The sequence below is a fragment of the Pipra filicauda genome, unplaced genomic scaffold, assembly GCF_003945595.2.
Source record: "Pipra filicauda isolate LSUMZ 115617 unplaced genomic scaffold, ASM394559v2 scaffold534_size341627_pilon, whole genome shotgun sequence".
NCBI classification, from domain to species: domain Eukaryota; kingdom Metazoa; phylum Chordata; class Aves; order Passeriformes; family Pipridae; genus Pipra; species Pipra filicauda.
This window is the reverse complement of record NW_024104681.1, coordinates 58,097-119,044: the sequence shown is the minus strand read 5'-3', so window position 1 is coordinate 119,044 and position 60,948 is coordinate 58,097. Positions and strand designations below refer to the sequence as shown.

Sequence of the window (60,948 nt, the reverse complement as noted above, 5' to 3'; positions counted from 1 at the left end):
GGCTTTTAAAACATATATTTAACATCTAATATGCAAAGCTCAGATTTGCATTGACAACCATTCAGGGAGCAGAGGACACCACTGTGTCTCTGGGTAGCAGCTCTTTAAACGAGGCAAAGGACAGAAATGTCTTCTTGAGAGAACTCTATGTCATGGTGAATACCTGGTTTCCTAAAGACAGAAGGCAGCTCTGTCCATTTGACAGCCAGGGCCACTCAGGGCCACTCAGGGCCATAAAAAGGACAGAGGTTCTCAAACCAACGAGGATTTACTTGCGGGTGAAGGTTCAGAGGAGTATGGCTGTCCAGGTTGCTACTGAGGCACCACGGATGGGATAGCTAATGAAACATTTGTCTTCCAACAGCAGATTTTCCTTCCTGAGCCCACGGCCTCGGCCCAGTCCCACTTCAGGCACGCCTCCCAAGCTGTTCCGACAGGGATCTCAGAGTCCTTCGTCGTTGTAAACGGGGGAGAGGGGCTTGAGGATGCTGCGGGCGTCGCTCTCCACCAGCGGCCGCCAGCTCACCTCGCCCGTGAGCAGCAGGTCCTCCCCGCTCAGCGCGTCCAGGTGCTGCACCTGCAAGCACAGCAAGTCACCGCCACTGTCCCATCACCCAGTCAAGGCTCTCAAGAGCTGCACAAACACGTGCAGAAGGCAAGCACAACAGGGAGATTTTTGCCTGCTTTGCCATTTGCACGAGGTAGACCTAAAAAGATCGCTTCCCACTGTGACAAGACCCGAGGGAATGGCCTGAAGTTGTGTCAGGAAGGTTTGGGTTGGATATTAGAAAAAGGTCCTTCCCCCAGAGGCTGGTTGGGCACTGCCCAGGCTCCCCAGGGCAGTGGGCACAGCGCCAAGGCTGCCAGAGCTCCAGGAGAGTTTGGATGATCCTCTGGGGCACAGGGGGTGACTCTGGGGATGGGCCTGTGCAGGGCCAGCACTTGGACTGGGTGATCCTTGTGAGTCCCTTCCAACTCAGCATATTCTGTGATTCTGTGATTGCAAAGCACCATGGCAAGGCTTGGGAGATAAGGATCTGCAGATCCTCTGGAGTCACCTGTGTCAGGCTCTCCACTAACACCTCAGCTAATGCCTCCTCTGAGAGTTTGGCATCAGGGCAAAGAGGAGCCACGCAGAGCTACCGTGAGTCATTTTATCTTCCTGGCATTCCTGCAGGTGACACTGCCCATATCATCACCCTGTGGAGGGCTCTCATTAAAAGGGCTTCACACAGACTGAGGCTTTTCAGTACACAAAAAAGGCCTGACCAGTAGGGAGCACCTGGGATTTATCACATAAAAGCACAGGAGCTGGAGGAGATGAACATGGAATGAACACTCATCCTCACAATATAAGAAATCCCAGAATGGTTTGGGTTGGAAGGGACCTTAAAGCCCATCCCATTCCACCCCCTCCATGGAAGGGACACCTTCCACTAGCCCAGGTTGCTCCAAGTCCCATCCAACCTGGCCTTGGATGCTCCCAGGGATGGGGCAGCCACAGCTTCTCTGGGCAAAATACTTGGGGATTTAATGAAATTTAAGCAAAATAAGAAAACCTCTTGCCATATAGCATAGGATTAACTTGCTGCCACAGGACACTGTAAATACAGGGAGGGGAAAGAAAAAGAAAATAGTCCCTCAAGGGTTAGTGGAAGCCAAGCTGACCACTGCTGGCTCAGAAAGGCTGGGAGAGCTGAGCAGGGGCACAGTGCATATGTTGCCCTGTTAGTATATTCTTCTGTGGCATCCACTAATAGCCAATGTTAGAGAAGGATCCACAGGAAATTGTGGGGAAGACCTGGTACACAATGTTACTGGAAACAAAGGATAATTGGACAAGGAGTTTCTCAACAGAGGAAAGAATGCACCAATGGCCACATCAAAAAGCCACCTAAGCACAATGCCCTGCTCCTCACAGCCACTACCAGTAGATTCCCCAGGAGGAGTTAAACACAGCACATGCACACAGTGCTATCTTCCTGATTTCCCTCCCTCTCAAAATCTTTTCTTTCAGGGAATTTGAGTCTGAAGTGGTTGTAATGGCCCTGGACAGTGGCTTTGGAATCCATGTGCAGTGGCAACATTCTGTCCCCCCGTTCCTGTGTCACTGAACACCTTTCCTTGCACACCTTTCACATGCCTTCAGGATTTCCCAGAGCTATCTCCTATTCTTTCTCAGCTGTTTTTTTTTTTGGACAGGGGATCCCACTCTTTGCTAATAAAGGAGCTGTTTCACTGTCACCCTTATTGGTCCTCTCTAAGCCTTCTCCAGTTCAGGTTTTGTCTGTCTTGATGGTCAGCTCACACAGGTCCCATGGATGTAAAAAGTGGCAGGACAGCACCATTTTATTCTCTATTCTTTAATAGCTCTGAGCATTTGTTTTACATTTTTTTAAACACTACAGAGTGCTGAGCTGAAGTTTTGATAATACAATTGTAATCTCAATGCCTCCTTCTTGTGTGGTAAAAGTTCAGAGCTCATTGACATATCTGTAAAGCTGGGAATGTTCTCCTCAAGTGCACCACCTGTCTGCAGGAATGACCTGTCTGCACAGAACCTGTGCTGATTCCTCCCCAACGTGCCACATTTTTCTACCTGATCACTCTTTCCTGTTGAACTGCTGATTGCTTCTGACCTTTGCTTGAATATACAGAAGTGCAACGAATTCCCTACCTGGCAGGAAATTGTCCCAAGTGACTTCTTATATGTGTTTGCTGCCTGCAAACTTTCCTACAGCCCCACTGATGTTAAGCATCAGCAACCCTCAGAATTAAATTAAGCCAGTCCCTCCCGAGAGCCTTCTGGCATTCCCAAAGTGTCCTCAGTCCCTTGGGAAGCCTAGCCCTTGATTTCCCATGCCATTTTCTCAGACACAAACTGAAATACTTTCTCTCTAAACCTCTATCTGATCCTGAATACAGTATTGGAAGCATTACAGGGAACGATGCTGTGGAAATTCTGGTCCTCAATTCCCTGTCCAACACCTTACACTCTTTCTCCAGAACCTCTCTCACCCTTTTCTTTGATGCCCACCTGGGCTGTATCCCATGAACATTTCCTAGAAACCTTAATCACAAACCTCCTCAAGGTTAAGAGGACAAACACTACTCAGTATTGTCTCCTCCAGGTAATAACTGAAAGAAATAGAAATTAGTCTTGAAAACAAAACCTTTTCCTTCTTTCCCCCAAAGATCATCAGAGACTTTCAAGCTATTTCACTATGAGGATCCCAGCTCCAAAACAACAATTATAACCTACAACAAGCTGCAGCCCATTTCTGACAGATTTTTCAAGCCCCTCCATAGCAGATGTCCGGAAAGAGGAACAGAAGTGGTTCAATATTCTGTGAGCTTCTCTTTTCACCAAACTGCAATAATGATCTCTTTTCTCTGATGACCAGTGACAGGACCTGAGAGAATGGTTGGAGCTGGGACAGGGCAGGGTCAGGTTGGATCTCAGCAAAAGGTTCTTCCCCCAGAGGGTGGTTGGGCACTGACCAGGCTCCCCAGGGCAGTGGGCACAGCCCCAAGGCTGCCAGAGCTCCAGGAGGGTTTGGACAACACTCTGAGGGACAGGGTGGGATTGCTGGGGTGTCTGTGCAGGGCCAGGAGTTGGACTGGATGATCCTTGTGGGTCCCTTCCAACCCAGGATAGTCTCCGATTCTATAATAAATATAATCCAGATTTTATATTTTTACCTTTTTCTCCTTAAACATGATCACTGAATATTAAAATCAGATTTATTTATGAGAACTGAGCTACATATGCAAGCAATAAAAACAAGTATTCAATATTGTAAAGAGAGGCTGGGGAGGAGCCTCCCTCCGTACCTGTTTGCGCACGTACTCCACGAGTAACTCCAGATGCCGAGGGTCGTCACAGTTCCTGTTAAAAAGGTTCCTCCAAAGAGCTGCTGCCAGAACATGATCATCAGACAAGATTCCCTAAAGGAAGTACAGAGGGGGATTAAAAACTGCACGTGAAGAGGGTCTGAACACGAGACACCCACGTCAGTGCACTTGGCCCCTGGCCATGGCACCTGTCTCACAGCCACAGCTGCCACGGGCCCTGCACATGGAAAGGCAGCAACATCACTCTTTCCCAGAATGGAAAAACAACCTTAAATTAATTTACAGAGCAGCCTGTAACCAATATTCTGGCAAGTTAATTTGGAAAAAACCTGGGTCAGGGTATTCCTAATGCAGGAGATGATAACTGCATTTCTGTGTTATGAAATCTTTACCATAAAAGTGGTGACCTTGCAGAGAAGGCAGCACCATCTCACGGGAACGTGTGAAGCCCATAAGACTTGGAAAAGAAAAATTTAAGGATATTTAATCCAACGTTGCAGAAATGTAGTCTGGATTTTGCTATTTTGCTTTGCTTTTTTACTTTTCATTCTAAATGAGAGAGAACTCCTCCTCATCAAGAATCATGTAGATTTTTCCAGTTAAATCTAATATTGGCTTTGGTTTATACAGGAACCACATCCATGAAGCTTTTCATCCAAATCCTCTCCCACTTTTACTGTCTTCTTAGATTATGTGGTATTATCACTATAGCCTCTTAACTACTGTTTTCTGCTAGTACATTTGCCAAAGGCAAAACAGGACTGTAAAAATATTCAGTTAAAAATAAAAAAGTCAACATTTGTCTTTAATTGAAGCAGACATTTTGTTTCCAAAAAGACTGTCAACAAAACACAGGCAGACACATCTAGTTATAACTAGATTATAAATTTGTATGTGTAATACTGTCCACAACTCTATGACTTTACATTTACAAGATATTAATAATGCAAATCACTGTGCAAAGAATTAGTACCACTATGTGAATAAGAGCATCTGAAGAGCAACACTCACTAGAGCAAAAAAATAACTACAAAAAGAGATTATGTCATTGTATTTTCCTCTTGGAAGTCCTGCAGACACTTGTGCACAGTGGTGCTTTTGCCCCCACATATTATTAGGTACTGCCTATAAATATTCTCACATAGACTCCCTATAAATACTCCATAAATACTCTTTGTTTTCAAAGTACAGCTTAGTACAATGGGATTCAGAGGGAGGAAATGATTTAGTGATGGCCAAGCAGGGAAGGAGAAGTAGCATCAAGAACACCCTAACCCCTTCCACATCCCATGGTTTAAATCTATGTGCTCTGTGCTGTTTTCTTAAAAGTCCTTTCATTCAGGGTACATAACTAAGAAGTCTCTTCCCTAACATAACATTTCTCCAAAGATATGGACACTGAATGTTCTACCTAATATCTGGAATATTCTGAGTTCATGAATTAGATGGCCCAGTTGTGGCACATTCACTGAAAACATCCTTCTTACCTCATCGTATCCAAACAGAGCTGCATAGAAATTTTCTACCATACTTTTCAAATCTTCCTTTAGAGCAACAGAATTAATCTGAAAAATAGACCAGAAAACCATCAGTGTAGGCTCTAAAGAGGGGGTGAGGAGAAAATGTTACCAGTTTCACTGTGAGCAGGCAAAGAAGAACCAGTGCCCCAGCCCAGCTTGCTGAGGAAGTAGCTGTAAGCAAAACCCTGGTGCAGTCAGTCCCTGTAGAACCCCCCTGAGACACAGCTCTGTTCATTCTGACACAAATGCAGTTGGTGTTACTCAATATACAACTGGCAGAACCACCCTGAGCCAACAGCTCTGCCACCACTGCACGAGCGGAGAGAAAACGTTGCTGGAGCAGCAGGAAGCAAAGCTGTCCTGGCAGTGCCAGCACAGCCCAAGAGAATGGAGACTCCTCTGTAGTTTAACTATTGAGCAGCTTTTCCAGACCTTGATTCATTCTTAGAAACTCAAAGGTTTTTGAACTTTTTTCTCCCAAAGCATGGACTGCAGAACTGGACGTGCCACTGGAGTGAAAGTACAGGAATGCTAAAGACAGAGACACCATCCCCGCCACTGCTCCCTCCTTACCTGTCAGCACTGGCTCTCAGTCAGCAAGCACATGAATTCTGCCTCTACAGCATCTCTGGGAGCTCAGACTCACTAGTTTTTGACTGTGACTAAATTTCTTTCAGAGTTTGTGATGATCCAGCGACTTCCCCCTAATGCTGTGTGCCTCAGTCCAAGTTCCACACTGACTTTCAACTAAATTTAACAACTGCTTAAATATTTGCTGGTTTGGCCTAAGCCACCCATTGGCTTGAGAACTGACCCCATGTGAGCTTAAGATGGAACTGGAGCAACTGCTGGATGCAGAGGGCCAGCTGAAGTGCCTCCTGTGCATCTCCCTCGTGCACGGTCTGTCCCTTTTGCCTGTACTTCATCACCAAAGTGATTCAGGTCCTCTCCCAAGGGCTCAGCTACACTTTAGCAAAGCTGCTTCTTTGTTCTGGCTCTCGTGAGGGATCCAAGCGTTTCTTTTCTACTGAACTATAAATGACAAGGATAATCAAGCCCTGCACGCCAGCAGGACACTCAGGTGTGAGACTGAGCCCGGAGACAAGTTTTACAAAACAGAGACAGTGAACAGGAGTGCAGGGTCCTTGAGGTACAGCCCATCTCACTGGGAACCTCTTGTTCTGAATACTCACTCTCTCAGCATCCTTATGAGTATTCACCTCAGTAATTATGCAACAGGTTTTCTGTCAAAACAGGAGTTAGTTTTTGCCAAGTGAGCAAATCTCCAGTTCAAATATTCTTCCATTAAACCACTGTCTTTTTTCATCTGTTGATTTTTATAGCAATGCACATAGTGCAAACACAAGGAAAATTCCTTTTATGTCAGTTACTCATATTTTTCCATTAATATAAACTATTAAAATTCATGCAGATATTTTATAGGCTATCAAGATTTGGAGACTGGTTATTATTGAATGTTTAAAAAAAGAACTAAACATAAGAAATCAGAGGGTTAAATGATGACTGCAACTTCTGTAATGACTTAATTAAATTTTTATTGAGTACATAAACTATGATGTCATTTCTACCCAACCATGCTCAAACCTTCTATGCATGTCAGAGATCGTGGTTTTTCTCAATAGAACATACTTCTAAATAAGCTGCACTTCTACAGCTCTAATAAGGGGGAGCAGGTCTCATGTAACACACTCAATAAATTATCCTTCCATTTTAAACAAACAAATTCCATGAGTTATTATATATTTGCCACGCACTTTTTATGACATAATAAAAATGTTACCTCAAGGATTACTTAACACATACTACAAATGTTACAGCAGGCAACTGCAAGGGGCAAAGAAAACAAATAGTCCCATTACAGAGACAAGTCCTGGACTATACATCCCTGGGGAAGCAGCTTTCCCTACTAAAAACAAAGAGCAGCAGCTTTAAGTTAGCAAGAAATAGATGGATGAAGGAGATAACCAAGTTAAACAAACATGGCAATAAATACATCTTAAAAGACAGTTTCGGATATAAAACATGAGTCTGGGGATGGAGCTGTATCTTAGGCAATAAAATGATATTTAAAGGAATATTACAGTTTCTGAAGAATACAACTGGCATTGGTTAGGTACAAACACTGAGGGAAAAAATCCTTCTTTATAAATCAAGAAAAATGAGTAAATCCAAATCAGCATTTGCTGGAAGCGCTTCCTCTTTCAGATCTTGTGCACGTTCTCACCACTGGCAAGTTTCATGATCTGGTTGGTCATGATTCTGCTGACTCTTCCACAGTCTGTTATTAAGAAGGAAAACTGCTAGAGAATTCCAAGTGAGTAATTGCTAATAACAGGGAAAAAATCAGTAACATCTGGAGCTCTTCTTGGGACTTCGCCCCTTTGCCTTCCTTGGAACAACCCAGTGCAGAGCTGTCACTGGAGAGATTTATGGACTATCGCCTGACTGGCCCAGGACTGTGTTAGTTCAAAACAAGGAACCCATTTTTGGTACAGATCTCACCCCTCCAAGACCTTTACAAAAGGAAATGTACAGCTAACGTATCTTCCTACTACATGTCACAACTCTTCACTGAAAGACTTCTGCCCATGGGACAACTGCAGCAAACTGCAACTGCAGCAACTGCTGCATTTTCAGTGTCGTACTGAAGGAACCTCATCTTTGGCCTGAAGGAGTTTGTGTGCATCACCCAACAGCCAAGTGCTGAGGGTCACGAGTTACAGCGTCGAGCCTCAGTCAAGATTTTGCATTCTAAGAGTTCTAGGAAAGTAAGAGCACACTGCTTTCCTGTGCTGCTGGACAGGTAGGAAAATACCTTACACATGGGCACAGTATTTAAAGTGAACGCTGCTCTAGGATCAGCCCATATCAGTGTCCTGTGTTGGACTGAGAGCATTCCTGGGTAATGTATCTCCTCCTCCTCCCCACTTGTTTTGGCTCCCGGTGCAGAGCAGGCTCAGCGTGCACAGACTGGAAGGTAACAAGTGACAGGACGAGAGCAAATGGCCTCAAGTTGTGCCAGGGGAGGTTTAAATTGGATATTAGGGAAAAGAAACAGCAGAAAGAGTTGTAAAGCATTGGGACAGGCTGCCCAGGGCAGTGGTGGAGCCACCATCCCTGGAAGTGTTCAAGAAACATGTGGATGTGGCACTTGGGGACGTGGTTTAATGGTGAATATAGAGGTGGTGTTGGGTTGATGGTGACTTGATATTCTTAATGGTATTTCCCAACCTTAACAATTCCTGATTCTACAGGTTCTGATGTGCTCTGCCTGCTTGGAGCCATCCAGCCCGGGGATCTGGGACAGGAACAGCCCGTCCCCACGGAGCAGAGCCTGCGGATCCCCAGCGGTTTCACTGCACCCCTGTGTCCTGCCAGCACAGCCCCAGCTGTGATGGCCACAGGCTGCACTGTCTGAGAGCACTTGAACAGGAGTCACTGTCTGAGAGCACTTGAACAGGAGTCACTGTCTGAGAGCACTTGAACAGGAGTTTCTTTCTGCTTCAGCTTTTGCCAGCATGCGTTGCACCCTTAAGCTACTTTAACACATTAATCCATCCATAGACTATAAAGCCAGAAGGGGCATTTCTAACTGCCTTGTACAAGCACTAGTCATTGAATTTCAGGCAGCAACTCCTCTCTTTGGGCTGTAAGTTATGCTTGAACTAGATTTTTTTATGAAGAGATTTCAGCCAGAAGAAATGATTAGATCATAGAACCTGACCCTCTGCATATCACAGACCATTACATTTCGCCGAGTTCCCCCCGTACTAAGCTCACTAAGTTGTGTTTGGCTAAAGCATATCACACTCACAGTTGAACATGTGTATCTCATTTCATATTTGAATTTTCTGGCTTGGGTTTCCACCCCCTCATTCTCATTATACCACTCCTGCTAGAATAAAAAGACTCTTCTGTACAATGTATTTGCTCCTGTACCTGCACACAGCAGATGTGTCAGCACAGTCATCTTTTCAAACTCAGATTAGGCTCTTTCAGGTTATGTTCACACTGGGTGCACTGACACACCACATCAGCAGCACACGGCTGGAGTGGTCAAAGTTGTAACAGCAAAGTAGTGGTTTTATGCTGATACAGTAAAAATAAATTCATTCCTGTGTACCAAAACAAGGTACACAGGTCTGAGTCCACTCTGGGGACTTCTGCAGCCCCACTGCCATAAACGTCATCCACTCCCACGGACACTTTTGATTGCTGGAGCAGGAATATCAGCAAAAGCTCCTGAAGGAGATACAGGACCAAGCTTTCTTGATAAAAAGGTCATCCTGCAAACATTTAGACATTTTTATGCCCATTCTCTCAAGTTGCAATTGGAAAGAATGACTTGAAAGGTAGTTTACATTAGTTATAAATAATATTTAAGCACATACAGTTATATACGGGCTTTTTGGGTGTCTGCTGCCCTCTTAATAAACACACATGACATTAAATGGGCAAAGCTGCACGCAGCCCTTTTATTTTGTCCTATAACATCACTATTGCTTGTAGGACAGTAATTTTGAAATTACTGAGACTGTAGCTAGGATCAAAAAGATTAAATTAATAAGAGATTAAAAATATTTCTGCAGCAGTAAATAAAGGCCAGTTCCTTCAGGCAATCTCACGTACTTGTCAGCTGACAAAGATATTGAAGAAATTATTCACTTTTAGAGTCTTTTATTAACCACTCTGCTACTTTGTCTGCAAAGTAGATCACTGCTTGTAATTAGCCACAGCTGTGAGTCCCTGCATACTTTAAATATTAACTCTTCTGATAAATTTTGTAATTTTTTAATTAGAAGTAGTTTTGTAATACACCTCATTAATTATTAACTTCAGAGAAGAGTCTTTAAAGCCTTCTTCAACATTTGGTGACAACCTACCCCAATATTGTATTAACCTAGATAAAAGCTAAATGTTACGTTGTAGCAGAACCAGTTCCTGCCAAAATCTTCAACCCATAAAAACACCATGGTAATGGAAAAACCTGTACACATTCTGCTACCTTCATACCAATTGTGTAATCATTTATTAATTGATTAATAAATAAGACTCCTTAGAGCAAGTTTATTCCAAGACACAGAAAAGCAAGTTATACAACAAGTTTCAGCAAAAACAGATGCTCATCCCTACCTGCCTGATACCCAGAAAATGAGGTTTGTTCCTATCTTGCAGCTTATTAATTAGGAAGCTCTGCCATGGTAATAGTTACAGATGCAGAGGAGATTCCAGTACAATCTGAATTGTATCCAGCGTATGGGGGCTTATTCCAAATTCCTGCTTCCCTGCAGAACGTGGCTGGCAGAGCTCACTGACAACCTCTCAAGAGAAGGATCAGAGAAAAGAGGTCAAATTGCTGTGCTCTGTCGAGTTGTGCTGATCCCCTGTAAGGTGAGCAGTTGTTGAGGGGTTTTCCTGTGATGCCTCTTAAAACACTACTTGCTAAAAGCCTAAAACTGGTCACAAACGTGTCTCCGAACACACCGGAATCAGGAATTCAGCCGGATAAACTGAAAGGAAGTTCCAGAACCCAGTTTAGAAGAGGCACTTGTAGGAGACAGTAGTAAAGGTGGATGAATCATTAAGGTAAATATTCACCATAAGCACTCACAGAGATGCTGTGAAACTCCAGTTCTTTACTGAGACCAACCTCAGGCACTGCCAGAAAGTGTCACAGCACAAACACTGATCAGCCCAAGGGGTCCAGGGTATCCTGCCTCCAACAGCAGCCAGGATCCCTGACAGAAGTCAAAGTCCTACAAGCTATGTGCTTCCTCCAAGTATTCTCCCAACCCATTTCAGCTCAGGGTAATTCCCAACACTTGCTGTTTGTTTAGAGAGTAACCTGCAACAGGTCTCCATGTCCAGCAACTTCCACTAGACCAGGTTGCTCCAAGACCTGTCCAACCTGGCCTTAAACACTTCCAGTCCATCATATTCCAGGTGATAAGATCTGCCCACAGAAAAAGACTTCAAATAACTCTTGACTTCAGTCAAGAGCAACAAAATTCCAGGGATCATAAGCTACTAAACTAAATGAAACATATTGGATAACATTAACAGGGCTGCAGAGCCAGGAAAGGTGACAGCCATTCTGGAAAGTATTTCAGCAGAAACAGGTAAGTACAAATCAGTAGAAAATACAATAAATGAAAATAAAAATCACAGACAGTTATGAATAGTGATTTTCAGGGCTGATAATGGTACTAGCAGTAGGTGTTAAAAAATAATCCATAAAATCTATATAATAATGTGCACACACTTAGCAGCTACAATTCTGGAACTGGATCTTTAAGAGAAAAAAAATAAGTTCTACAATTCAATAGTGCGGAAAAAGACAAATTTTAGGCATTGTTTGAAAGGAATATAAAACAAAAGGAGGAACCCTGTTCTGCCATAAATCCATTGTGTATATAAAAAGCTGCACATATTAGTTACCTTTTAATCTCAGAATAGATTCAAAAGTAAAAGAAAACACACAGAGAAGACCAAGATGATGAGACATATGAGGAAACACTAGTTATATTCAGGATGAAATGAGGAGGAAGATGATGGAGAGATCACGGAGAGGTATTGAGCAGATGAACAAGGAATTATTGTTCACTGTTTCTCATTAAAAAAGATGTAGAAAAGAATCTGATGAAATGAACAAATAATACCTTAAAAATAAAATGAAAGTGTTTTCTCATGCAACACAATTAAGTGGCAGAACTCACTGCCACGGGGCATTAAAGAGCAAAAAATACCAGAGAGGTAAAAAAAGGGCCTGTGCATTCCTGGAGGATTTCTGTCAGTGATCCCAAACACGACATTCCCCGCGCAGCTCTCAGGTTACTCGCCAGTGAATGCCAGGAGAATAGACCTGAGGGAATAATGATCCACAGTTCTGCTGCTTATACTTTATTCCAAATATCTCTGGCCACTGGCAGACACAGCACTCTGAATCTTCATCTGGCAGTAGCAGGAGTTCTGAGCACGTTCAGTTTTGTCCAGTTTTTGCTGACCTTTGCAGATACTGGTGGTATCTCCTCTGTCTGGGTATCTATTCCTTCCTGCCCTGACTTCCAGCAAGCTTCCAGTCACAGCTCATTAGATGATCCTGGACACCAGACATCAGGTCACTTTGCTGACTTGGCAGGAATTTCACCTGAAAAGTGCTAGTGCAATTAAAAAAAACTGCTACCTTTACCATAGCTTTTAGTACCCTCATGGGAAGAGGCTACATTTTATGTAGAAATATGAGCAAGAATGATCCTGCTCATACCAAATAGGTCATCCTCCCCTAGGGGAAAAATAATAAGAATAAAAAAACTCATTCTTTCTCCAAGAATGTGGGACCAGAACAAGCTTCTGTTGGATAGGAACAGCAAGTCACCCATCACCTCTCCCAAAAATCTCCAAAAAAAATGTTTATTTCATTTCAAACGGAGTGACAATTGTTAGAGTCCATACAATTAGTCAGCAATTAACCAGCCTAATATCCAGTGACTGAGGCCAGGACAAATGCTCACAATTACTATCACCTTTTCAAATTCATTTCTGCAGTGCCTGGCAGACTGATTTGTGTTTGCTCCATCAGCCTTCCCACTCCCTCCTGGCAGGGCCCTGCTCATACGTGACCTCTTTGACATTCTCCCATCAGTTCCACATTTGGGTAAAATTCTAATTTGAAGTCACGTTGCTTTCACCTTCTACCAATATTCTGCACCTTCTGGTTTCAATCATAAGCTGAGAAAAACCTGATTTCCCCAAGCACTCCTCCTCCCCAGGGCTTCAAACACACGCAGGCCACAGAACAGTTAACAGTTAAATATTTTCTTGCCAATATTTTAAGAGTGCAGAAGGTTCCAAATTGCTGGTAAAATAAACAATGCCAGACTGTGAAAACTCCTGCCTGCCATATACTCTGATGTTAACAAGAGTTTCTTTATTACTGTAACCTTTCAGAAGCGAACAAAAATTATTTCTCTACCCTAGTTCTGCCCTCAAGTAAAAGGCAAAGGAAGAAAGTGAACCATGAAAAAGCTGCATGGTAAGACACTGTGAGTTTTCCATCTTACTTCTGTATTTCATTCAGATTCGATGCTGCTGTGAATAAATAAACTTCCAGAAGATCCTAAAAGCATGGGCAAGGATTTTAAGAAGCCAAAAATTTCCTGAATAACATGGACTAAACCTACATATGGGCCATCTTCCCCCCTGCAGGGACATAACAGAACAGGAAATACAAGAGAGCAAATTTAGGATGCTCTCAAGGAGACACATTGTTTTTAAGCTCCTCGGTACCCAGCTCTGTCCTCTGGGGCTTCAGACCTGGATTTCCATCAATTACAGGGGCTCTGCCACTTCCTCGCTTTTGAAAAATGAAGTCTTCAAACAGCATCTACAAACAGAAGGCACTGCCAGCACTCAGCATCAATGAGACAAATCACTATATAGCCCAGGTGACACCCCCTAAAACCACTGGTCATTCACAGGCCTGCCTTCTGTTCCCTACCAAATCCACGTGGATTTATGGAATCTGTGCCCAAGCCATCTGAAAACCAATTCAGATCAGCATTGCTCATTTCACATATACCAAGACTGTACTAACCCCACCTCCCATCCACACCACCACCTCCCATCCAAAATATCCACACCACCACCTCCCATCCAAAATATCCACACCACCACCTCCCATCCAAAATATCCACATCACCACCTCCACAACATCAGCTGAATGTCCCTTTTTATGTGCAGTTATCCTTGTGGATTCAAGGCCCTCTGACCAGCCTGAAAATCTATGTGATGCACACTTTGCTAGTGACAAAAAGAGATCCCTAAAATTAGATACACTGATATTTTTGTCAAATCTTTTAATCTTCGGCATTATTTCCTGACCTCTGAATGAAACAACAATGTTCAAGCTCTTACAGAGGTGTAAGGATAATTAACTCCAAGCCCCATCCAGCTTGGCCTTGAACACTTCCAGGGATGGGGCAGCCACAGGTGCTTAGGGCAAACGGCCAGAGACACTACAGAGTGTGGCAGTGGCAACTGGTGAGCTGGGAGAGCCAGCAGCAGCTACACACTGCTTTAATCAAAGTCACAACCCACGGGTGCTGCCCAAGCTGCCAGAGACAGGGAAGTTGTGTGAGGGGAAGGGAATGGGCAGCCTCTCAAAGCCCCACAGCACTCCCTGCACCATATCAGATTCTTAACTGATGCTTGTTACTGTCTTTCAAGACAGGCAGGCACAAAAACATAAGTTGTTCATTCCTGAAGAGGAAGCAGAAGATATCAGTGACTTTCTCCCTGCAGCGAAAAGCACAAGCAACAACATGATTAAAATGTATGAGAACAATAGGGAAACTCTCCATGGTTGGTTTGGTCTGATCTAGAACAGACACTGCTCTTGGTATTTTCTTTTTTTATGAAGGAGCTTAAAAGCACATTCATGTTTTCACTGCAGCAGCTTAGAGCTGTTAAAACAGAACCAAACCCACTGGAGATACCCTGCTCCAGGAGCCTCAAAAGGCTTAGCCAAGCAGACCAGCTGATCTCAGCTGAGCAACTCTGGGGCAAACTCCAAAAGAATTGGAGGCTGAGAATGTAAATGTCCAAAATAAGTGGCATAACAACATGTCACTGAACCCTGCACTGGCAGCAGGTGAATCACAGCCTGGCTGGTGAGTGATGCACAAAGCACTGGCAGGAGCCAGGTCACAGTGACAACACAGCTGTGAGCCCCCTGTTGAGCCCAGAGACCATGCAGGTCCTGCAGGGATCATCCTCCTGCTCCCACCAGCACCTCCACAGTGCCAAAATAAAATAATGGTGCAGTTGTGGGGAGCTGCCATTTCATTGCTCAATATTTGAACTGTGGCAACTACACCATGCTCTGGAGAGCCCAAGGAACACGGGGCAGCACCAACACCTACAGGCACCACAGGGCATGTGAGTCCCTCTGGTGAGGATGGGGGGAATCACAGAATATCCTGGGTTAGAGGGGACCCACAAGGATCATCCAGCCCAACTCCTGGCCCTGCACAGACACCCCAACAATCCCACCCTGTCCCTCAGAGCATTGTCCAAACCCTCCTGGAGCTCTGGCAGCCTTGGGAGCCTGTTCAGTGCCAACCACCCTCTGGGGGAAGAACCTTTCCCAATATAATAAATACAGAGTAATATAATACTGAATAATGAGAAAGGTACCTCTAGAAAAGGTGCTACAAGGCAGCTTCCAGTGTAATTCCTGCAGGCACCAGAGCGAGGCACAGAACAGACCAAGGACACCACCTTACAGTAACAGGATCCAACACATCTGGGAAATTTAAATTGATTTTTTTATGCCAGACTCTACAGAACACTGGGGCAGGCCAGCTGAAAAGAACCCAAGCATATATTATATATTATACCTTGATTTCCATACCAGGAATCCTCAACATGCCCCAAGCATTTCAGCCAGGTGTGCCAGTTCCACTTGTAGAACAACTACCTTAAAGACCACCTGAGAAAGAGACCCCTAATTCAAACCTCCATGTCCGGGTAAAGCTAAATCTGCATCACCATGGGTACTGTTTGCTCCAGACCTCATCACAGTCAAGATATTTCAAGGTAACATTCCATACACATGCACTGTCCTGCATATTGAAGTTATTATGGTTTCCAGAATCAAATGTACTGAATTTACTCTGGAACAATACTTGATATTATTATTTATGAAATGACAAAGTACTGGAAACTTGCTGTGAACTTTCAAGCTCTTTGAGAAGGGATCTAGGGTTGATGAACTATTTTCTGTGATGTTCTTAAAACAATAACTTCAAGTAACACTAATCATACAATGCTGATATCCTATTAAAAAAACCCAAAAAACAAACAAAAAACACACACACACAAAAACAACAACAACAACAAAAACCCCACACAGCAATTTTTTATCTCACTACTTTGGCAAGAGTTTAGTTTCTTTTTCAAAAAGGGAACACTAGGAACTGGTGAGATTCTGTATATTCTAAGTGGTCATTAAAAATTGTAACATTTTTCTCCTTAAAATGTCCTAGTAAAGCATTTCAAAATATTCATAGACCATTTGAAATTAACACCTTTTCTTCTTTAGTTTTATAGGTTTTTAAAAACCCCTTTCAACTGTCCTGAACACTATCCTCTATCTCATATCCAATCCATTTCCTTAAACAAAATCAGTACCTTCTCTGAAATACTTTGCTTCAGTACATTTCCTTCATCCCAACTCCCCATTCCAGTCCCAATATTCTGCATCCACCTTCCTTCTGCCCCCGTTCTCTTTCAAAAATGTACTTTCTGTTCTGTGCATCCCAAACTGACTCCAAGACTTGCAATCAGATTTGAGAGACAGACCTGGAAAGGACCCCTCAGTACCTCAGTACAGCAGCTTCCCACTGCAGGTGAATCAACAGTTCAATTCATACAAAACTCAAGTTCTACTTTAAAATTCTATCAATTTTCCACCTCGTCCCCTCATCCTCTAAAGCCATTCTACAACCTTGCTGGTCTCACTCCAACCATGACTTCTGAGTCTTCAGTTACAAAGGTCAGAGTTTTTGTACTCAACAGTAAGAAGAACTTAAAACAGAATTATATTGAGTTTAGGAAGTTCTGTAGCTACTCTAAGGTAAAATGGCATTTTTCATCAACTGAAATCTTCTAATTGTGAAAAGAGTATCAAGACAGAAAATGGTGTTCAAGTTCCCAGAGCTGATCTCAGCTCTCAGTTATATGTATTGATTCTGATGGCATTACTTCAGATGTACACGAGTGTAATTGAGAGCAAATTATGGGTCACTGGGTATAAACAGCTCGAGCTAAAAGTGTAACAAAGGCTCCATTGTGCTACGAACAGCAGAGCCAATAAACGAACTCAAAAGACACCTAGATGTGTTCCTGGAAAAAAAAGGGGGCAGGGGTCTAAGTGGTCTGGTGGGAAAACAGGAAAGTGAGATTATGATAAATTAAAACAGCTTTGGCACGCTGGGCTTGACAGCTCCCCCCATGTCTTATCTCTTTGGCAGCTATGGGAACACATTTTATAACAGTGTGGTTATAAAATGAATTGTTATTTTGCACTGAAAACAACTTTTGAATTCATTTCAGCAGCACAATGCCACCACAACACACCCAACCAACGTGGGTAAAGGGAGCCTACAAGTTATTGGAATAAAGCCTTAAAAGGGTCTCTCTGAGACAGCACGTGATTTGCACCCAGAAATATTAGTGTGGGGTGTTGGGGGAGGGAGGAGGGGTGTTGGGGTTTTTTGGTATTTGTTTTTTCTGTTTGGAATTTTTTTTTGGGGGGGGAGGTTAGGGTCTTTTATTTTAATTTTTTTTCAACCTCATACTTATTGTCCCTTTATCAGTTGAAATCCCATTCCAGGGAACTCCAGTACCTACAAGTCCTTCTGCAGCTTCATCTAAAGGGTCTAAAACACACTGAAACTTATAACAACTTTTATATCCACAGAGTTACTAAAGCACAATACTCAGGTGGCTCCAGAACTCTGCTGGGAGGACAAATAGCAGCAATGTCTAGTCCTGAGTGAATTCCCTCCCCAAACTGATGAGGCAGCTGCCAGCTTGCACAGTGTAAATCTATTCCCTGCAAGCCACGAGGTGGAGATCTCTGGCAAAGCAGGATCCAAAGGAAGTCTTTTACCCAGCCTAATGTTACTATTAACACTTGGAGCCATTGCATCAAGCCAATTTTTCTGTTTGTTTTTAAAGTTTGATAGAAATGTCACTAGTGGAAAAATTAAGTAAAGAGCACTGGTTAGCCACAGAACTGGACACACCTGGCTGCAAACCCACCGAAAGAGACTGACTTCATTAGTACGAGGGACAGCAGAGTAAAATTTATATCTGAAATATGCCTGCACCAGTAGAATTTGCTGAGGCCACAGGCTCTCCCTGTGTTTTTACAGCTGTGTCAAGTTTGGGTTTCTGACTCTCGCCGACATTCAGGAGTGCTGAAGGAGCTCAGCCTAACAGGTCCCAAAACTTTGTAGCTGAGATTTAGATCTCAGCAGTTTAACAACCAGGTTTTGAAATAATACAAACTCCATTTGGAGCTGGAGCTGATGTAAATTAGCAGTTAAAATGCTTTACATTCTATCCCTTTTGGGCTCCAGTGGACCGGTATATTTAAGAGCAGATGGCATATTTCAAAAAACCATGGATATCAATTCAGGAATATAGTGTCCATTTTCTGCATCAAGGGTTGGAATTGTTGCTAGATATGGAAAGGAGCTGAAGAACTGCAGCTCTGTCTGTCAGCAAGTTAAACTAATTGCATCCAACTGGCAATTCCATACAGGTGCTCTGTCATTTGTACCACAGTACAGGAATTGGAATTAAATCTTGATTTTTGATAGATTGCATGAGAGAAAAAGCAGGGAATGGAATTTCCTAACCTTCTAGGATCTATGCAGATGATAATTTAGCACCCTAAAAGTATCCAGTAAAATTTCTTTTCCTTTACATTACTTCTGAGAAAGGCTCAGATTCTGGAGTTTGAAAGCATCGACAGAGAACATTAATGACACCTTTTTATCTACTATTCTTGATATATTTGACTACCTTCTTTTGGAGGTAGAATATATACTGATTGCAGGACTACACTACTTGAAAATAAGTAGTTGTTACGTGTCCCTCCATCAGCTCACAAACCCTCTACTTCAGTTTAAAAGAATTATTAGTGATAAACAGATCAAGATTAATAAAGAGAACATAACACTGGGGTAAGTGCCCTTTATCAGTCATTTAAAACTCCTTGCAATTGCTAAAGGTGAGAGGAGAGAAAGTGTTCAGTCAGGTATGGGTATGGGAAGGGGAGAGAAGTGAGTGAAGAAAAGTGAACAAGCATGGAATAAACAGGACCTGCCCATGCAGGGGCATGGGTGAAGTGGGATATGAAGGTAGGATCACTGAGGAAGGAAAATAGAGCAATGATAAGGGTCAAGGGAACTGCTGACATCCTGAAACACCAGTGCCTAAATTATTTTCACCTAACGTATAATAAATACTACCAGAAGAGACGAAGAAATTAATTTGCCTTGACAAAATCACAGAATCACAGAAGGTTTGGGTTGGAGGGACTTTAAAGCCCGTCATGTTGAATCCCCTGCCATGGGCAGGGACACCTTCCACTATTCCAGGTTGCTCCAAGCCCCATCCAGCCTGGCCTTGGACACTTCCAGGGATCCACGGGCAGCCACAGCTTCTCTGGACAACCTGTGCCAGGGCCTCACCCCCCTCACAGGTAAGGATTTCTTCCATATATCTAACCTAAATTTCCTCTCCTTCAGTTTGAAGCCCTTCCCCCTTGTCCTGTCACTACAGTTCCTCATGCACAGTCCCTCTCCAGCTTCCTTGCAGCCCTTTCAGATTCTGGAAGGTGCTGTGAGATCTTTACACAACTTTCTCAGCCTGTCTCCGCAGGGCACTAACTAATGAATAATGACTGAAAGATCAGGAATAACTAAAAGATGAAAGAAAAAAAAAATCACTAAAGATTAATGAAAACCCTATGCCTAAATATACTAAATAAACACAAAGGTGTAACTGCTTTGGAGATCAAGCCCTGAAATGTGCAGGTCCTTCATGTGAGCATCTGCTATGGCCATATAAAAGCTGTGTTAGCACCAGGCTACAGTCAGGAGTGTATCAGAGGAATCACAGTATTGCAAAATAAGCAGGCTTGTGATTCCCACTGCAGGATCATTCCTACAGACAAAGAGACTGTGAAATTTAAATTCAAGGATAAACTGACCAGATGCCCAACCTGCCAGGGCAGGGAATGAATGGCATTGCAGTAATTCCAGAGCTCCTTGCAGTTCCATCATACAGCAACCACACCATTGTAATACTCATGTGTTAACATCTGAGGGGCCAGAGTGGGTAAAAACACAGGGACACTGATGGGGTTTTTTATACTTTGGGGGGTTTTGGGGAGCCATTGAATAATTTAGTTTGGAGAAATGGAAACACTGTACTTCCCTTTACAAAGAACTGACTGTAAGCACTCTCTCTTTTTCCCCTAAATTTTACTGAAAAACTCTCCATACAGGTGTAACTTGCAATGCCTGTAAGGGCAGCAAACAGCCAGTTTTGCTTCTCTTTGTTCTCTGCTGCATCCAACCCTGCACAGAAAACTACAACATGGCATTTGAGGTTCACTCATATAAGGTAAAATTAGGGTCAAAAGGAAGAGACAAAAGAAGAGCAACCTTAAATTTACACCCAGAACAAAGATCTGAGCTGTGTGTGGTTCCTAGAGGAAGCAGAACCAGCCACTGATATGACATGGAAGGCATTGGAAAAGGACAAAAATGCATAAGCTACTTCATCCAGTCTTTTCCCCTGGTGCCATCATCTGATTTGTCTTGGCTCACTCACATTGCCTTATCAGAAAGAGGAGATTCCCACTGTGGAATTTATGTAAGCACATTAACATAGCAAGAAATTCTCAGATGCATGAATTGATAGATTTAATCCAAAAGAAGATTAAGAGGATGTCTTGTCTTTAAATGCAACATGTAACAAAGCAAAGCTACGGAATTCCCAACAACTAGGAAAAAACCCTGCTGCTGATGGGATAACTGAAGTTACACCGGAACCAACACTTTCTAAAACAACATACAAAATAAACGATCAGAGAGACACTTCCTGAATTACTAATGTGATTGCATCTCAAATCCTAACTCACCAGTTACCCTGGCAGCCTCTCCAAGAGAGCTGACAACTATGGCTTGACACTATGTCATTACTGCTACATGGAAACTGTCACTTCTCTAACAGCCTAATTTATTTTAATCACAGACAAACCTCTATTTAATCACTGAGCAGTTCTTTTCCTCTTCCATAACACAGCAGACCTCTCCCAGCCCTGTCCTCCCACAGAAGTGCCCTCAACGTTGGCAGCCTCACCTGTATCAGGTCTGCTGTCACTGCCACTGCTTCTGCACTGCCTTCTCTCAAGGCAATCACCAACACAGGACTTCAAGGCCAGAAATGACCATTCCAACTAACTATCATAACCTTCCTCAGAACAGGCCAGAAAGATTCAACCTTGCTCTTCCTTCAAACTTGCAAATGAACTCTCCTTGCAGCTACTCTCTCCTTAGAACGTTTCTTTTGTGATAAAGACCAGGTATACTGAGAATATAAAACGAAAAATATACTTATGACTAGTTCTAGTCATGTACAGGAACATGACATAAAAACTTTGTTGATTAACTTTCCTTTTACCATTTTAGATACAGAGAAAACTCAAAACTCTGCTGGAATTACTGAAGTTGTGGTTATCAATTTGGCACCAGTCATATTTCTCCCCACTCCAGCTGCTCATTCCTATCCCCAAACGCCCCTTCTGTTACAGCAGAGAATCACAGAATCATGGAATCAGCCAGGTTGGAAAAGACCTCTGAGATCATCAAGTCCAACCCTTGATCCAACCCCGCCGTGGTTCCCAGACCATGGCACTGATGCCACATCCAGTCTCACCTTAAACACCTCCAGGGATGGAGGGTGGTGATTCCATCACTTCCCTGGGCAGCCCATTCCAGTGTCCGATCACTCTCTCTGGAAAAAGTTTCTTCCTAATATCCAACCTAAACCTCCCCTGGCACAGCTCAAGCTGTGCCCTCTTGTCCTACTGCTGGTTCCTGGGAGCAGAGCCCGACCCCCACCTGGCTCCCCCCTCCTGTCAGGGAGTTGCAGAGTCAGGAGGTCTCCCCTGAGCCTTCTCCTCTCCAGGCTGAGCCCCCCCAGCTCCCTCAGCCTCTCCTCACAGCACTTGTGCTCCAGTCCCTTCCCCAGCCTCGCTGCTCTTCCCTGGCCCTGCTCCAGCCCCTCCATGTCCTTCCTGAGCTGAGGGCCCAGAGCTGGACACAGCACTCCAGGGGTGGCCTCACCAGCGCTGAGTCCAGGGGCAGAATCCCTGCCCTGCTCCTGCTGCCACACTGTTCCTGAGCCAGGCCAGGATCCATTGGCCCTCTTGTCCCCCTGGGCACACTCTGGCTCCTGTTCAGCTCCCTGTCCATCCCCACTCCCAGCTCCCTTCCTGCCTGGCTGCTCTCCAGCCACTCTGTCCCCAGCCCAGGGGGCTGCCGGGGGTTGTTGTGGCCAAAGTGCAGGACCCAGCCCTTGGCCTGGTTGAACCTCATCCCCTTGGAATCAGCCCACGGATCCAGCCTGTCCAGGTCCCTCTGCAGAGCCCTCTTGCCTTCAACAGATCAACACTCCCCCCCAACTTGGTGTCATCTGCAAATTTGCTGATGGTGGACTCAGTGCCCTTATCCAGGTCAATAACATATCCCATCAATAGCAAAACCCATTTCTGCAGTCACATGGCAAAACATGTGGGAAATTCCTTCATTTAAACCAAATCAATATCTTCATCCAGGCCATGATGCACTTTCAGAAACAACCTCAGTGGCTCAATAGAGGGAATGAATGGTCAGGAATGAGGGCTGCATGCACCAGCTTAAGCCAATAAAGAAATAAAGGAGCAGCTGCAGGTTGATTCTCAGGCATTCTTCTAAGAAATGCAAAGTCACAAAAGCATTGAAAGACGGGAATCATCAGGATTACCACCACCAGAGAGAACTTACCCCCATGACCTTACCACGCTGCTCAACATCCTCCCACATGCAGTGGACGATGTAGCGACACATGTACTTGCCCGTGCGGCCCTCCTGCTTCATCCGCACCAGACACATCCTGCAAGGACACACCCCACAGTCAGAGCTCCCACGGCTTCTTTCAGAAGGAAAGAATAAATGACATATACTTCAGCTCATTTAAGATTTTCCTCGCAGTATATGTTTGTGGTCAGGAAAAAAAAACACACGAGGAGATTTTTTTTTTTTTTTAAATAAACTCTTCTATTCTCCACTCAGGAGCCGTATCTGCTGGATTTTGGCCAGTGCAGCCATGGAAGAGTGCTAGTGGGCTCTATTCTTCTTGTCAGCATTGTAATCTAGTTCAACACTACTGTAACCTGAATTCCTCAGCCTTAAGAACATCTCACCCTTCGGAGCAGGAACACATGGCTTGGCTAATCCCAGGCTCTGAGCCAGCTGCAGCTCAGCTTGATGCACTGAAGTGCCGTAAGAGCCCCAACCAGCCAAGCTGGGAAACCTTAAGCAAGTTACAGGCTTCAACCAAATTCACATTAGCAATGTCCTAAATTATTTCAACTACAGGGGTCTTTGGATACGTGTCCAACCACCTGGCAAAACCCCCACACGCAGCACATGTGAGACCAACTCAGAGGTCTGAAAGTGCATTGTGGGATCTTAATGAGAATATCAGGTTGAGTTGTTTTACTTTTGTTTAAAAGCATTAAAGCCACTCAAACTTCATTGCTGCTGTTCTGCCTACAAAATAAATCACATGAACAAACATTTTATTTTGCCTTTTTTACAACATCTGCAAAGAGCACGAACTGAAGCCCAGGCTGATCCCTCACTGAGGAGTCCCATCACCTGTCCCATCCTCTCTGCCTCATAAACCAGCTCTGCTCCTGTGCTGAGGCACAAGTGCCTGCCCAGGATTGACTGAGTGACTGTAGATGAGATGATGCTCAAACGCTGGAGCTGAGAGAAGTCATTGCTCTTCACAGACATGCTACAAGTGGGAAGCTGCTCGCAGGTGATTTCTTCTTACAGCTCATGTAAAACCAGCAGAGCTGGGGGCGCTGGGAAGCTGGTGCACATTAACAATAGTGAATGTGCCACAAGAGCTGAGAGGTAAAAATTATCTTTTTTTAATAGATTTGTTTCTTTAGTGTATATAAGATCCACAGGCATTAAAAGAATTTGGTGACCTGTGAATGCCAACTCAACAGGGAGAATCATAAACACCTGAAGTGTGCCCTGTAAAAGGACAGATGAAAATCTTTACAATGGATTTTCTTGTCTACTGACTAGTAAAGACATTACCTTGCAAAAGAAGCAAAACTTATTGCAAGTGATAGTCACATAGACAAATGAAACAGAAGGCAGCAAAAACTTCAGTCCCATATTCTTCTTTCTGGTCAGAACCAGACTTTCAAGTCCCATATAAAGGCCATTGAACTGAAACATAACACTGAAGGAAGAAAAGCCCACAGACCAGAATTTGATGTCTAGATGCAGAGCTTCTCAAAACGACACTGGCTCTACGAGAGACAGCTCAAGCTCCAACACCAGCAGGTGCAATGAGGTCTGAGACTGGAGAGAGGGACTGAGGCATGGCAAGGAGACCTCCAAGGTGGAGGGACTGAGAGATTCCAGGGAGACGACAGGAGGAGAAGGGCAAGGGCAGTCAGACAAGGGAACACTGGGAAGAATGTGGCAGTTTCTGTCTCAGGAACCAGAGCTGTGTAAGGATTCCCAAGGGTTACAATATGGCAGTGACAACTCGGTGTCTGTCCAACAGCACCACTGTCCAGCAAACAAATGCAATTAAGATGGTATCAAAACCAAACCCTCACTTGTTCACAGAAAGATGACAAAGCTTAGTGCTCAAACAGTGGTCAGAGAACAACTGTCCAGGTACCAGCCCTTCCACAAAACAAATGCACAAAGAGCGTAAAACTTTTGTTTTACTTCCACCCGTTTGAAAACCTTTGTTCTTTTTGTGCATTTACATAATTGAGCTGTACAAAAAAGTGAATTGGTAAGAGTTACTGAATCCAAAAATTTTACACACTCTTAAGTAAAAAGACTCAGTTTAAAGGACAAATTTTGGGCTAAAAAAGCATTTTTATACTTCTCTTGCTGAATACACAAACTCAGGGGTGAAAAAAAAGAAAAATAAAAAAAAAAGAGTGGCTTGGCAAGAAAACCTCCTCCCAGGCACAAATAGTGGTTCCTACCCTGTGTGCCTTTAGTGGTGGAGAGGCAGGAGGAGAGGGTGGTGACAGACCAACAGCCAACAACTGGTCAGTGATGAGCAGGACTGGAGTGGTGTTCAGAGGAAAACCTGCTACTCATGGAGCCTAAAAGGCAGCTCTGTGTTTGGATGCAGTGCTGTCACAGAGCTGTTCTGCAGCACCACGAGTGAGATCATGGAATTTTGCAGTTTATTTGAAAGTTTGGTAGTTTGTTACTTCACCTGCTGTCTGAGGTTTAAAAGACACAGACTCTTTAAAGCCTATAAACCTCCTAACTAGATCACCACGGTGTGAAACATTTTATTGTTTCACTACAGAATCTGTGCTGTAGTTTAGTCAAATACTGGCTCATCTTCATCAAACCATGAAAGCAAAATTACTCCAAACTATCTTTAGAAAGCTGTCTACCTCACACTGCTTGGGTTGGATAATTTTTGCTTTATTCAAGTTATGCAGAGCGATTATGCTAGAAGAAAATGACATGAAAGGATGACTGAAAAGGAACAGGAGCATCTGTAACCCGACCCATCTCAGCTGAGATGTTGAGATTTCCCACAACAGCCTCAGCTACAGCTGCTTCTGTACTCCCAGTGTGCCAGACTGGCTTGAACACCAGAAGTGAGGGTTGGCACCACCCTGATGACTGCCCTGTGCCATGCACTGGGGTGAGATGATCCATTAAGGGCAAAGCTTCCCGCTGTCCCCTGCACCTGGCCACTCATTCCTGCTTCCTCAGTTGCTCCAGAGCAACTGCTTCTGGAGCTACTTTACTGTTGTTCAGAGAAACTCCCCGGGCTTAACAACACAAGTATCAACAGCAGTTTTGGAGGGCTTTATTCTGTTTAACCCACTCATGGACAGCCACCAGCTCGGGGGACAGCAGGAAGCTCCCGAACAGACTTTGCCCCAGTTCTGCTGTGACATTGCACTGCAGTGAATTGTGACAACGAGTTCTGAAGTCACCCCAAGGAGGTTTTGCATGTTCTCCTGTGCCCCAGCCTGGTCACCCATTGCTGTACCTCCAGCATGGACAGGGCTCTGCTGGGACCAGCTGACAGAACCCAGCCTGGCTGTGCAGCCTCCTCTCCCCTGGGGTCTTTGCTTAGGCCATGGTAGCCCACTCCCTCATGTTAAGGCAGGACCAACTAAATGCCTGAGACATTCCAAATAAACTTATTCCTAAAATCTCTCTCAAGCAAAACTATTCCGATGCAATTAAAGCCCTCTACCATGAAACTGAGTCTGTTCCCTTTCTTCTGAAGCAGCACATTTCAAAAGAAAACAGTGTCCTCAGGCTTCTATATGCAAATCAGAGGAATCTTTTCCTGCAGGAATTGTTTTCTACATATTTAGTGGTTCTTGTTCTCATCTGGACTTTCTCAGGCTGATCAAAACCTTGCTAAGTGCAGATTTCCTTAAGAAAAACAATGCTTAGATGAACTTTTGCAACAGGTCTTTGATCCTTTCAGAACAGGAATTGCAGCACGACTATTTTGATCCTAAATACTTCAGGGATGTCACCATTCCTGGTCTGGTGAAAATATGAAGGCAGCTCTAGGTATCTGCATGATAACTATTGAAGCAAGGCACTTCTTAGCAGCCACCCAAGTAATTTCTTTGGCAGTTTGGTAACAGCTCTGGACTCTGCCAATACTCCACTCACACTGCATGGGAAAATGCAAACCAGCAGTGGAGATGAACAGCTTGAGATTTTCTAAAGGTCTGAACTTCCAAACATAAAGCCAGGAGTCCCCCTGACATCAAAGGTGTGAAGTAACAGAAACAGCCTATAAAAACATTACATCTAGGAAAGCATAATGATAGGTTGGTTTTCTAAATAATATCTGCGGGTTGATTTTTTTTAAAGCATGATTTTAGCACTGCCTTGGAAGGCACTGAAGTGTTTCTAAAGGAACATTATCTTGAAAGAAGTTTGCAAAAGCAGAAGCTAAACACGAGAGCCTGAATTCCTCCCTTTCTGACTGGAGGTAAGTAGAAAAATCCTATTCACCAGACAGGAAGAAATAAGAGCCGGAGACTCAAAGAGGACCCACAAGAATCTGTAACATAAGAAGTTATGCCTGACAAGCACCTTAAGTCCATAAAAACTGGGACACAAAGGGCACAGAAAAATTGACTAGAACAGGCTGGGAAATGACAACAGCAAGAAAGGAGGCAAAGTTTACCAAACTAGGAAAAATTCTCACCTTCTCCAGGTCCAGAAGACACTGTAAATCAGTGGAAACCAAAACCCTGAATAAGAGGGAAGAAGTCAGTACATCAGAGATTGCTTGCAGATTGCTCTGCAAGGGGGAGCAGATCACGATCATGATCTCTGTGGCACATCATTGGCCACCAGCTCAGGAAGGTTTCAAGCCTCTGAGGCAAATGGTCCAGCAAGAGAGACAGGATGGGAGCCTTCAGACAGGGTGGGATGTCCTTGACCCTGCCAGAGCCAGCAAAAGCGATAATGTTCCACTCCTACCTTACTGAGGTCAAACTGCTTAAAGAAAGAGAATCCCAGAGAGCAGGGCAATAAACCTGCCTGGGAAAGCAAACCATGCCATGGTAGGATGCTGGTCACTGAGCTCAGCAGAAGCAAAGCCTGCAGCATTTCCCAATGACCCAGGTAGTGAGCAGGCCTGTCACAGGCTTCTGTGTCCTGGAATATCAAACTGGATCTCCCATCTGAGGTCCAGAATGACACTGCTCCTTAGGTCAAGCCACCAGGAACACAAAGGAGCCAGACTCACACACCCTGGAAAAATTAACCTTCAGTGCTGCCCTCCACACTCGAGTTCTCACTGCTGTCACATGAGGCAGAGGGATTTGGTTCTATCCTGCCTGTGTAGGATACTGCTGTCAACCTGCCCACTGTATCCTACACATAAGAGAACTTCAATTCTCCTCAGTCAATCTCTCCTTAACATCACCAGCTCAAAGCCTGGCAACTCTTGGCTTTCTTCAAAAGAAGCCTACGTAGCACTTTGATCTTAGAAATTTGTGCCTATCCTATACCAATTTCATCTCTATCATAGTTCCCTTGTTTATTTTTATTATTAATCTTGAATTTCATACTGTGTATCAATCACAGGATATATTTTCCCGTCAATGAGAAACAAAGATGATGTGAAAAAGTGTGTTCTTAGCAGATTCATCTTACCTCTTTTTGTTTTTCCCCAGACACTTACAGTTTGCTTTTCAATATTTATTGCACTAGTTTTCCAAATATCTATATGAATTATTAGCTTATCAATTAATTTTTAAAGCCTTTTTCCCACAGGGAAGAGTAGGAAATAAATAAACTGCAAATCTCAAGGGTCTTCCTTCCTTGATTCCACTGATTTCATTCACTGATTTCAATGGTTCTGCTAATTTGTTCACTCTTCAGTGTAATGAGCTGCCCCATCTTTCAATATATTGAGGAGACAGGAAATTAAAAGGAGGGAAGGGGAAAAGGAGGAGGCAAGGAAATAAGGGGCCTTAAGTGCAGCTATTTCAGTACAAACTTCCTTTCAGCCTTTGGACAGCTGAACCCCAAGTCTATGGACTTCAGTTCCCTGAAAGATCTGGCACTTACAAAAATGACTGTACTCCCTTGTGCATCCCCTGACCTTTACAAGTGTGTAATGCTAGATGAAAACCTGATTTTTTTGGCTACTACTTTCACAAACGAAAAAGGGGGAAAAAATTCATGTTTAAGGTGTCAGATATTTTTACATGCAGCCAAGCTGGCATTCACCCCCCTGCATGTGCCTTTCAGAGGCGCAAGAGTAAATGCCAGTGCTATAATTTGTTAAATGCTTCTCATCACCACAAATTCTCCCAATTTAAAAGACTTTTACATAAATTTAAACTTTTCCTAAAACACCCAAGTAAGATTTTTCCACACAGCCTGAGAAAGGCTTTTAGAAAACTCATGGCAAAGATCATTCCACTAGTGAGGAATTTTAAGATGTAAGAGATGTCAGGTTCTCTATGGGACTTTTTGTTCTTCAGTAGAAAAGTGCTGTAGTTCAGTCATCAGTAAAATGAATAAATCCTCTATTATCAACAAGCACAGAGCCTACTTTTTCCTCACATTAAGATGCATACATATCACTCTATTCCTGAAAATAATTATATTACTAATTTGATTTTCACTTACCAGACATGAAGCTGGGCTACTAGGAACCATGAATTCAAAGTATCAGGCATTTGGCACCCTTGATGAGAAGGGGGGAAAACACAAAAACAAAACTAAGTATTAATATAAACTCCATCACATTTTGTCCCTAACAGAAATCCACTACACAAAAACCTAAATGCACTTTGGTAATTTTTTTCAGTAATAACAGTACATATACATTGGAGGAAATATCATTTACTGTCATGTTTGTGCTCAAACTCTAGAACATGCACCCACAGGACGCTGTAGATTCTGAAAGGTTTCAGGTGTTTGGGGCTCACTTGGATAACATTTACGGGGGGGGGAATTAAAAAATGGAGAAGGAGACAAACATGTGGCTTCTAGGTCACAAAGTCCCAAAGCAGGAATGAATAACAGGGAGGAATCAATGGATGCTTTGCTCTGTTCTTACACTCTTCCTTTGTATTTGCTGCTCTCTCCTGCCAGGGACAGAGTTCTGTGTCTCTGATTCCACTGTCAGGGTAAATCTGTAAATCTGTAAATCAGTAAATCTGCCCTGATTTACTCCAGCACAGCCCCCAGCACTCTGAGCGTACCTGTCAGGCTACATTTGGATTAAAACCACTGACCAACCACACAAACAATCTGTTTGCAGGTTTAGCTCTACTCCCACAGCCACTGTTTTTCCCAGAGCTGGTTTGTCCATATGTGTGCTCACACGATGGATCTCCACGTGCCCTTAGGGGGTGAGGCTGGAGATTTAGGCTGTGTGGCACAGAAACCATAGTCCTCTTCCTCATGCTTGAAAAAAATGGACCTATGGTTTCTGTGCACACTAAGTCCTTCAGTTCCTGTCAATCCTAAACCTCCCCCCCAGGCACTCACCTCTACATCTGTTTCCTGGAGAAGTTTTTAAGGGAAGTACCTAATGAGAAGGATCTGACACAGTCGTCTTGGCCTACCCAGCACTTGGCCTTGTCTTCTGGGCTGCTCAAACCGAGCTGGAAGAGGCCCAGAGAGCATTCAGGAACAGGCTCTCCAGTCAGATGTGTCCCAAGGAAGTCAACCTTATCTTCCCTGTGTTTAATATATTCCTTCCTAACTCCTATACTTCCTGGCTCTTAAGTATTACCAAGGAGATTCACCTGGATCACGAAGCAATACTTTCACAGCCTCTTTCTTTATATTTGCCAACTCTGGTCAGGCAACCACCAGAAGAACCAAACAAATCATGACTATTCCTCCCTCCCCAGAGAGATGACTCCATCAGTCCTAGGAGGTGCCAAGCTTCAGCATCAGTGCCCATACATCACCTCTAAGACAGTACAAAGACACTAACAGTCTGTGTTTGGAGATTAAACACAAATCTCCCTCACCCTTCTCCCCTTTTGGCTCTCTCATTCCTATTAGAAATAGTTCCTGTGCCTAGAAACGACTACTTTGACCAAAAGCCACGCCAAGGCATCTCTAACTAGGGCAGGAGCACACAATGCCTGCATTAACCAAACCATTTCAGCCAACGGAGGTTCCACAGGCAGGAGTCAAACACCCAGTTCAGACAGAGGTTTCTCAAGGAGGAGTTCCCATGGATCAGTCCCCCACCACAGAAATCACTCTGCAGTGGAAAGCAAAGCTCACACCTCTACCCCTGGAAACATGGAAAGTTTGTAAAGACCTATTCAGTACCCAGGAGGGAAGATTTTTTTTCTCTAACTTTCCAAGTGTTGCAATTCTATTTTTATAAATCATTTTTTAGCTTCTATATTAGGACTGTCTACATCGTAAATTTAAAGGAGGGGTGGCTCCTTTAAAGCAACAAGCTTGCTCTCAGCTATCAGCTTTGTAGAAAGAATCAAATTCTAAAATTCAGGGGGTTGGAACACCTTACTCTGGGAAACTAACTGGGGAGAAAGCTCCATCCTACAATGAAACGGAAAATTATTCCCCTCAGAATAGGACTAGATCTAGAAAAAATGTCTGCTGGTAAAGCTACCTATGAAATTACTGTGATAACAGCTGGGGAACAAACCTGTTCTGTGCACAGAACACATCCTGGTCACATGGCTGGTACTACAAGAGACATGAATGCTCAGGATTATGAGGACATATGTTTTCCTGCAGTTATGTCCTGCACTTAAAATTCATCAGGTAAGGGATGCAAAACTGGACCATGGACTTTTTCATGACAGATCATCTTTGCCACTCCCACAATTTTAGAAAGGACACCCTGGGATAATATCCCCACATCCTGCAAGAGAACAGGAGCACTGTGTCAGTGCTCCCCTGAGTGTGACAGGCAGCTGATGGGCTACGGGAGACACAAGAATGCAGAGTTTTCTAACCTTCAGCCCTTTGGAGCTGCTTTGAGTCCCACTAGGAGTCATCAAAAGGCTGTTTTGGTAGGGTCAGCTCCCTGCTGCTGCAGCTGCCTGACAGGAGAGTAGTTAACAGTATTAATAGTTGAAGATGAATTCAAGGTAACTCTACAGTCCATGTTCATCAGCCAAACTCCAGTTCAGCTCTGGGTAACACCTGCCTGATCCTAGAAGCTCTTCTGACCTTTCAAGTCTGAGGTCAGGCATGAAGCTCTCTGCTCACAGGCTGCCTCCTCCAGTTCACTAGAACTCCCCAAGCTCTCTGCCAAGCCTGGCACCAGGAACTTTGCTATTCCCTCTATTGGTTCTCTCTTCTCCTTTAAACAAGAAACAGCTGAAGTCCTAAAACAGCTCCACTTTCCACACAAGCAGCACAGTACAGACATTTGGGATACAAGCTCTAAAGTAGAGTTCCCACGTTTTCTCCGTGAATGATCCAAAACCAAGAGACAATGGAATGGCAGGTATAATAAAATTAAGTGCAGTACCATACTGAGAGTCTCAATTAAAACACCTCCTTTATACTCTAAAGCAGCCTTATGACTTGCATATCCATAGTCTGTATTTTGGGAACTGCTGTTCTAAGGCATATACAGAGACAGGCAGTTCACAGGGCTCACACTGTGCCACAGAGAGTTGGAAATTCCAGCGTGCATCAGCAGAAACACAGTGAGATAGGAAGAGAGCCCATAAGACATTGTCCTAGTCCTCACACTATCCACTCTTCACCCTCTGTCACCTCTGTCAGAGCACTACTTGACAAATTCCACACACCAGTCCACGTTCCATAGGGTCACAGTGCAGCTGCTATTCCTGCCACAACACCAGCACACCACAAAAGCACGTCCAGGAGCACTGGAGAAGGCTCTGTGAAGAACTGGTTCTGCTCACTCGGGGTTAACGAGCCCACCAGTGGTTTCACACACGGATGGCTGCAGGTTTCCAGGGTCAGCTCAGCGGGTTCACAGCGCTCACACACAGCAGAGAAAGAGCTAATAAGCTCTCCGGAGAGCAGAGCTGCCTCTGTGCAGTTCACTTGGATATCAACACCCTGCAAGTAGAGCCAGGAGTGCTGGGGGCAGCAGAGCACAAGCACAGCACAGGCGTTGGCCCAGCAGCACCATCCTGCCCTCGGGGCTCCCCAGCCGTGCTCGGCATCAGGAGGGGCTGCAACACCCTCCCCACAAGCTCGGGCACACCCGGGCTTGCTGCAGCACCAGGGGAGAGAGCTCAGAGTTAGTAGTTTCTGTTCCTACTCATCCCCCAGGCTGCTCCTTCAGGAGGGAACAATGAGCTTAAGCAATGTCCATCTGTAGTTGAAAAAAGGAAAAAACCAGCTCTTGACTGACCCAGTTTGATGAAGACACGGTGAGCAATTTCTCTGGAACCACAAGCACTGACCCCAGCACCACAGGTGTTCTTACACCACCAGTGCACTCCATCAATCCCAGCAAACTGTCTTGATCCTTAGCAGCAACTGTCTCAAGTCAATGCAAATATATGTTACCATTTAAAATACATGTTTTCTTTTTAAAACAGTAAGACAAAATTAAAAACACAGCTGAAGTGATTTTACTCAATACTGAGTCTGAAAATCTGTGCCAGTATCTTTTTCACAGACATGCTTTGATAGTCCTTTAAATTTTATCAAGGACAACATTTATGTATCTTTGTACAATTAAACAGAGATGGTGAAACACCAGTTAAAAACAGGAAAGCCCCTGTCTGAGAGATAAATACCACAGACAGAAGAGAACTTATCTGAGCAAGCCTGGGGGGCACAGAGCTGGGGAGAGGGGTGTGCACGGGGAAAAGGAGGTTCTCAGTTTCTGATCACTAGTGGTGAATCCTACTGCTCACAGAGTCCTCTCACTCCTGCAACCGCTGAAACCACATCACAGGTTTGGAAAACCTTCTGGAAGCCACTGGAAAATCTTGGAGTAGCAACACCACGTAACAAACCACCCTCAATAAGCTCTGCACTGGATGAAGGTGTCCCTTCAGCTGATCTCTCAAGAGGCAGCAGCCCAACCTGTGCTCTAAGTACTTGGTAGCTCAGGAATCCCAGTGACAGGCCAGATCCAGGTAATGGATTTACTACAGCTAAATCACATTAACATAGGAAATAATGCACACAAGAAAAAATATTACTGAAGCTTATGTAAGTCTCAAAAACACATCTTTTCCCTTCACCAGCCAGATTTGATACCACTCAAAGCAGCAACAGATTTTTAGCTAATAGTTGTGTATAGCATGGAAAAGCCAACCCAATCCAAGCCAATATTATGCCTATATACTTATAGGAGGGCCTTGTGTCTCTGTTCTAGTCATACTCTCTGCTCAGGCAAGAGATGTGTCCTGGTCATGGTCAGTAAAAATATAGGGAGTCTCTAAGTTGTAGCCAAACCTGGCCCAACCACGAGGGAGAGAGACAGGTAGGACCCTATGATCTCATACCATAAAAAAGTTGTGCCTCAGAGGATGGGGATGGTTCTCATAGCTGTGTCCCAGTTATGTTGGGGATGGCACCACATAGGGCACAGAGACCATCTGACCAGCGTAAAAAGGGAAGAGATATTTGAATTCTTAGTTTATGCCACACCTGGTAATAAAAAAGGCAATATCTTTCAAAGTCCATGATATTCTGAATTTTACCCATCCCCACTGCAGCAGGTAAAATTAACAATCCCAGACTCCAGAGGCTGCCCTCCTCACTGCAGAGCTTAAGGGAACACTGCAGCACTGTGAGCTCCCAGCTGACCACGCGCTGGCAGCGTCTGACAAGTCAGTCTTTTTGCTGTCACGTTTGTTGGTATCAGTTCATCTAACGGCACAGTTCCACCACGAGCTGTCCCAGCAGCCCCATCCACAACCCCCAGTCCATTACTTACTGCTAAAGAACTCCTCGTAGTCGGTTTTCTCCACGCAGCACGTGTACATGCGCAGCGCCGCCACCTTGATCTTCTACGGCAAAAGGAAAGGCAACACTTGAACTCTTCGTTCCCGAGAGCTCCTGGACCTGCTGCAGCTGGTAAATGCGCTGCCCCTTGCTGAAAACACTTCTTTAGATCATCACAATCACTTGGGATTTATGGGAGCACTTTAAACTATGCCAGTATAATGAATCTTGCCTCGAGGGGAAAAAGTTATTAAATGGCTTCTTGAATATCCTTCCAAATCTAGCTGGATACAACACTTGATATAATAACAGAAAAAGAGTCCAATTCACAATTCCTGGTTTTCTCTAATAACTCTAAGTGATGTACACCACTGAGAGTGTTTTGTATAATTTAAGTTTTAAATATTAAAGAAGTCACATGCCAGACATGCCCTAAAAATAGTAAATAACGTCCTAAAATAAAATGTCCTAAAAATAATAGATTTTTCCTAGAAAAATGAAACTTGATTGACTAAGCTTGGAGAGCGAGAGAGGAATCCCAAATGATAAATGACATGAGGTATTCCCAGGTGCTTTGGCACTTCTCATTTTGTTTCTGGCCTGCCACTGCACCCAAAACACCTCCAGTGCATCCTCCAGAACACAGACACATGTGCTGAAACTTCAAAGGTCACAATAACTAATAGCAAAGATCTTAAGGAGCTGTCAGCCATTCCTGTTTGCTAATATTGGGGGAAGAAAAATTAAGAAAAATTTGAAAACTCCACAACCCACTCCCCTGCCTAAGCCTTGGCCTTGGCCTAGGAAGTGGCCTTGGCTTTGGGTTGCTTTGGTTTGGTTTATGTCTTTTTTGTTTTTAGTGACATATACTGGGGACCCTCTCAGTGCTCACTATATTACAGGGATGAGCACTCTGCCTGTTAAATGGCAGTTCAAATCACCACAGTAATTATTTGTGTCTCCTACAGCCAAAAGGAAAATAAAGAAGTTGCAACTGATTGCTGAGGAAACACAGGAGCCCATTATTTTTCTGACTCAGTAATCTTAGGCTTCTGTCAGAAATCAAACCTACATCTAAACTTCTTGAAGTAAAATAATTTACACTGCTTACAGGAGTTCTGAAGGTTTCCCTTTTAAAGGAAACACTGCCTGGCCTGGGAGCAGAGATGTCCCTGGTGAGAGCCACTGCCCCAGAGCAGGCATTACTAGACATTAAAAACATATTGCAAAGAACAGTCCCCACAATCCAGCCCTCAAATAAGGCAGGTAACAAAGGAGGAACTGATGAAATTTAATCATGGAAGTTTTAGGGTGTAGAAGAGGTGTGGGGGAAGGGAGAAGAAAATGGAAAAAAAGCAGAGAAATATGAAGAAACTTCCCAAAGATCTCCTAGAGAGCACTGGCAAGGCCAAAAATGAACTCAGGTCTCTTGGGGCCTAACCACAAAATAACTCTCTCCCAACCCAGGTTCCCCAGCCAAAAGCAGGCAGTAAAGAGCAGCAATTAAGGAGAACTCTGAATCAACACTTAGAGCTAATAAGAATCTTTATTACAACAATATGTACACAAGCACATGGGAGAGAAACTACACTCTCATGAGGTTTAGCATCACCTGATTAAAGCAACTGATTTAAACCAAAATACCTAAGCCTCTTATGGGTCAGTTATCTTTGCTTTACACTGTCTGAGGAGCAAGATGCAATCAGCAACAGTTTCAGACCAGTCTCAGAGGAGGTGCACTCTGCCTTGCAGATACTCAAAGCACCTTAACATTTTTATTATTTTTAATTTTTTTCTATTCGAAGAACTGATTTTAATTCCAACACAATTGGGCTCAGCCCTTCCTTCAAGCTGCCTTTTCCTCTCACTCTTTTATACTCTCTTCCAGTTCAGAGAAAAGAAATTATGAATTTCATGTTTTTCCTTCTGCCTAAGGAAGTGAAGGTGTTTCTTACTGAACTGCTCTCACTTAGTCAGTGTTAACACCTGCTTTATGAAAGGGCTATTTAAAACGAAAAGGATAAAGGGAAGGATCTATTTGTGACTTTGACCTGGTCAACTACCACTGAGCAGTGCCTTGAACAGCAACACACCATATCTCCCTCCTGACTGCCTGGGAGACCCTCCAGCCCCAGAAATACAGAACCCTGGGAGAGGCTCAGAGAAGGGCAACAAAAATCAAACCATGGAAGAGCCTCAGTAAAAGAAGCAAGTTAGACCCAGCCTCCTCACTGCAGGGAAAGGTGTAGATATTATATAATATACAGGCCTATAAAATCATCAGTGGAAGGCAGAATAATCACCTTTTTTTTTTTTAATTACAAAATTAAAAGGCATCAACTAAAACCACCTGTACTTCTTCCCCCAGTGGTGCCTCAGGCTATGGAAATCCCTGATACTGAATGCTATGGAAGCTACAAACAAGAGTTCCAAGTGCAACTGGACCAATTTACAGAAGAAAAAACTCAATAAATACTATACCAAAAATGTCTGTTTTCATGCAGGAAGTCCTGAAACTGGTGGAAGCTGAAGGAGCACATGAGACAAATATCACAATGTGCTTTACCTGTAATCGAATCCTTCCCAATTTACAGCAATTGGTCATTATTAGGGATAAGATGATGGACTACGTGGGTGTTTGACTTGCACAGTAAGGCTGTTACTGTGGGTTTTGGTGCACAAATGAAATGAAAAAATCAAATATTTGAAGAAATTCAAGAAGGCTTTAGACCACACAAACCAAAAGCAATACTGGTACCTGTGTCAATGATGGCAGTGGACAGATCAAGAGAGGTTCAAGCTACGGATTATTATTCCTTACATCAGAAAACAGGTATTTACATGGGTAATTAACAATTTTCCACTAAGTACTATTCCTATCACAAGAAAAAAATGTGCGGATTTTTTTGTCTGCTTTTTAGAACAATCAAACAACCAAAAGAATTATTAAATGACTGCTTTACCCATCTGCTGTACTTGAGTGGTCCTGTGAACCCCATTGCTTCTATTATCCTTGTGAAAGCACCCACTTTCTCTTCAGATGGATGCAAGGAATCTTTTGCAGAAAGATGCTGTAAAATTGAAATAGCACATATTTCAGTCTCAGCAATTAAATCTGAAAAATCATTTTAGTTAGAAAAGACACAGATTTAATAGGGAATTTTAGGTTTTTTGTTCACTGTCTTTTTTCAACAAAACAAACACATATTTAGGTCTTCTCTGAAAATATTACCTTGGTTTTCCTATGTGACATTCTTCTCTTTATGAATGCAAACACTGCAAACCACTGTGATAAAACCATCTCAGTGGCAGCTTACATTCAAATAGTTTGTAGAGAAGCCTGCTTTCCAAAATATGGCTCCTATCCTAGACTCCCATATTCTTTCTAGGTCCATGTTTTTAATTGGGTTTAAGTTTTTTGCACAAAAAACAAGCAAACAAATCACAGGGAGAGAGTAAATAAAGCAAACCTTTTACATTCCCTCTCTTCCTCTCACAGGCATATCATATCCTAGAGTAATTACACGTTATAGAAACCATCAGCTCCATTTTAAAACCAGTGAAGCTACACAAACCCACTGTTCTCACCAAAAAGCTCCCTCAGATTGTTATTCCCCTTCAGCTACACAATGTGGTACTTGCAGAAAACCTAGATCAGGAAAGCATTTATTCCCCAAGGACTCGCAGTGCTTGCAAACATGAAGATAAATATTCTCTTCCAGACCAATTCTACACCTTAAACACCCCTGGGCTGATGCTGTGGCTTAACCCCAGGGGCAACTGGGGATGGGGGAGAGAACTGTGAGGGTAAAAGTAGAAAACTCGTGGGTTGAGGTAAATGCAGTTTAATTAGTTAATCAGAAACCACACACACAAGCGAAGCAGCACAAGGAATTCATTCCCCCCTTCCCATGGGAGGCAGGTTCAGCCATCCCCAGGACAGCCAGTCACAGTAATGGTGACTTGGGAAGGCAAACACCATCACTCCAAACATCTCCCCTTCCTCCTCCTCCCCACAGCTCTGGGTGTGAGGATGATGCCACACGGTCTGGAACATCCCTGGGGTCAGATGGGATCCTTGTGCACCCCCAGCTATTCCCTTGGTGGGGTGAGGAGCAGAAAAGGCCTCAGCTCTGTGCCAGCCCTGCTCAGCAGGAACTAAAACATCCCTGTTATCAGGACTGTTTCCAGCACACATCCAAACCACAGCCCATACCAGCTACTGGGAAGAAAATTAACACTACCCCAACCCAAATGAGCACAACTGGTAAGAAAACTCCCTGGCATTCTCCCTCTGAGCACCCTAGCAGCAGCAATCAGCCATCAGGAATTACCACTGGTACTCCAGCAAATGATTTCCATGAATTAACTCTGCAGTATAGACCTTTAGCTATCAACAAATTACTCTATTTTTAACCCATTTTTTGCACGTGAATCTCCTACGTACACTCGAGGAAACACAGCTGAGAGCCATTACAATCTGAGAAAGTTCCCTGACCAAAGAAATATTAAACTGTTTTAAGCTGCTGGCATTTTACCCTAAGCATTTCCTCCTAACACATCAACACACTAAGAAAAGGATTTTCTTAGCAAGGAAGCAATTTAGCATCACCAGGGCTGCCACACGTGGCCAGAACAATGAGACCAGGCTGCCAACTCCAACAAGGAGCAGGAGCAGCTCCTTGGAGAAGACAGGAAAGCAGAGAAACAGCACACCCCCCCCAAGCTTCCTGGGGTGTACCTGTCCAGCTTCTGACAGACATTCCCGCACTAGAAAATGTATCCGGTCATTTTTGGCAGCTCCAATTGGATGCACCCTCAGTATTCCAGTGTTTGAAACTGTTTAACCTCCATAACACGAAGGTGTGGTACGCTGAGGTTTCAGGGTTTAATGTAAAAACTGTGCCTGTTTTAAATCCAGCCTTGTCATTTGGACTAGTGATCTTTAAAGGTCCCTTCCAACCCAAACTATTCTATGACTGATTTCCCTGGATGCTCCCAATTTTCCTATAAGAACCTGCAAACAACCATTTTCTATTCCACTTTTCAGTCTTTTATGACTTTTATAGGCCAGTATCATACACATGCCCATCCCTCTAATTTAGAAGGGTCCTAAAATAGCCTATTCTCATACAGAAAGCTTTTCCCATTGCTGATCATTCTCTATAGCCTTCCTAGCACTAGTATAATGATTTTTGAAATGGTATGAATGACACATAAATGCATATTAAAATATAGACCCATATCCTGCACAAGTTGCTATACTTAATTAAAAACTAACTGTAAAGGTGACAAAAACTGTAGCTTTGAGACCTAATGCATCCCTGATTATAATCCACAGACAGGCCTGAGCATTTGAGATAAAACACTTCGCCCCTGTGTACTGTCCACTGTTAAAGGCTCAAACCCCACCATGTCCAGTATCCAGGGAAACAGGGAGAAACACACTAAGCACCACTTCAGCATCTGTCAGTCACCCTGTCAGACAGTGTCACACTGCCCAGGACCTCCTGGGATACTCAGATCCTTCTCTGATTGTCAAAACTGTTCACCGTGTCCCCTCTCACCACCCAGAACAAAAGTGTCTGCAAAGGCTCATCCCAGCCCCTGCCACATGTGATGGACCCCCTGAGTCTACTGGCAGTATGTGAATATTTAAACCAATTTTCAGCACCTCCTCTTCAAGAATATCCCACGCAATACTCTCCTCTACACTACAAAAGACTCCTAACCTTGCATAATCCCCCCCCAGCCAGGCAATGACAGGAATTGCTCAGTGCAGAACCTGTGTCCAATAACCACTGCCACACCAAACTCACTAAATCAACCTTCATCTCCTCCACAGGAACTACAATCACACTGAACCTCTAGAGAATCCAGGCAGAACTTCACCACAGGCCTCTTATGTACACGTGCATTATGAAGCCTCCCTCAGCACAGGTCTTTCATTGCACAGAGGAAGTTAAAAACCAAAATTATCTCAATTCAACTGCTGTTATCTCGTCTGGCCAGCAAGCAGGTTTTTCCTAAGAAATGCCATGATTCTTGCTTCATTCCTCTGCAAGTCAGCCTGGACTAGCTCAGGAGAGGGGATTTAAGCAGGGAGTGCTTGGTTCAGCCAAGTGCAACTAAACAGTCCTATAACATCTATAAAATCAGACCTAGGAATCATCAGGGCAAGGAGAGGGAAGCAAGTGAGTGGCTCAGTGGTGCTTAGTTGCCAGCTGGGCTTAAACCATGACACACAGAGAGAAAACTTCAAAAATATGTTGTATAACTCACTAAAAACAAGCTCATCAAGACACTGTAAAGGAGATAAGCCCACCTCAGGCTGCCTTTCCTGCCCAATGCAGTGCTTAAAGCAAACAATCTTCTTAATTTTGACACCAAATATAAACTGAAACATCTGGGGCTCACCATCAATTCCAAACCACTTTCCCACCAGGAGTGCACAGTCAAGTTCACATTTCAAAGATGAGTAAGTACTTCTCTATTCAAAATAATGAAGTTGCTGTCCAAAAACCCACCTCAAACCTACTCTGCTGTAAACTGCTTCCTCTCTGGTCATAAATCCTGCCTGGCTTCTTACACCAAGGCTATTTTAACCAGTTTCCCAATTCATCTTTCAACCCTTGGACCCCTCCCCTAGTCCTTTCCAATACATCAAAAGCAAGTCTTGAGTCCTGCCTTGAAGATCTCCATGCCACTCCTGGTTTGTTGGATCTGCTATCTGGTCATCCACTGCTCTCCCAGATCTGCTCTGCAAATGCTGCTTGTGTGGGTATCAGAGAGCAGTGCAGGCAGGAACAGGGACTGGGGGATGCACCATGTCTGGGAGCCTGGATTACACCTTTAGCTCTGGCCACGATAAATTGTGCAACCCCTTTTGACATGCCTCAGTCTCCCTGTCTGCAAGATGTTTGGTTTGTCTCACTAGCTGAAAAACACCGAAAAATAGACTAAAGATAGGAAAACCTCTAGTTAAGAACTAAACGTAAAGAGAAACCAGGGCTTCTTTCCTTGCACACATTTCCTTGTTTTCCTTCATTTCTTCTATCACGTCAAAATAACTAATTCTAAATCCTTCTTAGCATGTACCTCTAACTCTACACCAGCAAAATACACTACTGGGTAGATAGCAAACTGGGATTGCTGCTTTCATGGAAGTTTTACCCATCAATCCCTAACTTTCTTCTTTCTTCTGTCCTATCATTTCTCAGGCATGCATTCCGTTTTGCCATTTTCTTCACACTGGCTTAACAAGAGCCAAATCAGGATAATTATTAGTTAAGGGATGCTGACACCCGTAATTTAAGTGGTAAACTAATCTTATGGAGTTGAATCAACTCCAGAAAACTTCTATTCCAAGACAAAATACAATGAATGCACAAGATACATAGACCACAGATTAACAAAATAGTACAGGTGAACAGTAAATAAATTATTAGACAATAATTAGCTGTTATTAGTAGATTGCATGACAATTTTCAGTGTTTAGCAGATACCAAAACTGTCATCACACTTTATTCCCAAGCTAAAGAATCAGAAACCATCCTGTCGCTTCTAATATGTATGGAAGGAACATCTGCTCTCCACACCAGTAACTATTCCCCTTGACTTAGTTTCTTTCCTCACTGGAAGGAAGCCCTCAGGATTATCACTGGAACCTTCATCCTTATAACCCAGCTGTAACTGCACCTTCCTATGCCAGCCCCTCATTTTCTGGAAAGGAACAGAATTCCTTCTCAAATGACTGGACCCATTGTTCTCACCACACTAAAATATCTTAGAGAAAAGCTGAGTCCTCTCCTACATGTTCTGAGCAGTGTTTTGCCTCCTGTCCCTGTATAATCCCCAGCACATGTGCCCTCCAACAATAAAACCATCCAGCCCTTCTCACCTTATTTGTATTGTAAAAGGATCTGTTTTGCTGCGTGGTGGCTCCATTGGCTTGAATCAATCCTCGACAGAACCTGGACAGTCGGAAGGGGCCAGCCTTGTGTCTCTGGTAAAAATGATACAAGAAAAGAAAAGGAAAAAATTAAGAGATCATTGACGTCACTTTACACCAATCACCCTTAGTTTGCTAATTAGTTTTGGCTAATCCTGAAAAACTTTATATCAAAAAACCCACAAATTTATTACCATAACTGTTACAAACAAAATAGCTGTCCATGCTTGACACTCCACACCATTCATTTTCCAGTGTTCCATAAATGTACTGATGGAATGGACTGGCAGAACACTCCACTCAAAACCCACAGGCTGTCTGCTTTCACTTGCTTACACTACTTTTAATTATGGTTTTGTCTTTTAATGAAGAATACTTCTTTTTCCTGACCTTGCAGACAAACAGAATTTACGATATTTTTGTCTACAACTTCATAGCCCATTCAATTGTCTTTGTGGAAGGACCTGAGAAAACACAATTTACAGGGTAAAAGCTACCACTACAACCACTATAACTTCAGAGTACATGACTTGTATCACAGAGCTACTGCACAACAGAGAAAACTCTCAAGCAGGAGTGAGCAGGCTCCCCAGGAAAGAAGCTGCACCCTGAACAAAACACCCCTTCCAGCCTCCCAGCACCCCCAGCTTAGCAGTGCCTTGTTTATAAATTAACTCAAACTAAACATGCTGTTCAGAGCAGTCACCTCCAGACAGGTATTGAATGTACTGGTGGCTCAGACTGAGACCAACTTCATCAATGACTTCACAACTGCTCATTTCTCTCTCTCCTCCAAGCACCGTATGTTACTTGCTATAACATCACTTGCACTACTGTGCTTTAATAGTAGAGCTGTGTCAGCAATTTTCCTAGAACTGGAAGGTCTTCTCTGAGAAAAGACACTCAAGCCAAAGAGCTTACAGGGAATTTCTAATTCTGAATGTCATGGCTCTACAGCACGAGTTGTGATATAAAGGAAGATGAAGAAGAGGCTTAACCCCCTCGTGTTTTATTGAATGCAGGAAGGAAACACCAGGAGACAGACTCTGATTCTGTTCTGAGAGCCGGCATCTCTCCATTTTCTACACCTTTTTCACCCCTTTCTCAGGAACTGCTACCACATGATGCTCCAGTTGATTTACTCTGGACAGACACGCCCTGGCACTGTGCCTGCTGTCACACAGCTGGAAGCCAAACTGCAGAGCTTCCACTTGGACAACACTAAATATTGTGCTCAGCAAGGTAAACATCCACCAGTACTAGGAAGTCTAAGGCCACTGTCCAGTGGAGACACTCTATAAAGTAAAGTGTTCTGGAAAATAAGGTGCTGGAAATTATGTCCAATTGTGACTGGATTGTAAAAGCTGCTTTGGAAAAATGACACCTACATTTGGACTTCTGTACTTAATCTCCTCAAGACAGATCATTTAGATCTATTAAATAATTAAATAACTTAGATCTATTAAAAGACACAGCCGGAATGAAGACCTGTAACAAAGAGTGGGAGCTCACCCTTTTTGCAGCAGAGAGCTCTAGAGCTGCCTTGATATTTCAGCAGTACACAGCAAAGACTTTTAGAAGACTCTTTATTGAAAAAACATGACTTTTTCTTAGCAATTTAAGCTCATTCCATTTTTGTTTACACAGTTTAACATGCTCTGATATCATACCTGGAAAATACTGCAGAGCATCCGTCTACACTGGCCCGGGACTGCGGCGGTCTGGAGCAATCCACTGCATCCTGTTATCCACTGAGTTACTCCAGTCTGGCAGCTCTGCAACAGGGACAGCAGCAATGAAGAAAAGGACCCAAACATGCAGAAACAGTTTAACTGCCCTTCTGCTTCCACAAGTTTTATTCATTCATACAACAAGAACAACAAGGAGCTGTGTCAGGGCAGGGTCAGGTTGGATCTCAGGGAAAGGTTCTTCCCCCAGAGGGTGGTTGGGCACTGCCCAGGCTCCCCAGGGCAGTGGGCACAGCACCAAGGCTGCCAGAGCTCCAGGAGGGTTTGGACAATGCTCTCAGGAACAGGGTGGGATTGTTGGGGTGTCTGTGCAGGGCCAGAGTTGAACTCAATGATCCTTGTGGGTCCCTTCCAGCTCAGGATACTCTAACAATCCTTAGATTCAACTCCCAACTTGTGCTTGACAGGAGTATAAATTTTGATTATAAAAATATTTTGCCTTCCAGTACAAGTATCCAACCCAAGTCTGATGGCAGAAACAGATGAGTGGAAGGAAATAGTGGGCTGTCTACATCACAAAACCACACCACAATTTTTCAGTCTATACAATAAATTCAAATGCTCAAGAAGCATTCTTCAACTGACAGAGTGAGCTCCAAAAAGCCCCCATCCAACTCACAGCTTTTATGCATCTTTGTCTTACTTTACTCAGGCATGGCTAAGAATTTTAGTATTTCAAAAGCACATATTGTCCCAATAAATTTCAGTGAAGATAATTATTTTCTCTTATGAAAATGCCAGTAATATGGAAAAGAATTGGAATTTTCTTTGCCTGCACTTTCTTTGCATCTTTCATTTTCTGCAATATTCAAGTTAGTACAATATTTGCCTCCTTCATACACGCACTACACTAATACTGGAAGTAATGTATACATTATTAGAAGGGATTGCCTTTATCTAATAAAAACAGCTTCATTTCCAACTGTAGCAAGATCACTCAATTTCTGCTTTTTCAATGTAACATCACTGCTCAGCAAGTGAGATTTTGAAAACAATAGATTTCTATCCAAAAAAACCATTTCAGTTCAGTACCACAAAGTACTTCTTGAGGTAACCCAGTGCCCTGACAGAAACAGTTTAACAAAGACTTCAGTGAGAAAGAAGTCACCATTTTTTATAATCAATTATTACAAGATTCCAAGCATCTGACAGAACTTTTTTGAGACTTTTTCTCTGTAATAAGAAGGAAAAGATGCCCAGACTGGGATATGGCTTAGAGCTTGAACATACTGTGGTTTATAGCTGTTGAAAAGCGCAACTGCAACAAAACTGGACAAAGACATACGAAAGCATAAAATAAGCATATGCACACTGAAAAGCTGAGATGTGATAAACAATCCAGTAACAAAGAAAACAGACACCAGCAGAAAGCAGGGAACACGAGGAGCTAAAGAATTTTGTCTAAGCCAGCATCACCGTTTGCAGAACACAACCCTCTTTTCAAATTACAAGTGATACTTTTGCTTGGCTGAGAGAAAAAGGAGCAAGCCTAAACTGAACAGGATTACTCAGGAACAGCCTGCAGACATCTGCCTTGTCAAGATGGTGGTGGAAGAATATCACTGTATGGTCTTCTAAATGCTCTTGGCAATCATTAGGAAAGTCTTAGGTAGCAGACAAGCTATTTGTCAAGATCCCTCGGGTAAAAACCAGCTTTATCCTAATGGCAGTATTAGTGAGTAGAGCTGAAATGCCTGGACGATCATCAGGACGATATCACACACCAGGAGCTCCAAAGAAGGCTTGAAGACAGACAACAAAAGTAATTTTCCTTATTTCCAGTAGAAAGAAGAGACAGGGAAAGTTTGAAGATTTACTTTTATACAAGCAGGCAACCACTAAATTCAAACGCAGCAAAAAGTGCTGGGAGGTGCCAGGGATGAGCAGTGCTTGAGCTGAAGCACAGTGCACTTCAGATCACAAAATGGCAAATAACTCCATCTCCTCCCCTCCAATGAGTAATGTCTGCTCGGGCTGAAAAACTGAATCAGCTCATTTTGCCACATGAATGCCAGCAGCAGCTGGGCAAGGAGCTGCCTAGGGACAGGTAAGCCCAGGAGGCAAGTCCTTCCCCTTCAGAAGCAGGTTTTCAGTGCAAACCCTGCCCTGGGGGTGCGGCTCCGCGGGCAGCTGAACCCATCTGGTGCCTCACTGCTTTCCCACTGCTCTCCCTGCTCCCCTCCTGCCTGGCTTCCCCCTCCCTGTCTTCTGGCCACTGCCTCTTTAATGCTTTAAAACTCCACAAAGCTGTTTTTATGTTGACACTGTTTTGTTGCTTCAGAATTTGGATCATAGGGGCCAAGAAAAATGCTGGAGGAAGCAATTGCAGGCAACAGAGCAAGGACAGGAGCATAAAGGACAGGGATGGGAGGAGGAAGCAGGAACTCAAGCTCGCTCCACTTCAGCTGCACTCGGGCAGGTTTGTGCTTGGCTTCTTTCACCTTGAGAGTGGAAAGGACAGGGCTCACTGTGCCGGTGAAAACCACACCCTGAGCACTGAGAACTTGGTGGATTCATTTCACAAGTGGAGATTGCCCTCTGGCCAAAGGCCTTTCCTGTTCCTGGGAAATCTCTCCCCACTTAGCAGCACTGGCCATCCCTGTATTTGTGTGGTGGCATAAGATCAGACCCAGGTACAAAATTCCCTTTTCTAGACTATATATTAGTCTAGAAGAGCTCTGTTGCAGAGACTTTAAAGGCCAATAGAAAGAAAAGTGCACACGAATGTATGGGAAAGAAGAAAAGAGTGGAGTGATTAGAAATCCACTCATTCACAGGAACCCAAACTCTTCCAATTTGAATCACTAGGGTTGGAAAAGCCCATCGAGTCCAACCATCAACCCAGCACTGCCGGGTCCACCACTAACCCGTGTCCCCAAGTGCCACATCTACCTGGCATTTGAGCACTTCCAGGGATGGTGACTCCACCACTGCCCTGGGCTACCTGTGCCAGGGCCTGATCAGTAACACAGGAATGGGAATCTTTACATCATCCTTGGTATCAAACACCTGAAATGAGAAGGGAAACTCGAGGAAGAGAACACACTGAGCCCAGAGGAGCCCCACACTGACAGACACGTGTCTCCAGCCCCAAGTAGGAGCCCAGACCCTCACACGACAGAATCACAGAGTGAATTAGGTTGGAAGAGACTTCTAGGATGATCAAGTCCAACCGATGACCCAACATCAGACCATGGCACTGAGTGCCATGAATAGTCTTTCCTTAAACGCCTCCAGGGACAGTGACTCCACCGCCTCCCTGGGCAGCCCATCCCAATGCCTAAATAGCTCTTTCTGTGCAGAAATTCCTCCTAGTGTCCAACCTGACCCTCCCCTGGCACAGCTCGAGGCCGTGTCCTCTCGCCCTGTCCCTCGTCCCCTGGGAGCAGAGCCCGACCTCCCCCGGCTCCCCCCTCCTGTCAGGGAGGAGGAGAGGGCGAGGAGGTCCCCTCTGAGCTTCCTTTTCTCCCTCACAGCTCCCTCAGCAGCTCCTGGTGCTCCAGACCCTTCCCCAGCTCCTCTGCCCTTCTCTGGACATGCTCCGGCCTCTCAGCAACCCTTCTGCAAACACAAACTCTGCGGGGAAAAGCTCGACCCGCTGCTTCGCCAGACACCACCGCGGGGCTGAGGGGAGGGCGGCGGGGGCAGCCCCCGCTGACACCCCTCGGGGTGCGGGGGGACGGCCCCGGCCCCACACGCCGCTCGCCCCCTCCCTCCCTCCTTCCCTCGCTCACCAGGGCCCGCGCCAGCGCCGCCATCAGTCCCCGGCGCCGCTTCCGCCGCCGCCGCCCTCCCCTTCCGCGGGAAGCGCCGGGGGACGGAGGGACGGCGGCGATGGCGGCGATGGGGCAGTGCGGGAATGGAGGCGATGGGGCAGTGCGGGAATGGCGGCGATGGGGCAGTGCGGGAATGGCGGCGATGGGGCAGTGCGGGAATGGCGGCGATGGGGCAGTGCGGGAATGGCGGCGATGGGGCAGTGCGGGAATGGAGGCGATGGGGCAGTGCGGGAATGGAGGCGATGGGGCAGTGCGGGAATGGCGGCGATGGGGCAGTGCGGGAATGGCGGCGATGGCGGGAGGGGGCGCGCAGAGCAGCGCTACCGCTCAGAAGAGGGTTCGCTCCCCGCTGCGCAACAAGCCGATAATGACACGGTGGAGAGAGTAATTAATGTAACTGCGTCTCCGTGGGAAGGAGAGCGCCGTCCCCCAGTGTTTCGGGTGCGGGTTATGGGCTGCCCACGGGAGGTGAGTGTTGAGGGGGATCCCCGCTCTGGCCGTTCCCGAGCCTCCCTGGCAGTCACGCTCCCAAAGGCCAGGGACTTTCACTGCTGGCACTGCAGCTCCTTCACCGTGACCTGACAGGTCTCGCTTGGCTCCTCACACACACACACACACCCAGACCAGGTTTCCCATGGCAGTCTCAGATATCTCATTCCATAAAGCAGTTTATTCATGGCACAGTAACACAGAAACACCTTGAGCTGGTGCCTCTGAGGAGCTCCCCCAACCAAGGAACCCCTGGGTTTTTATACCCTCACTGTCTACCTGTGTAAGTCTCGCTCTTCCTCCCAAGTCTTTGGCTCCTGCTGCCCTGTCTGTGGCCATCCCCCTCGCTGTCGTGACCGGTCTTCATCTCCTTTGTTATCCAAAAGGTCAGCAATTCCCAGCTCCTGCTGTATGTCTCAGTTCACAGCTTCTTTGCTCCCACCCAGAGTTCAATCTTCATCCCAATCTGCAGTTTGCAAGCTGAGCTACCTGGACTAAATGTATTCCTCAACAAACAGTGAAGGCCAGCAACAGCTTTCTGACCTGTCACATTTTGTGCAGGAGCAATCCCTGGACATACTCAGATTTGGAGCTTGGCTCCAAATTGCAGGGGTTGGGTCCAGAAAGTGAATCAAAGTACCTTTCCTTGGGAAGGGAAACACCTATTCCTCCTGTTGCTGCTGCAGATGATCATCTGCCCCATGGGGGTAAAGGCCAGCAAGACCTTTCTGTCCTGGCACCTTTTGTGTGCGAACAATCCTCGGATGTATTCAGTATTGGAGGTGGTATCATAAATTTTGGTGGTGAGGCCCTGAATGGGAATGACAGTGCTTTTCCATGGGAAGGACAGCACCAAGCCTCAGTGTTTCCTTTCTCACTTGGAACCTTTTGTGTTGTGGCAATCCCTGGGCCTATTCAGTGTTGGAGCTCGGCTCCTGATGCTGGAACTGGGGGCCTGAACGTGTCTGACACCACCTTTCCTTGAGAAAGGAAGCACCTAGTCCTATTCTTGGTGTTGCATATGATCGTCTGCCTAGTGGAAGTAAAGGTCAGTAAGTTTATTTATTCCAGAGCTGCGCAGGCCTGGGTGCCCAGTGGTATTCCACAAATCCAGCGCACCCCTCCAGACTCTGTGTGGCATTATTTACACACAGAAATTCAGAGTTAGAAACTTCCCAAGTACAGCCCCTCTCTTAGGACTGGTTAGTCATTTCCATACAAGTTATGTAACCCAGAGGTCTTTTTGACCTGCAGGCATGATTTTTAGTAGTATAATGAACATGGTTCAGCTACAGGATATAAGGACCTTGAGTATTTTCACAGAATCACAGAATATGCTGAGTTGGAAGGGACCCACAAGGACCATCGAGTCCAGCTCCTGGCCCTGCACAGGCCCATCCCCAAGAGTCACCCCCTGTGCCCCAGAGGATCATCCAAACCCTCCTGGAGCTCTGGCAGCCTTGGGGCTGTGCCCACTGCCCTGGGGAGCCTGGGCAGTGCCCAACCACCCTCTGGGGGAAGAACCTCTTTGTAATACCCAGCCTAAACCCCCCTGACACAATTCCCTGGGTGCTGTCCCTGGTCCCCCCAGAGCAGAGCTCAATCCCTGCCCCTCCTCTGCCCCTGCCCAGGGAGTTTTAATTGCAGTGAGGTCTCCCCTCAGTCTCCTCTGCTCCAGCTGAACACACCAAGTGTCCTCACACGGCTTCAAATCAAGGCCCTTCCCCACCTTCATTTCCTCCTTTGGACACTCTCTGATGGCTGAACATCTTCCTTATATTCTGTCCCCCCAAACTGCCCCAATATTCAAGGTGAGGCCTCCCCAGGGCAGAGCAGAGCGGGACAGTCCCTCCCTGATGCCCCAGGACAGGGATGTCCCTCCTGGCTGCCAGGGCACTGCTGACTCAGGGCCAAGTGGCCACCGACCAGGACCCCCAGGGCCCTTTCCCAGCACTGCTTTCCAGCCTCTCATTTCCACTCTGTCCATACATCCAAGGTTGCCCCATCCCAGGGGCAGAATCCAGCACTTGCCCTTGTTGAACTTCCCATGGGTGGTGATTCCCAGCCCTCGGACCTGTCCATGTCTCTCTGCAGGGCCTCCCTGCCCTCGAGGGGCTCAACAGCCCCTCCCAGTTTTGGGTCATCTGCAAACTTGCTCCATGTCCCTTCCAGTGCCGTGTCCAAGTCATTGGTGGAGATGTTGGAGAGCACAGGGCCCAGATGGAGCCCTGGGGAACCCCAGTAGTGACAGGTGCCAGCCTCATGTCACCCCAGTCACTGTCACCCTCTGTGCCCGACCCCTGAGCCAATTGCTCACCCAGCACAGGAGAGAGAGTAACAGTAACAAAAGCTTTACTGAAATCCCAAAAGATCACATCAACTGACTTCCCTTGATCAACCAGGTGGGTCACCTTGTCATAGAAGTTAGCAATGTATACATAGACATACATCAACATCTTGATTAACTACATCCTTAAAGCTTGTTAGCTCCAGGTTGTCCATGGCTAGGGGGTGCTCCTGCTGCCTGCTCCATTGATCAGGTCTTCTTTCTTGCTCATTAGGCTTGAAAGTATACAAAGACCTTACACAGAACATCCTGACTTAAAATAATCTTGACATATTCCACATTTTGCAACAGCAGGGGAGTCTCTGGGCTGGTGCTGGGGTTCAGTTCAGAAGGGGTGAAGGTGGCAGGTCTGTGCCTGCCCGCTGCTGTCAGCCCTGTCCTTGGGGCATGGCTCTGTCTGAGCTCAGGGGCAGCAGAGACAACAGCGTGGAAGCAGCTGTAAGTTCTCTGGCTGAGGTTGGTCAGGCCACCGTGGCTGCCCCAAGCATCAGTGTGAGCCTGCACAGGTGCCAGCACAGGGATAGTACCAGGAGAACAGGGCAGAGCCCCTCACCCAGAGCCCCCCAGAGCCAGCAGCTTGCTTCCAGGGGCCATCCCACCTGTCCCTGCCAGGAGCCATCCCACCTGTCCCTGCTGCGTGTTCCCTGCCCCTGGCTGCTGCTGGCCCCGGCTCTCACGAGGCCGCAGAGTGAGCCTGAGCAGTGACCCGATGGGGTGAACTGAGCGGGCTTGTTTTGCCAGGTTAGACTGAATCTGGATCACATCCACATCACCTCACAAACGCCAGTGCTGGTGCAGATGTGAGCGGCAGCAGCTGGGGCAGGGAGTGAGGCTGTGCTCCCGGCAGCAGCACTGCCTTACGGGGCTTGGGGAACTATAATATTCTCCTCCTCCCTTTCCCAGCACGTTAACTGGGATGTCAGCTTCTCAAGAGGGCAGTAGCAGCTGCTTTAATGGCCCTGAAACTCCACAGTAGTCCTTAGAAATCTTTCATATGTTCTTAAATGTCAGGCCTCAGGGGGCCAATGGAATCACCTGCCTGGACTTCCTTTCCACAGGCATCCCTGTGCCTGCAGCCAGTCTTTCCTGGGATGTTCTGACTTGCCACAGCTATCTGCTGAAAGGGCTCTAACTGTGTCTGACAATGTGTTTCATGAACAAGTTGTTCTGACACAGGGCTGGATGTTGAACAACACAGGGAACTGTGGATCTCTGTTGGGGAAATGTTACATTTGATTTCATTCTCGTGCCTGTGGCGAATTCTAGGCAGGAAGGTTAAAACTAGTTCTGCTTCTTTCTAATTGCTAAGCTGTCCTCCATGTATTAGACTCAAAGCAGTATTAAATACCATTGTTAACAGCAAATTTTTTGTGAGAAGGTGATGGAGGAGAACGATAACACTTTTCTGAACCCTCTGCCATTAACGAGTTACAGTCATTAAAGGTGATGAAGCTCAAGAAGCCCTACAGTGTGTAGTCATGCAGAGAAAAGGCTCCTGCCACCAGCAGTCTCTCAGTGGTGTGACATGGTCTGTCCATCACAGCAGGCACTTTATAACTCAGATCTGTGTGATAAATACTGACACTCACCTGGGTTTGTGTTAGTCCTACCTAATGATGCACAGGAGGGTTCTGACACATTTCAGTTGGAGAAAGTTGCTGTCCTTCCTAAGATTCCTCAGCCTATCACAGTTCCATCATTCCCCTTTAGCACCAAGCCCTTTCCTTGTCAGTGTGGCTGGACACAGCTGCCTCAGGGCACAGGCCAGCACAGCACACTGCCTCCAGTGGGACATGGAGCATCAAGAGCTGCCTATGGGCCTGAATTTCAATTTCAGCTCTAAAGGGATTCCCTCAGTCAGAGCACTGGCAATTTATTATCCTTTAGGTACACTTTTGCTGCCCTTAAGTTCCTCCTCTCAGCTCTGCTCAGTGGGCAGCTCCACGGCTGCGTGGGTCTCACCTCAGTGACAATGACTCCTCCCTGTGGAACTGCTCCTGGGAGAGCATTTTAACCAGCAACAAGCAGTCCCAGAGCCAGGGCAGCAGAGTTCCCATCTGGCTGCTGGTGTCCTGTCATCCAAGGCCACCAAAGTGGCACACAGACCTGCTGTCACGTGTGTGCTGGAACATGTTGGGGAACATCAACAATGGCCTCAGGTGTGTTGGCAACCAGGTGGCTGAACAGGAAAGAAGGATCAGAAAGGCTACGATGATATTTAATGTATATAATGAATTATAAAATAAGTTTCTCATTATAATAATAATTAATTTTTTAATATATTATATTTAATGGGCTCCTGATTTGGCCACAGTCCTGTCTTCTTGCTTACTTGCAGGCCTGGCTTTGAGTTTACCATTCCAAGAGCAGCTGTTATAGGGAGGACATAAGGGGCCACAAATCAGTGGCTGAGAGAAAGCAGTCTAGAGCAGTTTAAGTGAAAGAGAAATGGAAAACAAAGAGGGACAGAGGGACATCCTTCCCTGAAAGTGCTAAGACATGCTGGAGAACAGCAGTGGCAGGGCTGGGTGCACGTGCATGGGGAGAATGAGAGAGGAGACTCAGCGGGCACCGGTGCATGGAGACAGCAACAAGCACAGACTGGGAGTTTGGGGGAGGGCTGAGGCACAGGAGGGAGAGAGTGAGGAATTCCAGAATCCTACTGGTAGCGTAAACATCCAAGCTGGAATCTACAGGTTAAATCTTTCCTGGATTTTCCACTTTTCAGAGTGCAGACACAGGCACCTTTATGATCTCTCCTGGTATTTTTTTCCTTGCCACAATTCCTTCTCTCCTGCAGGGATGATGTTCTGTGCAGACCACTCTGCAGTCAGACCTTCTGTGTCTAACTCACCAAGGAACTGATTTTCTGTGTGTTTTCTTAATTTGTGTATTTCTGTCCACTTTCAAAAGACTTTCCATACACTGCACAGAGATCCTTGGGCTATTGTGGTCCTGAGATTATGGATTTAACCTCTCCCGGGCTGGTTCAGTGGTCATTAACTTCTAAACAAAGGTGTTTAGATATTTGATCTTCCAGCATCAGTACATAATTTTCTTTCAAATGGTATGGTAGCACATGCTTTTCCTGTTTTTACAGGGAAAAGCAGACTGATCATTTTTATGTAGGCCTGTGCTTTTATATTTTAAAATATAAATATGTGGCTTAATAAACCATCTTGAAATATTCTAAATATATAAAGTCCCATAAAAGCCTCTTGTATTTTTCTCTTCTCAGTCACATGAAGAATCAAAACCAACTCGATAAGGCAATTGTTAGCCCAGTATTTGCTGGGGAGAGCTCCCTCCTTCTGAAAAACAAACAGAAAGGGCAAAAGTACAAATCTTTCAGCTTCCATCTTTCCTCTGCTCAGTCTCAAATGCCTTTTTAACCACCTGCTCCTGCTTCTGCAGAAGGAAAGTTTAAGGAGTCTCATGACCATATGAGGAAAGAGGATCTGTCCATGTTGCCTGGGACAAGCAGGGCTGGGGCATTCCAGCTAACAAGAGGGAAAACAGTCTGTATGGGTATTCCAGGACGTTCTGAAGATCATGATAAAGAGAAACCCAATTGAAAAAACTCAGTTCAGGTCCAGCAGGTCTTATTAACTCTGGTTCCGTGCCAATAGAGCAGGAGTGCCAGCTGGCCCCCTCAGCTATGTGAGTGTCTTTCCCAGTGCTCCACGTTCTGAAAGGGCCTTGTATGTACCCCCGGAGCCGGTGCGGGTCTGGCACTGCCTCCTGTCTCATGCACTCCTTTAGGACTCAAAGCGTAGATCAGTGATAACATATACCTTGGAGCCCTGGTATATGTGGATTGACTTCTTCCAGAGCTTTCTTGGATGTCTCTGCACTGCTCTTAGCAGAACTCCGAGTTCCAGCAGTGTGGTGAGGGGCCATCTGACCGCACGGGGAAACCCGGGCTCGCTGGATTCCTACCTCGGGTTGTAGCTGAAGGAAAAGGGCATTTCTAAGGTTGAACTGATAGTTCATAACAAATTCAACACACTTTGCTTTTGCAAAATTTTTCTCCTTTTTATACAGAGTAAATTTGGACACTTTGAGACTGAGTCCACCCTTCACAAGACATTACAAGCTGAAAAAGGGCTCTTAATGGAAGTTAATTATATTTTAGCAGCATAAAGATGCTTAATCCTTCCCATAAGACTCATTTTTGGGCATCAATGTGCATACATTTTTCTACTGCCGTTTCCCAGGATCAATGCTATTTAAAAATGTGAAATTAAGATATCTTTTTCAATCCTTACAATCCTCACAATGCATTATGGACTTTAAAAGGTTTGGCAAGTATGAAGATCAATTCCCTGATCTGGAATTCCTTGGCTAGGGGTGCAAAGACATCCTTGCTCTGGTCTCCAGCAGGGAGTTACCCCTCTCCTGCACCAGTGCTGCAGGAGGAAAAGCAGACATGAAGCAGAACAGGCAGCTCAGTGCTGCACCTCGCTGAGTTTGGTGGAGCCTGGCAAACACAACCTGAACTCCATGGCTGAACTGTTCAGAGGGTGTAGAAATAGGACCTGGTTGCTTTTTCCAGGCTTTTATATCCTAGTGGCTGCTGCTACTGTTAAATATGATAAACTCCTATTTGTTCACGTTAGTTGGCCATCAATACTCCCTGTTTGCCGGGGCAAGCCCAGGACTTTCCCCTCCCCACCTGTCAAACCTGGAGTGTGCTTTGGCACCCTGCCACCAGAGTCTCAACGACTTGAGCAGACTGCTTCAGAAACAAGACATCCCAGTACTTAAGCCGCCTCTGTTTCATGAGCTTTTCTTCCCATCTGTCTGCTTTCTGAAGAAGAAAGTGTTTGCTGCTCGGAGAGGTTTTCCACTTGCGCCTCCTTCAGCTTTCCATTACCGCTCCGAGGTTATATGGGGTGCAGGGCTATACACTGTACTGTACTATATGCAGAGGTGTTCAGACTTAATTTATTCCCTTCTCCTGGATAAAGATTATTGCAGCTGTGTGTTTTGGAAAACTATCAATGAAGGGAGTTCAGCTCATACAACACACTTTCAATAGAGTACTGTACTCTATATTTCCAGGTTCTGTTTTAATTACACTTGCATATTACCTTGGAGGAAGCTGAAATCTGGAAAATGTTTTCTCATATACCATGTTTTAAACCTTCCTGACCTTCTGTTTTATACCAAATACTTTTATGTTTGTGATGAAAACCATGGGGCAAGCTCTGGCTATCCAGGATAATCTACCAGACACACACTGTCAGCCCCTCCTAGCAAAGACTGAGCAATTGTCACTGAGAAATGTCCCCACCAGCCCTCACCCCACCACCTTCCAGCAGTCAGTCCTTCTTCCCTCCCTTCACATGGCTCCCAACAAGAGCCACCAGAGGTGGCCCCGTGCTGTGAATAGGGCACGTAGTGGCCCTGTCCTGTGGCAGTGACAGGCTCCTGCTGCTCCAAAGAATCTTGAGGTACTGAGCTACAGGATGGCTCATGCACTGCCAGTGTACTGCCCATATCCCGAAAAAAACAAGGAAAAGGCCCAGCCTCATTAGAGGGGCTGTGTCCAGAGTGCCCTCCCACAGCTCCCTGGGGGCTGGTGAGCCAGAGCAGCCCAGGAGCACTTGGGGTGCCTGCAGGGCTCCTGCCAGGCCAGGGCAGTGAGCACTGCTCTGCAGTGTCTGCACTGGCTGCACTGGGCACCACAGGAAAAAAACCAGCCCAGTGTCCAGAATTAAAACCCCCTCAAGACAGCTGGAACTGTGCAGGGAGAGTGGGGAACTTGGGCATGGCATGTGCCTTCTGGCCAGGAATAAGCAGCTACAAGCAGGTTACAGGCAGGTTACAGAGGTGCCCTGGACTCACAGCAAGAGGTGCAAACCTCCATCAGCAATCCAAGAGCGTGGGCTTCTCAGGGCTGACAGCAGAACAAAATCTGTAGGAATCAGGCGTCTGGTCCAGAGCAGCTTTCAAATAACCTTTAAATCCCTGCCAAAGAGAGCACATCTTGATCTTCACATCCTCGGGATGTCTGGAGAATGTCCTGGTACAAAGGGTTTTACTGGATATGTATGAGCAGCAGAGGGTCTGTCAGTCCCCTGCCCAGCTCTTGAAGGCCAGCACGTCGACATTCCAGAAGAATGGATTGCTGCCAGTGTCCGTCTCCTATGGCTTCCCGAGGAGTTCTCTCCTCCTGGAGGCCTGGGACGGTGGGAGCCATCCAGCCTGGGACACCAGGCTCTGCTCCGGAGCCTGACACTGACAGGGCTCGTGAGGTTCCACCTTTACTTGTCTCAATGCCTCTTCCTAAAAAGCAAAGTAACTTTTACTTCATAATGAGTAACAGGAATTACATAAATCTTGTCAAGCGGGGACTTTTTAGTGGCACTAAACTGCTTTTTAACTCAGCTGTAAACAAGGATTTTCAACTATGAGGCAAGAACTTATAAAATGGAAAGTTTTTCATTAGAAAGCAGTGATTATGGAAAAGCAGGGTTGGTCATAATAGAAAGCTCAGTCTGAACTCCTAATGTGACACTGGAGCTGAAAGGGAAAGCTGATCCCTGGACTATAAAGGTCAAAATCCAGTAAAAGTAGAAAGTTAGTAGTGCCTCTGTGGCATTGATGAGACTGTTACTGCAACATTAAATGAGTCCTGGTGTTTACATACAAAAAGTATTCAGAGAAGTGAGACCCTAAAGAAAAAAACTCAAGAAGAAAAAATCTGGCAAGGAAGGTGTACAGCAAAAGCAGAATCAAGTCAATCAACCTTTTCCACAGAAAATAAGAGAAAAAAATTCATCACAGTCTGCACAGGTAGAACAATGCCCATGGGAGAAAGTTTTTTCATGTAGCAGACAAAGAAGCCAATTCAGTAATTCAAAGTGGAAACTGGACAGTGGGTAGAAATAGCTGCTTATTAAAAAATGAAGTGCTAATATTCCCAAAATTAGCTTAGAGCTGAATGTGGTAAGCTTTTTAAAACTTTCGGTCTTTAAATCACTCCTGGATCTCCCTTTCCAAATACATAATACCCAGCTATTACACAGTGTCACTTAATTCCAAGGAACATTAAAAATAGGCTTTGAAAAAAAATAGATGGGAAAACAGAGACCACATCAGACAGCTGTGCTCCTCTAACAGGACAGTGTCCAACCCTGGTAACTCCTGGTTTGAGCCAGGAAGTCCCACTGTATTAGTTCACTCCAAGTTTTGGGCTTCATACAGAACATAGGAATGGTTTTGCCAAGTCAGACCATGGATTCCATGGAGCCCATCTCTCCTACGGGGAACAGCAGATCCCTACAAAGAAAATAAGGACAGGACAAATATTCAGCAAAGTTTTCTCAGCACAGTTTCTGAGCTTCCAGCTACCTGGGGCTCAGAAAGTCCCATGGCCTCATGGTCAGCAGCTTTTTATAGATTTTTCTTCCATTTTTTTAAACTTACATGGATTTTAGCATCCCAACCAGGGTGTGCTCAGGAGTTCTGCAGCTGGGCTGCCCTGGGGGAATTAGTGTCTTTCTGCTTGCTTCAAACCTGTCCTGAACTGCCATCATTTGGTGCACTGTGGTTCTTACTTGGGAGAAAACTTGCTCCCAGTTCACATTCTTAGCCCTCATCACTTTTCCTTCTTGACGCAGTCACCTCTCAATGAAGAGCTCTTGTCTAATTACTGCTCTTACAGAAGCTGTTCCATATTTCCAGTCCTTCTTAGTGCCCTTCTCCAGCTCTGCTGTATTCCAGAGCGTTGGAGTTGTGTCAGTCCCTGCAGTGCCTGCATATTGTTTTCTCATTTGTTCTCTGTTTCTCTCGCAGTCATTCCTAAAGCTGTGTTTGTTTCCCTGGTTGCTCTAAAAACTGAGCTGGCACTTCAGGGACTCTGATTTTTTACCTGGGGTAAGCAGGGCTCATCAGGTCAAATGATTCTCACTGTTCTCCCTGCCCTCGTCGCCTGTGAATTAAACTGCCATCCTTCAGCCACGGTTGGAGACTCAGTTGGTATCAACAGACCCGTAATTTGCTTATAATTGCCAGGTCAGCACAGTCACCCTTTATAGTACTGAATTAAATTCCTTTTCTCCTGAGTCTCCCAAACCTCTGGAATTTCCTCAGAATTCCAAGATTTATTAAAAATCAGTAGACTTATTGGTGCAGGTTAAATATTTTAAAACTGAGAACGCCAGCACATGCTCTTCATCACTTTCTTATCTTACTGGCATGGGGAATATTTCATTACTGTTGCAAGAAGTGAATTATTTCTTATGGCTTTTTCTCTTACCAAAACCATAATGTTTTGGGAGACAGATAGCTCCACTGTGTTTTGAGATGAAGAGCAGGTCATTTTTCTAGACTTCCAAAGAATCAATTTGTGTTTAAAATTTCTATACCACTGAAAGATTCAATCTTATATTTTCTGGAGCTTACTGATCAAATGTTATCATGCTGCTGCCAGTCACTCGAGTCCTTTCTCTCTCTCCTCTCTCCCTCCTCACTCTCAGCGTTTCTTGCCTGTAGGACTCGTCCAGCAGCTGTTCTCACAATGCTCCTGCACTCCCAGGCTGTTTGTAACCCCGCTGGTTACCCAAGGACCCAGCAGCAAAAGGAACCAGGTAAAGATCTGAAGCCATTAGAGAGTGTTCAAAGGAGGAAATGAAGATGGGGAAGGGCCTTGATTTGAAGCCGTGTGAGGACACTGAGGGCACTTGGTGTGTTCAGCTGGAGAAGAGGAGGCTGAGGGGAGACCTCACTGCAGTTCCAACTTCCTGGGCAGGGGCAGAGGAGGGGCAGGGACTGAGCTCTGCTCTGGGGGGACCAGGGACAGCACCCAGGGAATGGCTGGAGCTGTGTCAGGGCAGGCTCAGGTTGGATCTCAGGCAAAGGTTCTTCCCCCACAGGGTGGTTGGGCACTGCCCAGGCTCCCCAGGGCAGTGGGCACAGCCCCAAGGCTGCCAGAGCTCCAGGAGGGTTTGGATGATCCTCTGGGGCACAGGGGGTGACTCTTGGGGATGGGCCTGTGCAGGGCCAGGAGTTGGACTGGATGATCCTTGTGGGTCCCTTCCAACTCAGTGTGTTCTGTGATTCTGTGAAATGTGGAAGCATTTAGTACAAGCCCTTCCTCAAGGTCAGATCAGCCACTCCCCAAAGGGTATGCAGGGGTAGGTGTCTGTCTCAGCCCTCCTTTCAAGCTGTCCAGCTTCATATTGTAGGGTGCAGGCAGGAATGTGACTTTCCCAGTAGCAGTGGGAAACATGAGGAGTTTCCTCTCTCGGTGCCTCCAGCCAGGTGGAAGTGCAGCAGGCAGAAGGCACCGGGCCCAAGCTCTCATCACCTTGGCAATTAAAAAACCCTGACAAAACCAGGGGCTATTGTGTTCAACAGGAGCCTCTCCTCTTTTCCCCTAGACAGTAAGACCCTGTCATGCCTGCAGCTGAATCCCAGCAGGACAGAGAGACCCAAATGCTGATCCCTGCCCCAGCAAGGAGGCTCCTTTGGGACAATGTGCCTGGTGTCACTCACCAGCTCCTGCTCAGCACAGAAACTTCAGTTCACTCTGCCAGGGTCTGTCTCTTCCCTCTCACTGTTGGGGAAGCTGCTTACTTTAGTGCTCTGAATCAGCTGCTGTGAAAAGCATCAAAATGCCAAAATTAAGCACTTTTGTAAAGTCCAGAGCAACATGATCAGCCTTTTTAACCCCAGGCTGCTCATGGCTTGGAGAAGAAAGACTGCTTGTGCCTATGGCACAGCACTGACCTTTGTGATCCACCTGAAAGTCTCATAAATGAAAGTCCCTCCTCATCATCCAGACTCAGGTTTCTCAGCTCGGTTGCTTTGGATTTCCCACAACAACACACGTGGCCACAGTCAGTGCTGTGCTGAAGCTCCTGCTGTTTCTGGCTGCTCAGTGCCACTGTAAGAAGTTATTTGCCTTTGCTGAGCTTCAGAAATATTGTACCAGC

The 60,948-nt window shown here is 45.2% G+C and overlaps 1 protein-coding gene across 2 annotated transcripts; it reads right to left on the bottom strand.

Annotated features, from left to right (window-relative positions):
- Positions 1 to 215: 215 nt before the first annotated feature.
- LOC113986937 (ubiquinol-cytochrome-c reductase complex assembly factor 1) lies at positions 216 to 48,188 on the bottom strand. Of its 2 annotated transcripts, none has more exons than XM_027719127.2 (10): positions 48,127 to 48,188; positions 44,315 to 44,419; positions 42,594 to 42,698; positions 37,657 to 37,764; positions 34,686 to 34,755; positions 29,438 to 29,495; positions 23,024 to 23,132; positions 5,343 to 5,420; positions 3,835 to 3,948; positions 216 to 577 (listed from the first exon to the last, which is right to left on the bottom strand). In XM_027719127.2, the coding sequence occupies exons 1-10, from the start codon at positions 48,148 to 48,150 to the stop codon at positions 443 to 445; spliced, it is 906 nt and encodes a 301-aa protein (XP_027574928.1). In that variant the 5' UTR covers positions 48,151 to 48,188; the 3' UTR covers positions 216 to 442. The 2 variants fall into 2 exon arrangements, with proteins under 2 accessions (XP_027574928.1, XP_027574927.1); XM_027719126.2 differs by having other exon boundaries at positions 34,686 to 34,758; positions 48,127 to 48,187.
- Positions 48,189 to 60,948: the final 12,760 nt, after the last annotated feature.

Bases quoted from the DNA above. Each gene is read 5' to 3' on its own strand.
- LOC113986937 (XM_027719126.2), bottom strand. From the start codon at position 48,150: ATGGCGGCGCTGGCGCGGGCCCTG. The intron at 42,699-44,314 runs GTATGATATCAG...CATTTTTACCAG, and splicing joins TGCTCTGCAGTATTTTCCAG to AGACACAAGGCTGGCCCCTT. The intron at 3,949-5,342 runs GTAAGAAGGATG...TACTTCCTTTAG, and splicing joins CTCTGTTTGGATACGATGAG to GGAATCTTGTCTGATGATCA.